Genomic DNA, 72,089 nt, shown 5'->3' on the forward strand with positions numbered 1-72,089 from the left:
TAGTGAGAAATAAAAGGTATTTGGTTGAAACTGAGGAGATTTTTTCACATTAGACACCACTGCCCTCTTCAGACAGGTAGACATTGATTCACACACTGTTTAGAAACTTTGTCTGATAATTTCCTAATAAAATATTGGCAAAGAAAATCTTTATTTGATGCAAAGGAACCTCTTTCTCATAACAGCAAGATGTGCTGTAATGTGACATTTTATTTAAATACCATTTATATATAGTTTGATGTAATGTAATTTGCTTACTTAGTACCTGTTTTTTATGCATGTACATTATGAGGACAACATACATTTCTTTACATACTTAACATTTTCTCTCAGTCATATGCAGATATGAGAAATATGCTCCTTTTACGAGGAAAGACTGCAACACAAAGAAAACACAGCACTGCAGGAGTAAGCAGTCACGGTTTTCAATAACTTCATACCTGATAAGGCTATAAAAGGATCATGTTTCTTAAAAGTAAAACTTTATTAAACTTTTACTGGCTTAAAAATGGCTTTAAAACAATATATGTGTATACACATTTATACTTTAATTTGTTTAAAAAATTCAACATATCTTTCATGATCTCACCTAACCAGTACACAATAACACAATTCACACTGAGAAAAATTTCTTAAGGTGAAAACACACATTTTGCAAACAAAATCTCCTGCTGAGATTTGAGAGATTCCAGGTACACCAGGATGAAAAGGGATCCAAATAGACGTCAGGATATTCAGTCAGGATTCAGTCAGGATATTAATGTCAGGATATTGATGTCAGGATACTCAGTTCAGTCCTTGTTTCTCTCCCATACATCATTTAAGAATCAAATCTTGATTTAAGATATGACCAGTCTTTCAACACAGGGCAGCATAAAAATAAACACTAGGTAAAAGCTTTAAAGTTCCCCACAGAAAGCACAAATTATTTTACTTCTCTGAGTTTCATTTTTTTTTTTTCTGTTAAATAGGAATAAGTTGCGTTCATTATCACCATTTCATCAATTGTTTTACTTCTCTTCAGTTTTAGAGATAGAGAAGCTTCAGTTATTATCTGGAAGCATGTCACAGTAAAAAGGGACTTGTACCTAAGTTTCTGATGACTCATCAGAGCAAAAATTAAATTGCACAGCAGCTCATCTTCGAGACCCAGCAGAATGCAAAATCCAACAAAACACTCCTCATGCAGATCTAATTCCCCAGTATCTCCCCATCCAGATAGATATCTTGCTCAGCACAGAAGCCAATATGTTCTAGCTATATCAGATTCTGTTTCAGAAGTGCAGGCATTATAGAAATAGTACACTTAAATGCACCATGATTTAGTAAGCACAATATTCATCCCTGTATGTTTTAATTTGCATATGGGAGAATGCAGAATTCAAGTCAACACATTACAGATCATTACATCAACTTATAACCTCTATCAGCAATTTTTTGGAGAGTTCTTGTGCCTGCCTACTGAAAAATGTAATTAGATATTCACTGGCCTTGGAAGCCTCCTCTGGTTTGCAGACAAAGCTCCAGGAACATTGGAACTGTCCAGCTGTTCTCATTCTAAAACAGATTTTTCTTAATTCAACTACTTATCTTTAAAAGGTGGCTGGGGTCTTGAAGAAATACAGTCATGTCTGGTGTAGTGCTAACTGTAAATGTAGCTGTTTACAAGCTCAGGTACCTCAGGAGCTCAGTGCTATGATAGCTCAGGCAAGTTCAGCCACATCAGCTCAGACCCAGCAGTACAATCACATAGTCCAGTCTTGTAGGATGCAGCTACCCTTACATAAAAACCTCAGGTAATGCCCAAAACAAGCTCCCCAGTTCTGATTTTCATCTTTTGTGCAGCACGGTATGAACACAGCAATTTGGCTTCCAAACCCAAACTGTGTATGCATGTGGCATCACACTCTCAAGCCAAAAAGTCACTCAGACATTAGTGGAAACAGTGCACAGATACATTGGCTAATTCCTGAATTGCAGATAAAGTTTTATTTGTAGGATCAAAAATGAACTGTAGTGTAGCTTACTGAGGCAGTCTGAGTGTGAATGCCAACGGAGGGAAGTGGTGGCCATTCCTTAACCTTTTCCACTTACAGTCAGATGTACTAAATTTCAGTTACAGTCTGGTGCAAACAATGAAAATTGAAGTAGATTGTGAATCCTTAACCCATTTAGTTCAGCTTGCCTCTGTTCTTTCAGTATGGCACCTGTTTGGCAGCTTTCTTTCATATGCTTACTTCATTAAAATGCACTACAGGCATATTTTTCCATCTGTCAGAAATATTAGGCAATAAGCAAGTAGTTAATTAATGTTAAGATAACCCCATGTGAGATAAATACTTTTTCTTTTGTTTTCGTCACAGCTGCATCTGTATTTAATACATTTCAAAATTGCATGGCTGTGTAGTATATCTATTTGCCTTTCTCCGTCTCTTCTTTCCAGTAACTTCTTCCACAGTTCTGACTCCTCACTGAATGCATTTTGCTGTCTTCTCTCACTCCCACCATTTCTTATAAGTGAAGAATGGGTAAGACAAGGAAAAAAGATTAATTAGGTTGCTATCTCAACAAAGGCAATATATCAACACAAGATGGCAAAAAAGAAAATGTTCATTCTTTAGTGGTTCATCTGACTATCCATTTGTGATTTCTATGACAGATGAAAGTAACAGATTTAGAAAATAAAGCACTTCTAACCTGTGAATCTGGAATTATTATTTTAAATTCTAAAAAGACAGGATTTACACTAGCGGGTCTCTCTACACCTCAAACTAAGCTTTCTGTCCATTTTGGATACATGTAGACTGTGAAATTTGCATGGGCTTTTGCACAATTGAATAGCTTTGTAAAAAGCAAAAAAATAAAATAAAAATTAAAATAAATAAAATAAAATAAAATAAAATAAAATAAAATAAAATAAAATAAAATAAAATAAAATAAAATAAAATAAAAAATCTACACTGAAAGTTCAAAAAACAATTGGAAACAACAGTATCCCTGCCTCTTTTGTCTTTGCTGTCCATCACACTATACCCATCAGTAAAAATGCTCAATAAATACACTTCCAGAAAAGCTTTCCAAATAACTTTACGACCCTGAAGCGATACAGAAGTCTGAAGCTTCAGAATTTGTATTTCATTAAGAAAGAACACAAGAAAAGCATTTTTTTGAATTATTTTGTCTCTACTAACATTTTAGAAACCAGCAATAAACTCAGCTGCTTAAAGCTGCACCGGGAGTTTGTAAGAGGGTAGAGTGAATTGTGTTATGAATCATCACATTCAACCTAGATCAATAAAGCCCGTCCAGTTTAAATTTCAAATAATAATTACCTGTAGTTCACTTTCCTCTTTTTCACTGAAGCCCAATGCATAGAAAATATTGACCATCATTAGCTGGCAATGCACAGGGCGAGATAAGACCATGCAAATGACTTACAAGGTCAGACCAATGGACGATGTGGCACCAATATCTTTTGTCTTCAGCAGCTGCAAAAGGAAATATAATTTAAGGAGCCAACACAAGCCTAGGTCACAATCTGCAGTCACTCCCCTCCTCCTTCATGAAAATCCGCAGCTGCTGTACTTCAGAAATTATTTCCCTTCATTCTTGAGGCTGCAAATTTAATTTTGCAGCAGAGTGGTACTGTAAGTTCTGAGACTAAGCAAGCATCCCACTCCAGTAACAGGAAGCCACAGCGTTATTGCTGTTGTGTCTAACTGCGCCCTGCATTTGCCTGTACTTCTTGGTCACTTCTTCAATATGAGTTGGCACAGCCAGTTTTCATCATTACCTTCTGCCTTTCCTATCCAGCTGCTGGGATTGCTCAATATCTACTGGGCAGATATCAGAGCTATCCTCCTCAACAGCACAGCAAGAGCTTGGTGAAGAGCAGGACGGAAAACACAAACAGCAAGTCCAGGGCTAGCAGGGAGCATACTTTTCTCCATGCCCTAAGGTACTTCAAAAGAATACTGTCACACAAGCTGCCCTGTGAGCCACAGGGCAGAATACACAGCTACCTTTCAGTGGATTTTTCTTCCTCTCCCTTGCTGTCATGAATTTGCCATGCCTGTCAGGTTGGAAAATCATGCCAGGGTATTCTTCACTTGTTCCTAAAGCCAATCTTGCCAAAATTAGTAGGAAAGGGAAGGTAAGGACCTGTTAAAAAATCTTCACAGAGCAAATTGCCTTTGTAATAGATATTTTGTCACTGCTAAATAAGATTACCAAACTTTTGTGTTTTTAACAATTCTATTTTAATTTCAGACCAGATATTCAAAGCTTTTAGATGCATGAAGGATTCACATGTGAGCCTAAGAGGATTATCAGATATATCTAAATGGGGTTTGAAATCGTAGGAGGAAAAAAAAATAAAAGAAAAAAAGAATTAGATGCTTTCTTGAAAGCCTATTCTCATCCTTCATCTCATAAATATTTTTGGCCCTGCCTTTATCATTTGGCATTACAGATTTTCATTATCATGTAAGGTCTCACTCACTCTATGATCGATAGCTTTATCTAGCAAGTTTCTTTCCATATTACAAATATACAAAAATATGTGACGTATTCTTGTGGGAAAGGAATTCGCAGGCAGCTTCGCGCTGTTTCACACATACCTGAATTAGAGATAATGAGGAAACAAGCGGTAGAAACAAAAACTTGAGCAAGGTTGAGATAAAGTAAATTGGCTACAGTGTTAAAGATGAGCTTTGGGCAGTGGCCAATTGCTGCCTGGCTCAAGGCGCGTCTGAGGGTCTCTAACCAATTGTATGACAGATTTGGGCACATGGACAGCGCGTGGGGCTACAGGAAAAGTATATATAGTAGTGTAAAATGGCAATAAAAGTCTCCTGTTCAAGAGCCATTAGGAGTCCGTGACTTGCATCCCTTCATATTCTCACACCAACTACCTACTTGTGACTGGGAATGCCAACAAATTCTTCACTGGCTGGAGATGAGGAAATAGATGCACAGAAACCCATTTTATGAAAAAGTACCATTTTATTCAGTCTTTGTACTTTGGCTTTTGTTTAGATTTGCCTTTCAAAATCAGTATCACACCAAAGACTCTGTAGTTACTAATTTTTTATTCTTTGAGACTGGAGTGTGCATACCAAGTCTCTCTGAAAATGCATTTACAAAAAGCCAGAAGGAGTATCAGAAATGTCACTTTTTTATGTGGTCAGTGGTTGACCAATGATACTGAATTTTGAAACCTCTACATAGTGAACTACAGGTAATATCACTGTACTCAGAGCAAGGCTTGATGTATTTAGGAGGTAAGAGGGAAGTACTTGGCAGAGGCTAGGGAGTGAGCTTTTTTAATTGACACGACAATCCTGCAATGTTTTTGCGGGATTTTGACCCTGTAAGCTTTCTAGAAACTGGACAGAAAGAAGCACAGGTAAAGCACAGCTCTTAAAAGAATACTGAAACTATCACATACCTAAAGAAAAACCTTTAACGTGAAATATCATTGGGATATTTCAACTAGAAAATCAGCCCATAGTGATCACTCACACTGAAGAGGTAGAATCATAGAATCATAGAATATCCCGAGTTGGAAGGGACCCATGAGGATCATCAAGTCCAACTCCTGGCACCGCACAGGTCTACCCCAAATTTTAGACCATGTGACTAAATGCACAGTCCAATTGCTTCTTAAATTCAGACAGGCTTGGTGCAGTGACTACTTCACTGGGGAGCCGGTGTGCGACCACCCTCTTCCTGATGTCCAGCCTAAACTTCCCCTGCCTCAGCGTAACACCGTTCCCACAGGTCCTATCATTGGTGATTACAAAGAATAGGTCAGCGCCTGCCTCTCCACTCCCGCTCACGAGGAAGTTGTAGACTGCGATGAGGTCTCCCCTCAGCCTCCTCTTCTCCAGGCTGAACAGGCCAAGTGACCTCAGCCGCTCCTCATATGTCTTCCCCTCTAGGCCCTTCACCATCTTCGTTGCCCTCCTCTGGACACTCGCCAACAGTTTTACATCTTTTTTGCACTGTGGTGCCCACAACTGCACACAGTACTCGAGGTGAGGCCGCACCAGCGCGGAGTAGAGCGGGACAATCACTTCCCTCGACCAACTAGCAATGCCATGATTGATGCACCCCAGGATACGGTTGGCCCTCCTGGCTGCCAGGGCACACTGCTGGCTCATATTCAACTTGCTGTCAACCACAACCCCCAGATCCCTCTCTGCAGGGCTGCTCTCCAGTGTCTCATCGCCCAGTCTGTACATATAGCCAGGGTTGCCCCGTCCCAGGTGCAGGACCTGGCACTTGCTTTTGTTAAACTTCATGTGGTTGGTGATCGCCCAACTCTCCAATCTGTCCAGATCTCTCTGCAAGGCCTTTCCACCCTCAGCCGAGTCTACAATTCCTCCAAGTTTGGTGTCATTAGCAAATTTGCTCAAAACACCTTCTAGTCCTACATCCAAATCGTTTATAAAAACATTGAAGAGGCCTGGCCCTAAAATGGAGCCTTGAGGGACCCCACTAGTGACCAACCGCCAGCCTGATGTAGCCCCATTTACCACAACCCTTTGAGCCCTGCCTGACAGCCAATTGCTCACCCATCGTATGATGTTTTTGTTTAGTTGTATGCTGGACATTTTGTCCAGTAGGATCCTATGGGAAACTGTGTCAAAAGCCCTGCTGAAGTCCAAAAAAATCACATCAGCTGGTTTCCCTTGATCGACTAGGTGGGTGATCTTATCATAAAAGGAAATCAAATTTGTTAGGCAGGACCTACCCCTCATGAATCCTTGTTGGCTGGGACCAGTGACTGCATTGACCCCTGGGTGTGCTTCAATAACTTCAAAGATCATCTTCTCCATAATTTTACCAGGCACTGATGTGAGACTGATAGGCCTGTAATTGCTAGGGTCTTCTTTCTTGCTCTTCTTGAAAATTCGCACAACATTTGCCAGCTTCCAGTCTACTGGGACCTCACCAGATTCCCAAGATCATTGAAAAATAATTGAGAGAGGTCCCGCGATGATGTCAGCCAGCTCTTTAAGCACCCTGTTGTTTTGTTTGTTTTGTTTTGTTTTGTTTTTAAACTGGTTATTTTCTAAAAATAATTGATACATTGCTTTAAAACAGAGTTCTTCTTTTTCACCTTGGCACCAGTGTGTCAGGGCTTTTGTTGCCATGCTCAAGAGATCCTAGGTGTTTTGTTAACTCTTCTTGACGCTAAGTTACAATGAGGCTCCAGCATAAAGCTTTCAGGCCCCAGCACATTCGTAGCAAAATTAGTCTGAGGGCAGAAGTCAGAGCAGGTGTGGCTTTTTATATTTTAGATAAGACAAAATAGGTGCCAGTGCGTTAAAGGAAGGCCAAGTTGGCACCTGGGAGGCAACCTGGGATTGCTTCCAAGAGCTGTTGTTTTAATGTACTGTCAGTACACATGGCATTGCACTCCATGTGATAAAAATTGGTCCTGAAGTATCTGAAACTGCCCTGTAAATAGAGGAACTATTCTTCAATAATTTAATGACAAAGCAACATTGAAGATATATAGCATCACATGAGAAACATCCTCTATGTATTCCAAACCTTAATTCAAGAGGTGAACTCTCTCTTAAATACAAACAAGATCTTTAAGGCCTGGAATAGCAAAATAAAAGCATGGATTAGGAACTGGACATATGGATCTGTCTGCTAATATTAAAAAAATTCCACGATGACCAGTTTCATTGTATGGAATGTAGACACAGTGGTTGCAGGTTTAAAATACAATGCAAAGTCCATTTTTCAAGGGACATTGTTAGGTAAAAGAATTAAAGTTGTCTAACGTTAGGAAATAAATTGGATGTATAATTTACATTACTAATGCAGTCTGTGCATTTTGCTTAGTTTGGACTGTGAAGCCATAATAGTCCATTTAACTGGACTAGCTAATGGCTCTCCATGTATTTTGTACAAAGACTTCAGAGAATTGTTTTAGAATAAAGATGAGAATACATTTGTTACTCAAGGTCTGAAAGAAATACAGCAGCTCTAAGGTACAAGGTCCGACTCAACTTAATAATGTTCCTTTAAATAAACCTAATCTCTACTTCCACCCTTCCCCATTGCACCTGCATGGTCTAGGAAGGCTTAAAAGGGATTTTTAAGCTCTGTGAACAAAGATATCCTGTGGCACAGTGAGGGGGAGAACATCAAAGACTACAGGCACAGGGTAGGACAGAAACCTCCGTAGTCAACATCTTCAAAGGCAGCTGTACCTGATACATACACGTTCATTCAATTATCTTTCTGCATTCAGCAGCAATATGTAAATATAGGCCAAATACTCTCAAAGTTGAACATAGCAATGACATCTTCCATTTTCCTCACCCAGGTCCTGCTGAGTGATATACGCTTGTTAAGTGAAACTCTCTGTGATGTGATAAAAGTCCCTTTGTATATAAAACCTTCTTGCTGCGTGAGTTTCTATAGAGAGCCCAGGGCTTCTCCAAAGTGGATTTTCTGTCCAGCTTTGAGGTGGAATTTGAAGTCCTTAGGTGCCTCAAAGATGAGTACAATATTAGAGCCTAGATTAAATTCCCCTAAATGTTCTCCTTTCCTCATGGGTATTCCCTCCTTGTTGTTGTTGGATACGAAGCTGAAGTCATTGTAGGAACCTTTTGAGTAACAGGGACTGTTGGTATGCAGGTCCTGGTCAAAGTAGATGAAGATAGAGCCCATGTTTGTTGCTCCTACAGCCATTAGAGAGAAAAAGCCACATTTCCGGTCACCTGCAAGGACAACCCGTTCATTGTGGCAGAACAGTTCCTTGATCCAGCGAGCAACTCCAGGATTCACAGACATCAGAGAGCCTGGAAAATAATGTCGGTGTGACACCCTCCAGTCAGTGGGTGCAAGTGGAAGCAGTGGTAGTCCCCTGGTCCAAGGTAGATTACACAATGATAGAGCTCATTCCCCTCCTTTGTGACTAGCTGTTGCTGAAAGGAGTTACCAGGTGAGGCCTCACTAAAATGCAAGTCCTCTGTGCTGATGCGAGGTCCCAAGAAAGATTCCAGTGAATAAGTAACCCCTTTTACTTGCTCCACTTCACAGTTCTTTATTTGTCCAAAAGTAAGGATCTTTCCGTCAGAGGGACTAATCACACTGTGCAAACAGCAGACTGGCCGTGCTTGTGGTTTCAGCATCCTGCGAAAGAATTCACTGAGGTTTCTGTAGTGATGCATATCTTCAACAGCTGCCTCCTTCATGTTTACTCTGAATGTCCGAATGTACAGGCAGTAAACAGGCTTCCGAAGCCATGTAGGCAGCTCCACCTGGTTCAGGTGACCCCATGCTTGTGAGAGCAGTCGAGTTGGTACCGATTTGTACAGAGCAAACTCCCACTCACTTGCAAGCTTCACAGGCAGCTCTATGCCCTTCTTCTCTAGCTGTTCCAACTTGTAACTCTCGTATTTTCTGTATCTTGCATATCCCCCACCTGTAGCCACCAAAACATGGAAGGGGCGCAGGTGGAAGGCTTGTCCTGCCGGAGCAGTATGAAACTTCTTCCTGTCACTGAAAAATGTCCTAGAAGGTGGCTGCTTCCACAGGACTCGAGTTCTAATGCACAAGTTCTCATGTATGAGGAAGTTACAGCTAGTCAGCAAACTGCTCTGCTGCAGCGCGGCCGCGCCACGCCAAGGCTGCCACCATCTTCTCGTGCCACTGCCGCGTCCTCTGTGTGTCCTTCTGGTGTCCTTCTCTTCACCTTCCTGACAGTCAGCATTAGAAGTAGTTTTTCAAGTACACACAGAATTGACAACCTTCTTTTCAGGAAACAAACAAACAACAACCACTACTACAACAACAGTAAAACACCATGCACACTTACCTCTGTGTCCTCAGAAACAGGAAATGTGAAATCACAGAAGGCTTAAAGAGAAGTTCAAGACTATATTCAGGAGGGAAATTATATGAAATGCAAAAACCTGTTAGTTACTGCATCAGGTACTTCTTCCTGGCACACACATAGAACAAGGACAGTACTTTGTGAATTGATCAGCTAGCCCAAGTTTGCCTGTAGCAAGAGAGAGAAAAAAAATAAGTTGGCAGCGTAAATTTGGATCCTCAGACATACAATGCAAGGGTTCATTCTCTCCTGCACTGAGCAAAAAGTCAATGGATACTGAAGTCTGGAAGGATGGGACTAGAAGAGATGCTAGTCTGGCACTCCTCCCAACACAATACAAAGGTAAATATGAATCACATTTTTGGCCTGTGTCAGTGCAAAACAACGGTGTTGGAGCTCAGTTCCATCTTGCTCCTGTCCTGGAACATCCCTGAGGCAGCAACGAGACATGTAATTCTGCTGTAAAATTACTGAGAGCTCCTACTTTACGTCTAGCTACCCTGCACCTCAGATGAAAGTCATCACCCATGCCGATCACTTAGTACAACTATGCAAGTCTGTTCACTGATCTATATTAGAAAACTCCTAGTGCGCAAAATGCTTATGCTAATTACAGAGTTATGGCACTGTATTGGAGGGACTAGTTACCTCCAGCTGGAAGGCAAAGATAAGCTGCTGCAGTTGGGCTGGACACAGCAACCCCTTCATCTGGCCAAGCTGCAGCCTGCGCAGATCTGTGTGTAGCCTGAAGCATCTCCCTCCCTGCCCTGCTCGTATGTATTTTATGAGATGGGTGGGAATGAACACCTCCCAGAAAAGGCTTTCACTACCTGATATAAAAAGCCACTGGTGATATCTACAGCCTAGCATATCTACTAGCAATCCTGAAGGTCATTCACCTCTTAATGAATTTAATGCTGCATAAAAACCTATTTGCAAGAAAGAAGCTGCCAGTGCTTCTCACAGAAATACTCATTTTCCAGGAGTTTTATGAATAAGGACTACAGGACACTCAAGGAATGCCAGATTTTTCACTTGTCTTAACGTGTATGTGTAGGTAGGCTTCTTCAGCCCCCTTCACCTTCAGGGTCTATCCTACATCTAGTCATATCAACGGATCTTTAAATTTGAAGATGCTACCACTGATGGGCAGGGATATTGCAATTACAACACAGACCAGAATCATGTTCTGTTTCAAAAGGAACACAGAAGAGGGACAATGAAAGGGACTGTGTTACTAACAGATTTTTCTAGTACAAGGATTAGGCAGCATGCAAATCAGTTAAAATAATATGAAATACAAGTTCTTGTTACTTTACACACAAATGTCTCGATCCTGGGAGGTTTGAGAGCCCATCTCTTACTTCAAAATATGGACATAAGCTGCTGCATTCTCCAAGTGGCTGCAAATAATTGTTCCTCTATAAGTAAGCCACCTCTACAAGACACAAGGAGCTGAATTGAAGCACGAGTAGTGTCCTTTTCCTGTGACTTCTGTACATCTGTCATCTCAGAAACCTGAGAGACCATGACTTAAAGCAGAAGGGATAGATAAGAAAGTGCGAAAAAGCAGGAACAGAGACTGCTGCTTTTAAAGGTACTCTACTGCCAAAATCAGTAGAATTACAAGGTCTATTTAACATTTCTGACATAGTCAGAAAGAACAACAAATTAATTAAGCCACCAGAAGCAGGCTGCATGCAGCTGGGTCACAGCCACCGGCTGGTTGTGCAGAAAGAATTATCTCCAAATTTGAGAGCATCTACATTAGACCTTGAATTAACACAAACAGCTTTTAAATAAGCTCTTTTAAATTCGTAAGTGAACACTTCCAACATTGACAAAAGCCCTACTTAGGCAGATGTAGGCTTTCACACCAGCTTAGGCAGAACGTGCCCTTGCTCTCTATCAAAAGTACAAACAGTTTGACTGTCTACCACCTTACAGTCATAACAACTACACACACACACAAGTATTAGGAAAGATGCATGTGCTGAAGTTGTTGTAGCTGAAGTTGTTGAAGTAGCTGAAGTTGTGCCTGCATCTGGTACAGACATACTGAAGATATTTTTAAACCATTTAAATTTGGTCCAGATGGCAGACAAGTGTTGACTGGAGGAGCTGCAGTTGGTCCAATTGTCCAAGTGTTAACAACTCAACACTTATCCAACTCAGCAAGCTGTGGTCAAGGACAAGAATAAGGTTTGTGTGCACACATTTATAAATGTGTATAAACATGTGGATATTTTTATACAAACGTCGCTTTACTAATCACTGACGCAAGGCAAAAACTGAATCCACTGTACATTAAAACAGCAATCAAAGTAGAGGTGTCCTATGCAGAGAGTTTCACAGAGCTGGTTTTCATTCAACTCACACATCAGCAGACTTTCATTTGGGCATAAAAGATCATTGCAGTGGTCTGCTGTTAACAGTCCATTACAAATCTTAAATTTATCAAGACAGCTATCAATACAACCTGTAGAGGCACATTCTTTTTGCATGAACACTGTTACAATTCTGTTCCTGTAATGTAATCTTTCAGATGCAAATCTGTTTTTCTAGTGGTACAAGGTCATTTTCTCTGAAAATGGATTGATTGTGCTATACACAGGGTTTTGGAATTAGAAACACTTCTCAGAATTATGGAGATAGTACTTCCTAATCATCTAGGTTTAGTTTCCTTACAGAAAAAGTAATTGGCAATTATTTCAAACTGGTAATTTGGTTCCATAGTGACTAATGATATATATATATTTATATATATATTTTAGATAGTTTAGCGTGTTGCAGCAGGTTTATTACACAGAAGAAACATGAGAAAAATTGCTCACTAAGAAATAAAATTCTATCAGATTTACATATGATCTACTTTAATCAGAAAAATACTTATCTGCTCAAGAAAGATAGGTGTTCCTTTTCTTAAAAATTGAATTAAACTCTCAGCTGTGTCTTATTTCCATATATATATACATATATATATATTGTTTTTACTAACAACTAACCCAAACTAACTCTTGTTCTATTCAAAACCACTTTTATGGTTGAAAACCATTTGCATTACAGGGACAAATATTAGCCTCTGGAAGCATGAACCTTTAAATATGAGGTATGTCTGCTGCTAATTGTATATTGAAATACCGAGATTTGTTGCCTAAACACAATAAATCATCATCATAATCATCTTTGGGAGCCTGGAAACATCACAAGGTAACAGACATACATCATATGGCAAATAGATAAAACTGGACTTTTACTTTCGCTCTACTGCAAAATTTTATATATTGTAGTTTTGAAACAATAAGACTAAAAACCAAGAATATGAAGGTATCTTAAAATCCAGGGTTGAACAATGCAATCCAGTGTAAATCTTTCACCACGTAGAAATACAAAAGCTAACACCAAACAAGAAGTCTTACTTGCACAAGTGCTACACCAGGCTATTACATGTGACTCAACCAAATCAGTAACTTCACACAGCTCTGTTCAATGCCATAGCAATTTGGTTGGGACTCAAGAACAGCTGAAAATGCTTCACTATAGAACTACAAACTGCTGGAAATTTGAAGATTTCAAGTAGCCAACTGTAATTTCCAGAAAGTTAGTTGAGTTTAAATTGTTTATATTTTCCTTTTATTTCCTTTTCTATCAAATAAATACTATGTGTTTCAAAAGCCTAGTGCTGAATGGTCAGTTCAATCACTTCTTTTGAGGGAATGCAGACAAATAAGAGGAGAGGTAAGGTCATAGTTGCAGTAGTAATCACAGTAAACTTAAAAGGATAAGAGCTTTCCATCCAGTCAGGAGGAACAGAGTCATTACGCCATGAATCATAGCATCACGGAAGACAGATGGAAGGGGTTTCAGAGCTCAGCTAGGGAAAATGATATGTAGTCTCATACAAAACGTATCTAACTTGTTCTTAAAAGCTTCCTACACTTGTCACAACTGGAAGCCTGCAACAAGATGACACCTTGGATTATCTCTTTTCAGAAATCTTGTTAATCCCCAAACAGTAAAAAAATATAGGATTATGAAAGAAAAGTTGCCGAAAAAGACTTCTGGGCAGGAATGTACTGCAACTGGAATAGCGTGCACAGTTCTGGGTTCCCTGGTACAAGAGAGACAAGAGGATGCTTGAAAGTGGCCAGCAAAGCACCATGAAGATGATGAAGAGACTGAAGCATCTCTCCAGTAAGGAGATGCTGAGAGAGCTGGGACTGCTCGGCCTGGAGAAGGGGAGGCTCAGGGGGATCTCATCGGCGTCCATAAATACCTGGAGGGAGGGTGCAAAGAGGACGGAGCCAGGCTCTTGCCAGTGGTGCCCAGTGGCAGGACAAGAAACAATGGGCACAAGCTAGAGCACAGGATGTTCTCTCTGGACACCAGGCAGCACTTCTGTGCTGTGCGGGTGGCTGAGCGCTGGCACAGGCTGCCCAGAGGCTGTGGGGTCTCCTCCTGGGGGATCTTCAAGAGCCTCCTGGACACAGGCCTGGGCACCCTGCTCTGGGTGGCCCTGCTGGAGCAGGGGTGGGACCAGATGGCCTCCAGAAGGCCCTGCCAGCCTCAACCATTCTGTGATTCTGTGAATGAAGTCAATATAATTTTAAGTTTCTTAGTTTTATTCCCCAGCTCTGATTTTTTCACCTTTTTTTCTTTTGAAGGTCTAAAGCTGGGATATCTAGGGACTATATTAGTCAAAATATGGCAACCGGTGCTGCAAAGAACTGAAAGGTTTTCCAATGATTTACATTTAATAATTAATTGGGTGTTTTAGGAATCCAAATCTATATAGTGAATGAAAAACTTAGTTCCTTGCTTAAACACTCCAAATCAAATGACCTCTTTCCACCAAATACATGTGGAGCTTGGAGAGTCTAAAAACATAAATCAGACAGATTTTGCACCACTGTTTGCACCACAATTAAAAAAGATGCCGTAACTGCAAACCAGAAATTAGTTATGTTCAGCTTCCTTCATCCACAGCTTCCCATGTTCATCATTAATAATGTGACAGCCCGGAGTAGAACCAATTCCCTCAGCCTGTCTTCACAGTAGAGGTGCTCCAGCCATCTGATCCTTGTGGACTCCTCTGAACCCACTCCAACAGGTCCCTGTCCTTCTTGTGCAGGGGGCCCCTCAGTTGAACAGGGCTCCAGGTGGGGTCTCACAAGAGAGGAGTAGAGGAGGAGAATTGCCTCCTTCATCCTGCTGGCCATGTTTCTTTTGAAGCCCAAGGTATGGTTGGCTTTCTGGACTGTAAGTGCACACTGCCGGCTTATGTCAAGTTTTTCACCCACTAGTAACCCCCAAGTCCTTCTCCGAAGTGATGCTTTTCATCCATTCATCACCCAATCTTTAATGATTTGGGGGGTTGCCTCAACAGAGATGCAGGAGCTTGCACTTGGTCTTGTCAAACTTCGTAAGGTTCACATGGGCCCACCTCTCAAGCCTGTCTAGGTCCCCCTGGATGGCATCCCTTCCCTCTAGAATATCAACAGCACCACCCATCATTAGTGTCATCAGCAAATTTGCTGAGGGTGCTCTCAATCCCACTGTCCATGCCACTAATTAACACATTAAAAAAGTCTGGTCCCATTACAGACCCCTGAGGTACACCACTCACCACTGGTCTCCACATGGACATTGAGCCATTGACTGCAACTCTTTGGATACAGTGATACTGCCTATTCCTTTTCCACCAAACAGTCCGTGCCTCTCCAGTTTAGAAACAAGGCTGTTTTGTGGGACTGTATCACAGGCTCTGCATATGTCAAGTTGGATGGCATTAGCTGTTCTTCCCTTGCCTACCAATGCTGTCACTCTGTTGTAGATCTTCAGGAGAAAGGAAGGAAAAACAAAACAAAAACCTACAGAGAAATGCATCTCCATAGTCTACTCATATGTAGGTGTTCTGTGCATATAGGTGAAGAAGGTGGAAACTAGACTATCACATTTAAGACAAGAATGAGTCATTACTGTTTCAGAGAGACACAGAACACATTTTTGAGAATAAACCAAAGAAGTGAGTGGAGAGAGGAAATCTCTCCGTGTGACTGCAATTGTCCTACTTGCAGTATTAGCCCTCTCAGAGAAATACTGCCATAGTAGTGACAAGTCTCTATGACTCAGTGCCTAACTTATGTTTATGCACTGGAAGTGTTCTCTGGAAAACAGCAAACACATTTAGGCTCCATAAAATACATATATATTCCTTCTTTCTTCTGGGGTGGAGTAGGGAGGATATAACACTTCACCAATTTCTGAATCCATTGCTTTTCCTCTTCCCTTTCCCCCAGTGTAGCTAACAAAATAATCATTTCTTGCAGTGTTCCTCTCAATAACTCTAAATAAAATCAAAGAGCCATCCTGCTCATATCATGAAACAAAACATAACTCAGTTGTTATTCACATAGCCAATCTTACCTAAGTAATACTGCTCAAACAAAAAACACTGGCCACACCACAGAAACATATTTCCAAGATACTGCCTAGTCTCACTATCATTTCTTCGGCCTTCTAAGCAAACAAGTATGCATCAAAAACAGATCTGTAAAAGGATTAGAAATTAAAGAGGTAAAAAATCCTACTGACTCAGTGGCTGATTGTCAGCCTACTGACTGTCAGTGGGAAAAGGATTTCACCTCAAAGAATTACTCTAAGTAATATGTGAAATTAATTTTTAAGGTTAGTTTACTATTCTTAATTTCTTTGACAACTAGCAACATGCCAATATCATCATACTATTCTTGCCCAGTGGAACTCACTGTTAGAAATAAATGCAAAATAATATACCAGTAGAAAATCTGCAGTTAAAACTGGATTTTCAAAGAAGTATATGTAGAACAAGGTTCTACACAGCTTGAGATATTTCTAGACCTCACGTTGCATAAATTTTAGACTTTAGTGGCCTTTGAAAGAAAAAGAAGTGGATCTGTGTCTGCATTAGGTCTACCATCAAAATGTATCTTTTGGGAAAAAAAAGGAAAAAAGAAGAAAAAAGAAGAAAAAAAGAAAAAAAAGAGAAAAGAAGAAAAAGAAAAAAAAAAGAAAAAAATCTATCCTGCAAACAGAAGTTTATTTAGGTGGGGCACATTTCTTTCAGGAGCTGGCAATCATCTCAGAAATTGAATGTTTGGGGTGAAATCCTGTCACCAAAGGCATACTTAACATCAATTCAAAAGGGTCCAGCACTTGTACTTTTTTCCCCATCTGTTTGTCAATGTGCACTTTCTGTTAAGAATACTTTTACGAGGCAGTAACTTGCAATCACTTTTTCATCTCTTAATCTGGAAAAATTCCCTTGGTCTCAGTAAATTTGTTGGGAGGTTCTGATTCCTTACCTAAGGAATCCCAAGAATCTTTCCTTACATATCTTGGATGACTTACCAACACAGAATCCCAAATACCTGTGAATATTTTGCAGACAGCTTGACAGGATTTCTTTCTGTAGTTCACAAAAGCTTTGACAAAGGTGTGGAGCAGACATCTTCCAAGAGGCTGGAACTCTCATTCAGACTCAAGAGCTTGCCGACTATACTAGAGTATACCATATCTCACCTCCAGCCCATGCATGCAGATTGTCTTCCTACAGAAAAGAAGGTATGGAGACAAGGAAGAAAGAGGAAAGATAAATACACAGAGGTACCCAGCGTGTTAACAGGACAGTTTGTGTCACACAGACTAGCTCCAAAAAACTAGTTTCTGTAGTTATCAGAAGTAATTTTCAGTGGGACTAGAATTGTGAACTTGGGGAGCTTCCTTTATTCCTGCTTGACACAGGTGGTATTTAGTCCCTTCTTTGTCCTGCACTATGTATAATGTGGATTTAATCATTAACCACAGCAAACACTGTCTATTTCTCCTTTGCAGCCATTTCTTGAGAAAATGGTGATGGCTATATTAAGAACTGCTGTAACAGAATTTAAAATACAGCATAAAGCCTGTGAACAAGAGTCTCAGCTAGCAGACTGCTCAACCGTCAATGTCTCAATCTATGGGATTTAGGACTCACACCAAAGCCACTGGAATCAAAATAGCAGTCACAGTGCTTTCCAGCGTGCAGACTGACAAGGATGTGGTGCAGTCTGTACTTTTCTAAATAAAATAGTGAAATCCCTAATGACAACATAGGTCTTGCATGACTTTAATCTGGTTTAAGCCCAAACATTTTAAGGTGATAACGAAAATATTGAGTCTTTTATACTTAACACCTGGTCCTGGTTTTGGCTGGGATGGAGTTAACTTTCCTCCTAATAGCTGGTATGGTGCTGTTTTGGACTTAGGGTGAGAATAATGGTGAAAACACACTGATGTTTTAGTTGTTGTAGAGCAGTGCTTACATTATGCGAAGAACATTTCAGCTTCTCACACAGACCTGCCAGAAAGGAGGCTGGGGCTGCACAGGGAGCTGGGAGGGGACAGAAGCAGGACAGCTGACCCCAAGCGGCCAAAGGGATGTCCCATAGCCTAAGGTGTCATGTGGAACTGCAAAACTGGGAGCGTTGTCTGGCGGCTTGCCACTCCTAGGGGAGAGGCTGTGCATCGGTCAGTGTGTGGTGAGCAATTGCATTGTGCATCACTTGCGTTGTTCATATATATATATTATTAATAATAATAATGTCTTTTCCATTATTTTTCTTTTCTAATAAACTGTCTTTATCTCAACCCATGAGTTTTCCTTTTTTTTTTTTTTTTTTTTTTTTTGTCCTAACTCTGTCCTCTATCCCACTGGTAAGCTGTGCGGTGCTTAGCTGCCTGCTGAGTTAAACCACAACAACCACAAATGAGAATGTCCAGAAAGACCAGTAACATACCCTCTTGACGAAACAAAGATCCAAAAGGATATGATGAAATATGTGTACAATGCCTAATTCCAGTTAATTCCAGTAACCTTTTTTCGCATCTTTAAAAACAGATATTTGTGTCATGGGGTAATTACACTTGTGTACAAATGGTTTTGATGTATTTTTTTTAGTTCAAAAACCACTACTTTTGTTATTTCCTTACTGTTATGCACCTTGCCTTCTTCAAGAAAAGCTTCCTCCTTTTTCATGCTGTGCCTGATCTCGCTTTCCATTCTTTCATTTATTTTTGAATTCATTCAAACTTCATGTCCACAAGCAAAAGACTAGTGTAATGCATGTTATTCAGTTTCAAGGCACTAAAGATAGTCTATAAAAATACTTAAATTCATGTTGCAAATATTTAAACCATAAATAACAAGTTTAAAAATGCGTAAAATGAAAATGGAGCATCACTTCAAGAAATTAGTAAAAAGGACCAATTACAGTTATAAAATTGCAAAACACAATTTATTTAGCACCAAATTAGCTGGAGATGTTATTTACAAATTGTTTAAATGTCCAATATCTTTCTTTGAGATCTGGCTTTGTTAAAGCTAAACTTACGTGAAAAAAGGTAAACTGAAGGGCAGCAATTATTTTATACTGGTATTCTCTGTCGTAGTTGTTAAGTGAATTTCCTCTAGCTAAGGAAAACACAATGGAAATATTAATTCAGTCATACATAATTGTTTTGAGAACTGTGAAAGCAAATGCAAAACAAACATTAAAAAATCAAGCTACAAAGAAGGATCTGGGCATTTAAGTATAGCTGTTCACAAAAACTTCTCTGGTACCCTTTACATTTACTTCATTCTGGTAAGAGTCTAACTTGTAGAACCAGTCACACCATGACAACAACACTTCTTTGCCTCTTCCTCTTTCTTTCCCATACAAAAGCTGAGATCATGGAGAAATTAAAAGAAGTTAAAACAGTTCTCTTCAATGTTTTCACAACTGAAATGGATGTAGGAATAAAAGATGTTTAAGTTTACAGATGACATTATATTGGGAACAATGGCTGACTCCATCAAAGGCTGGGAGGCCTTGCAGAGAGATCTTGACAAATTGAGCTGATCTTGAGATCTTCAGTTGGCCAATCCCCAGTAATACGAGGTTTAACAAGAGCAAGTGACAGATTCCGCAGCTGGCAACAGGCAACCATGGCAGTCCAGACAGTCTGGGGGACGGAAGGCTGGAGCACAGTCCCGCAGAAAGGGATCTGGGGGTTTTGGTCAATGGAAAGTTGAATGTGAATCAGCCGTGGGCCCTGGCAGGCAGGAGGGGCAACGGCATCGTGGGGTGCCTCCAGCACAGCATCGCTAGCCGGTCGCGGGCAGGGATTGCTGTGCTCTGCTCTGCGCTCTTTCAGCATCAGCTCGAGTCCTGTGTGCACTTTTGGGCACGGCACTATCAGAAGGCCATAAACCTCTTAGAGAGAGAGCATCCAAAGGAGGGCTTCAAAGTGGTGAAGGGTCTGGAGGGCAGGACAGATGAGGAGCGGCTGAGGTGCCTGCGTTTGTTCAGCCTGCAGGAGACTGAGGAGAGGCCTCGTGGCAGCCTGCAGCTTCCTCATGAGGGGAGCGGAGGGGCAGGCGCTGAGCTCTGCTCTCTGGGGACAGCGACAGGACCCGAGGGGACGGCATGGAGCTGGGACAGGGGAGGGTCTGGCTGGAGGTGAGGAAAAGATTCTTCAGCAAGAGTGTGGTTGGGCACTGGGACAGGCTGCCTAGGGATGTGGTCAGGACAGCAAGATTTCCCAAGTTCAACAAGCATTTGAACAATGCTCTCAGACACAGGGTCTGATTTTTGGGTGGTCCTGGAGCTGGACAACCCAGGAACTGGACTCGATGATCCCTGTGGGTCCCTTCCAACTCAATATACTCTATGCTTCTGTGATTTTTTTCAAAGAAGCTTTCACAGTTTTTTACCTAGTTGGGCAACATTCCTGACCATGAACATTATTTTTTTCTCCTGGAGAAGTCTATTTCTGTACATTCTTCCCTTAGTCATTCTGACCTTTCTCTTAGTCTGAAAGAAATTTGTAGGTGTTTTTAAACCTTGATTAATCTCAGAACAACTAACACTGAGAGCACCTGTTACTTCAAGGTCAAAAATATGATGAGCATAAATCTGTGATATTTTCACCTTAAATTAAACTGGAGAAGGACAAGAATACAAAGACTTAAGTGGGTGGGGATGAGGGACAACACAGTTTTGGTTTCTAAGCAACACATACATAATTTTATAGTAATGCTTTGGAATACTTTTACAATTAAATTTACATAATTTATGTACCCCAATATCATTTTTTTTTTCTACTGGGCAAAGTCTCACATTACTTCAAGCTGCCTTTAAAAGCACAATTTTATTTCCTCCTTCCTGGTTATTTTTCACAAAGTGACAAAATCTTAAAACACCCATTTACAGAAATACTGTTAATGACCGAACAATTTAGCAGATTTACTTCAAAACATCAAAAATAACTAAGTATTCAGGAAAGAAATTATTTGGATTATTCTGTACACTTCTCACATGAAGTAAATACATTTATCCTAAAATACAAAATTCAACTAAACTTAGTTCTAGTGCTGCCTTCTCCAGACATTGAGTGATTGCAGTAACTAATAACTGATGTCCACCTAGATGGCAAAATGCACCTTGTCCTGACTGAGGCATGCTGCCTTGTGTGTACAAAAGAGAGTAGCCGTACATATGCAGCTTCCCAGCACCTGAGAGTTTTGAGAGGGAATCACCTTCCACATCACGCAGACTTTCAGCTTAGTCTTTGTTATTTGGACAACCACACTAAAGACTGAGATTCATTTGTACTTACAGACAGGACGAATACAAAGTCAAATACTGATCCTGATTGCCTACTGCCTGAGCCAAATGCCATGACAGCAAGCATCTGTCAGAGGGGTGTTACACAAGTTACACTTGTTTACACAAGTTTATATCAGAATGAGAAGAAAAAGAACAGTACAATAAAATTGTACAAAAGCCTCTTCAGAACCAGAGTGTGGCACATGCTGCACAAATTTCTGGATTCCTTGTGATTATGTTAGACTGTGATCACAAGTCAATATTCAAAGCAGTGTAAATGCCAGATTAGTGGGTAATATTGGTGGTAGGGGAACAGCTGGACTAAGTGATACTGGAGGTCTTTTCTAACCTTAATGATTCTACAGTTCTATGATTCTTTGCAAACAGAGCAGCTGAAGTATATAAATGGAAATAATCTCCAGGCTTCTATTTTTTCTTAGAACAAGTAACCCCAATATTCAAGTGAAATTGAAGCAGCATCCTATCTCAACCATGTTCCTATCAATTGCATTTCAGCAGACATGTACTAGTCAATACTGAAGAGCAGCTCAAGTTCAGTATCTTTATTTGACTCTAAAGAGAATTTTTACACATTTATCAGTATCTTTCTTTTAAAAATATATTACATGTAACAAAAAATATTGAGTTTACTTTCTATCATGTTTTGGAGTTGTTGCTTTACAGCACAGAGAATACTTCTTGAATACTTAGAGAAAAAAAATGACTGAAGCCTACAAATTAGTGTATTCTTTCCATGGCTCCAGTCAGAGGATGAGAGAAACGTTTATAACTTCTATGCTTACACTTGCATTATTCCAGCTACATATTGTATGTTTTGTCATGTATGCCTGGTTGGCTTAATCCACATTTTTGTCTTTTACTTGTTTCCTTCCTTGGAATGAGGGTGAGTTAGTTTACAAGTTTTTATACTTTTAACTCTGTACCTGAGGTAAAAATGATGAAATGACATTTCGATTTTAGATGAGGGAGGCAGAAGGGAGGAAATTACATGATGTGCTGCTGGTATTCCTTTTTTTTTCTTTTTCTTTTCCTTTTCCTTTTTTTTTTTCCTCTCAACTACCGTGTTTCAGCAAAGACTAAAGGTTTTAAGCATTAGAGAATTTAACTTCACACATCACTTAATTTAATTGTAAACTGCCAGCTTAAAAACCTGTGTCAAGAAAGTTATTTCCTCACTGACGTTTAATCAGTTAAATTTATATATGCCTTTATGTACATGCACATAATTTTGAGAGAAAAAGAATTTATTCTAGTACTGAATATTTATCAGTGACTCCACAGAAAATTACAAAATACAGGCTTATACTACTTTTCTTCCAGATGATCAAAAAGAAAGAAAGAAATGGAAAAAAAAAAAAAAAAAAGTATCCTTATGAATTTAAGTGTTAAGAGTGGTCAGTATTGGATCCCCAAATGAGATAAAAATCAAAGTAATATTTACAAAGTACTGTATGTTGTGTATATACAGATAGACAGACGCACATGAAAAATTAATAAGAGAATACACACCACTGGGACAGAAGGACACAAATTCTTTCCTTTAAACTCTCAAAGGGAACTTCTCCTGTCAGTGATTAATAAGTTCTATTCCACTCATCAGTAATTTTGTCAGTCATTTCTCTACAAACAAGTTTTTTACCTCTGAACAGTAATACTGTGAACTCTCATTTTCTCTCTGCCTCCCCTTTAAAAAATCCCTTAAGAAAAATATCCCTCTATAATTGTTACTTTCTGAAATGGCTACAGATGAGATGTCCTAATGAACACAGGGAAATAACCTTAAAAAGGGAATCTCATTTGTGATTTTATTTTATTTTTTTCACAAAGCTCCAGTTATTTAAAAGACTAATCTTTCTGTTTTACCATACATAAACTTGTAAGACAGGTTCCACAGTTCATTGTTTATTTGGATGTATTCTTCTTCATGTGCAGAGCAACCCCCTAATACCCTCAGAAATAAAAGAATGAAAGTTTCTAGGTTCTTTCAAACTGATCTGTATTCTGAAATAAAGAGAAAGAAACAATACACAATAATTTATTTTTATGAATGTCAGGAATGACAGTGAACCTTAATTTTGTATCCAACTCAAATTATATCTGAGCCAAATATTTCATTTTAGAGTCCTGTTAAATCTTTTCAAAGGCTTTGTTTTATGTGTTCATGAAATAACTCACTATTTTTTAGCTTTCAGGAATGGTAATTGTGGTAAATCTTGTAAATTAGCATAAGTAGTAACAGCAAGACACTCTGTTAAAATTCATCTACATTGTTGTTGGAATATTTATTAGGTAGTAAAATATTTAAAGGAAACCTACAACTACTACAATTCAAATTACATTTTGCCTAAGAAAGACTTTTTTTATAGCACTTAGTATTATTGTTTTGTCACTGTATAAAAAAGCATCTAATCCAACTCCTAATCTTCAACAGAAAAATTTCTTTTCATTAGATGGCTGAATGAAATCACTGTATTAACTGGATATTCCCTGTTGCGTTTTATCAGTTTGCACAAGAAAATTGCACTGCTTATTGTAGTAATTGACATTTTCAACACTTGCACGTACAATAGAAATGTTAGTACCACTTATAAGCCAGTTAGTTTTTGATAGATTAGTGACCTTCAGAGGTCCTTCAGTATGCTGTATGCCTTCAGCTAGCTACTGCAGTAGCAGCTGCAGACATAACCTCCCCCATTTTCTCATTATGATCCCATACCCTCTTGTGCCCCCTCATGTCAGCATCTCCAAACTTGTTCCAGTTCAACTGAGTTAGCAGACACCTATTATTTAAATTTTGAACATTCACCTCGCTCACTCCCCTTCCCCCTCTTTTGCCTCCCTTAAAACACATTTGTATTCTCTGCTCTAGCGCATGTTTGCAGGACTAAAGGGTTTCTGTCTGTACCGCAGCATCAGCTCTGGCTCAGCACGATGTCAATGCATTCGCTTCTCAGGCTCAGTTTGTATTTAGAATATGTAAACCTGAGCTGCTTTGAACATTAGACATCCCATCAACCTTAGTATCTGTTATAAGCTCCTCACTAAGCAATTCAGCATAATGGCATTCCGACAGGCGATTATCTTGCAGGTTTCTCTGTAGAACAGACCATATACCAGTTCATTCATATTTTAAAAGACATTACTATATAAAGATCAACCTCATATGCTGTATTTTTCCTTCTCCATAAGAAAGCGAACTAGAGAAAAGAGCTGCACATATGGACTTGACCTCTTCTGTTTGCTTTACAGGTAAATATATAGCCAATGACAGAGATGAAAATAACAGAATTTGGTGTGTTGCAAACATAATCAGTAACATAATCTATTAAACTGTAGCTCTTAACATGATTGTTTGTGGGGCTGCTTTAGGAGCAAAAGCCACAGAAAACAGTGAAGACTAAAGATAATCCAAGTGACAACCATTCATTATTAGTATGGGTAGAGTTTCAAATTCAGCTCCCCAGAGACAGATGAAATGAAATTCTGAACGTCTCTTCAGTGCTAAGAAGGTAAGATGCAAGCACTTTGTAGATGGAAAACAATCACCATGCTGTGGATGTTATGTTGCAGGTATTCCCTCCCTTTTGCCCCCTCCACCCACCTCCGCCCCCCCCCCCCCCCCCAAAAAAAGTGGTGTGTTTTGTTTTGTTTTTATTATTATTATTATTATTTTGTTTGTTTGTTTTTAAGAGACACCATATGCTCTGTATTTGTTTCTGAGTAGCCTAACTTCAAGTCAAATATCAGCACAAAAAATGGAAATATTGGAAGGGTCTGATTTTTTTTTTTCTTTTTCCAAATTTCTCTTCTATCTATCTATCTATCTATCTATCTATCTATCTATCTATCTATCTATCTATCTATCTATATATCTATACAGGAACTTTCAAATAAACTTTAACTGGTTCTCTCATTTATCATCATTTATATCTACCTATGGTGAATGCAGGTCATGCAGGTCTTGTATCCGCTTTCCTTGGATAAAACCATCAGAATAAGACACAAGGCAGCAGACAGGATTTTCATCCTACAAGCTCTAGAAAACCTATTGAGTTTGCTATCAGGTATGCTATGAATTCTCACAGATCAATATTTTACACTATTAGATTAGTCTATATTTTCATCTTTCCTCAAACAATTCTTTTATTGAATTGAGGCCCAGAGTGACTTTTTTCTAACATTTAATTTACATCTTTGCTAGATATTATCTTTCTTCCACTTTTATCTAATATCTACAGAAACAGGAGGATAATGCACTGTCTTACTTTCAGAGGTTTATAACTGGGTGGGTGAGGGTTTCTGTAAGGAATAATGCTTCAGGTGGAAGTCTTTTTCTTTCTCTTCTGCTTGACATCACTGGTTGACTTGGCTGTAAGAAGGCTCTGCCTTCTTAAGCAAGGCAGAGGCTTACTTTTTCACAGGCTTTAAAATAAGTTGTTTTGAATTAAAATGAGCCTAAACCCAAGTAAACAAGTTCCTGTCACATAACGTTCATTTTCAGTTTCTTCTCTAAAACAAAAACAGAGGGCACAAAGTCCAAACAAAGCATTTAAATTCTTCACCTCATGAACTGTCAGAAACAAAGTACTCTCTGTTCACTCCAGCAGACTCTGAAGTCAAAGGCATCAGAAACTTGTTCCACAAGGTTAAGAAGGGAGCTACAAGATCTTTAAGGTCCCTTCCAAACCAAGTCGTTCTATGATTCTATGCAGTGTTTTTTTTTCATCTAGAGAACTTTCTGATAATTCTAAGTCCTGATAATTCTGAATCCTCCATCTCAAAACAGGGGTAGTTAAAGATTTGAAAACGTCCACTATTTTATAATCCTTTGATTTTAGCTTCTCATTTAGAGATATTCTGGTAAAAAGTATCTCAGACTGATACACAATTTTCATTTCAAACAATTGGGAAAAACAAAACAAAACAAAACAAAACTTTACAGCTTAATAGTATTACTGAGATATTTCAAGGATTTCAAACATTTTCCCAGGAAATTTCTCTAGCTCCAGCTTCAACAAAAGAATACTCTTTATGAAGAGTATTCTTCATGAAGAGTATGCATTCCACCTGAAAATGGTTGCTTTTCTGATTATGATATTTATAGCCATATCAAATTATACTGTATATATGCAGACATATGCACACACTAGCATACTTAATTATCATTACCTCACATGTTAATTTAAGCTGTTCTTTCTGTCTGTTCATACTGCCTGAGCTGTGTGTTGGATTTATTCACAACATTCCCACTTTTCTAACCATTCCATACAACTGTGAGTAAACACCTTACCAGCACAAATCTGAGGCTGAAGACAACCAAGGTAGGTTCAAAGCTAGTATCAGGAAAAAGAATTAATTTTGCTACAGGGTAAAACAAAGAATATACGCTCTAGCGAGGACACAAATCTGTGACCTATACAACAACCAAGGCTTTGAAGCAATCTCACAGCAAGAACAAACTCAAACTTCAGCCTGTGGTTACAGCCAAGTGGTACACCAAGCACTGACCACCAACCGGCAAAGTTTCCTCACATACTAAAAGTTATGAAAGTACAAGTTTACATGTTACTCCTCATTTGGTCAGCCTTACTCCAGCATTAATCTCTAAATAAAGGGTGGTCAGTTCCAGGGCTGTAACTGAATCTCTGATAGAGTCTCAGAGATTGTCACCTAGCTAGCAATGGAAGTACGGTCTTGGACTGACAAACAAGCCAAATTTCAAAACAATCTGGGTCAATCAGTGCAAATTTGTACTTTTGGAATTTTGAGGACTTGGAATATTTTGAAGTTTTAGATTAGTTCTGTAAACTCTAGCTCTAGATGGGCTCTGTACATAATTGCAGAAAGACTCCCAATGCTCATCACATTTTACAGAAATGAAGTTCTGAGACAAGATAACAAAACCAAAATATTCTGTTAATAAAAAATATATATTTATTTGTTATATCTGCTACTCCTTCCTCCTCGTGATTTTCCTTCACTGCACTGTGGGCTCCTCTCCACGGGCTGCAGCTCCGGCCCGGGGCCTGCTCCTGCGGGGGCTCTCCATGGGCCGCAGCCTCCTCCAGGCCACATCCACCTGCTCCACCGGGGGCTCCTCCACGGGCTGCAGCGTGGAGATCTGCTCCGTGTGGGACCCGTGGGCTGCAGGGGGACAGCCTGCTCCACCAGGGGCCTCTCCACGGGCCGCAGGGGAACTGCTGCTGCGTGCCTGGAGCACCTCCTGCCCTCCTGCTGCACTCATCTCGAGGGCTGCAGGGCTGCTTCTCACTTCTCACTCTCCCAGCTGCTGTTCCGCAGCAGTGTTTTTTTCTGTTGTTGTTGTTGTTTTCTGTTTGTTTGTTTTTCCCCTTTCTTAAATCTGCTCTCACAGAGGCACAAAAAACATCACTTATTGGCCCATCTCTCACCAGCGGCAGGCCCTTATCTGACATGGGGCAGCTTCTGGATTCTTCTTGCAGAAGTCACCCCTGTGGCCCTCTGCTACCAGAACCTTGCCATATAAACCCACTACAACATGTTACCTCATTTTGCATATCACAATATTAATAACCTTACTCTTACACAGCAGAACTGATAGTAACTACAAGTCTCATGTTGATCATCACCACAAATAGCTTTTCTTATGAAGTACATGCACTTTTGAAGATCATCATGGGAGGGTACGGACACTGTACTGGCATTCCCTAAAAATAAGGGCATAGCTTTGATTTCAGAGTACCATTATCATTCAGAAGTGTTTTAACATAGCCCTTCTGCCATACCAAATAACATATACAGGTTCTCTGTGCATTTACATGCAAACAAAAGATTAACTTCTTCTGCTCCTCTGGAATGACATCCATTGACTAGAAACAAGAATAGTTCATTATCTTTGGACATACTGTCATTTAAGTCTCCTCAGTTAAATTAAAGAGGTTATAAAATGTCCGTAGTCAAACAGAAATCTAGCCAAAACCAATAACATATTGTTTGGAAAAAAAAAAACCATCATGTCATTTTTTTAGTTAGTTACTTAAAATTTGCCCTGAAAAAGAATCATTAGAATGAACTGCTGAGGGCAGTCTGGAGTCAGGGAAAATATTAATACATGGAAAGAACGGCACAGAAAAGCACTATACATCAGCAGAACACTCTCCGCACCTGTGTTTTCTGAAGCAGTCTCATGGCCAAGTCCTACTCAGGACCTGAATTACTGCTCCACTCAGTCTGAAACTTGACAAGACTACCCCCAAATATCATACAGCATCAGGCACAAGATGAAGAAATAAAATAAGCTCATTCTTTATGTGCATCAAAGAGCATAAATCCATAAAGTCAGCAGCTGCTGCTGACCCTTTCAAATCTAAATCACAGATTAAGGAGGAATTCAGATCCAGACTTTGTTTAATGAGGTCATCTTTTTTTGCTTACCATAAATTCAAGCATAAACTGAAAGCTGATCTGTACTTGTGCCTTACATATGGAATGAAGATGCCTCAAAATGAAAGAGGCCTCGAGGCGACAGGACACCTGAGCAAGTGACCTGAAATTTCCTTTGAAGTAAAGAGCTGGGTAACCTTCATAGGTGATCAGCTGAGAAATTGTGAGAAATATCCCAATAATTTTCTAAGACAGGCTCTCCTGTGAAGCTAATTTGTTTGCAGTTGCAACGGTGGGTGTCCTGCAAGCAGGAGCATGCAATGGAAGTGTAGCATAGCCCTATATCCCCTACTACCCAACTCTTGATTCCTCTCGTCTTCTTACTGGCTGAGTACTACAGCTTCACAACCTACCTGACACTTGTTACTGTGCCCTGTATGTACAGTTTTATTTGACCAGCCTTTGTTTTCCCTATTTCTTGGAACTGGAGGGGCCCATGATTTTGTAGCTTCTTGTTCTTGCTGATTCCACACCTCTTTGTCTTGTTTTTCTTAGCCATCCTCCTTATTTTGTGACAGTGGGACCTTCCCCTGTCCCCTTATCTGCTTACCGTACCCCCCACTGTTACAACTGCTCAATCACTTTTGAATATACAAGGTTAGTGGAATTTTTCCACTGCAAAAACACAACTTTAATTCTTACACTATGATCCAAGGCTTAGTTCTGAGAGAACAGCTGTATAATCACAGCTCAAACTTCTGATAAATTTGCTCAGTTGTCAGAAAAAAAGCTATGAAAAAGCCCATAAACTACAGGCATGAAAGATGAGAAAGGTAGAATTAGATAACGGCAAAATAGTTATGAAAAGAACAGTTAGCAGGTCAAGATTTCAAGAAGAGAAAAAAAATAGCACAAAAAGGTTCTTAGAAACATAATAAGTGGATTCATAAGAGCAGGCACAGAATGCTAACAGAAGAAAATAAGACAAATAGAGCAAGTGGTTATTTCATTCTTGCTTTACTCTTGGAAACCTAGGGAAGGAGAAAAAGTGCATATTCAGTGACTTTTTAAATAGGAATCAAAATTAAAATTCCTTTCCAGTTCAAAAGTTATTGTTCTGATAATTGTTTGGGATAAAAGCATCTATATAGCTCCAAATTGTGGATGGCTATGGATTTTTAAATTTATTTCATATCAGTACATATCTATAACTAGATGAGAAAGAGAAAACTTTAAGTAGAATATATGTGCATATCTATAAGCTTACCATATGATAAAACTATTTTTTTCATGTAATGGGAATATAAAAATATAAACAACCAGAGGCAGTTGGTATCTAACTGTAAAATATGTTTTTTATATTCACAGTGTAAAAGTGAATTGCTGGATGAATCTTTCAACAGTGTCAAAGAAATTAAAAACTACAAACTAACATAAATAAATTTTATCATAATCTCATGTAGCACCAACCAAGGTTTGCCTCCATACAACACCCAGACATTGTCTTACTAATGAAATGTTTAACCAAAAGAGCAAGAGAGGTGAAAAAATATTTATACTCTCAACGAATATATTTTTCTTAGTGGGAGGCGAAAGAATAAACACCACACAAAGCACAATAAATAAAACCTGAAAGCGTTCATTATATTGTCACTTCCCATTCCAAGCGTTTTAACAGATAAAATATTTGTGTGCACTTTGGAGATTAATTGACAGATGTATTGCTATTTTACTTTTATCAAGACACCAGTTCAGATACACTCATAAACATGGGTTCACCTATAAGGCCATTCTCAGTTTGAAAAGCACTTCAGCAAATACTTGAATACCACACATTCGTACAGCAAAAAGCCTTCCTGAATCCAGGCTTGAATAGTAACACAAAACTCAATCTGAAGCTGTTGATCCCATGGATATTCAATAACCACTCCACTAACTATATAATTTATGTCCTTAGTCTCTTTCTCATCTATTTTTTCCCAAACAGACTTCCATGATGTATTTACCTGCAGCCACAGTCCTCTGCTTCACTACTCCTACTTCCCTGAAACCACTGTCCACATATCATAGAATCATAGAAACATTAGCTGTCGTAACTAGCCTGGAGGAGAAGAGGCGAGTGAAGGAGAAGGGGGGAGTGAACAAGGGGGAAAGACCATCTCTGCCTGTCCCCTTCACAGATTGGCTCCCTGAAGAAAAAGGGTCCTCAAAATATCCTCTCCTGAGGTAGCCTATGCCAAGGATACATGGACCATCCGGGCCAGTCCCAATAGGGTGCTTTTGCCACTCATTCCCAGTTAGGCTCAGGCTGGTATAGGCCTCAGGAATTTCCTGATGCCCTTATGATATTTTTCTCTTCATCTTCCTGTTCCTCTGATGGCCCAGCCACTTTGGAGTAGCCTATCTCGTCTTCTTCTCCCTCCCCACACCGAGTAGGAGTTCCTCTGCTTTCTAAACGACCTGACTTTCTCATCCCTTTTTAAAAAGCGGCGTGATGTTTCCCTTTCTCCACTCACCAGGGACATCGCCCGACTGCCAGGACTTTTCAACTACGATGGAGAGAGGCTTGGCCACTACATCAGCCAGTTCCCTCCGCACCCTGGGATTCGTGTCATCAGGTCCCACAGACCTGTACCTGTTGTTTAGATTCATCAGGTGGTGTCGAACCTGCTCTTCGCTTACAGTGGGTGGGACTTTGCTCCCCCAGCCTCCATCTACGGGTTCAGGGAAATGAAAGACTTGGGAAGCCCGCCTACCAGTGCAGACGGAGGCAAAGAAGTTGTTGAGTACCTGAGCCGTCTCCATGTCTGTCTTCACCAAGTACTCAGCTATAGAAACTCACTCCTAGGATAAGAAATTAGCCACCTCTAATTGCTTACACACTCTTATTTTCACCCCTCAGTCTATTTTCACAAATGTTAGAGGTGCATGGTGGCCCTCGGGGACTCCTGCTGTCACCCCAGTGTAGCAGCCCGAAGGAAGCTGGGTCCTCTCTTGTGCTCTTCCTCGAGGCTCTGTACAGAAGGGATGCCACCTCTGGCACAAGGGCTGGGGGATGGGAAAGAAGCACTCACACAACCCCTGAGAGTCGGCAACAGAGTGGTTTATTGCCAGGACGTCTTGCAGGTAAGCCTGCGGCACGTCCATGGTGTTTGGGGGCTCCAAGCTAATGCTTGGGATGGAGCCTGCGCGATGACGAGTAAGGGGCTGGCCGGACACTCCTGCGACGCTCTTTGTGCGCTTGGAGAGCAGAGAGCAAAGACATGCCACGGGAGTCCCAGGTCTGTTCTGGACGAGGTGGATCCACTTCCATCCAAACATCCTTTGGAGGAACAGGAAGACGAAGAGGAAGATATCATAAGGGCATCAAGAACTATCCGAGGCCTCTACCAGCCTAAGCCTAACTGGGAATGGTTAAGTAGTTGGTTAACAAAGTTAACCACCTACTTAGGAATACCATCCAGATACCATCCAGAGATCTGTTCTGAGGCAGAAGAGTTACGAGTGGCAGGCAGTGTGGGAGGATATGGGCAGGCATCTAGAGCAGTGGACACCTCCAGCGCTTTGGAAGCTTACCTCTGAACAGGTGCAAAATCTTAACAAAATGGCAGAATGAAAGGCTTGAAAAAGGTGTGTCATCACCCTGGCAATTCCAGAGAGACACAAATCACTGCAACGTGCTGGGGCTTGGCCCAATGCAATTGCTCACCACTCGCTGACCGATGCCCAGCCTGTCCCCGAGCAGCCGGTACCCCTGCCGTCCCCCAGCCAGCCACCCCACAGTACTTGTCCAGCATGACCCCAGATGGTATGGAATACCCCTTTGGCCAGTTGGGTCAGCTGTCCTGCTTCTGTCCCCTCCCAGCTCCTGCTGCACTCTGTCTGGCAGGACAGAGCGAGAAGCTGAAAAGTCCTTGATTCACTGTAAGCACTGCTCTGCAACCCAACCAGTCAAACAGCACTGTGTTATCAACATTATTCTCATCCTAAATCCAAAGCACAGCACCCTACCAGATACTAGGAGGAAAATTAGCTCTATCCTAGCCAAAACCAGGACACACCACAGCACACGGTACGGAATATCCCTCTGGCCAGTTGGGGTCACCTGTCCTGCTTCTGTCCCCTCCCAGGTCCTCCTGCACGCCCAGCCTCCTCGCTGGCAGGGCAGTGTGAGAAGCTGAAAAGTCCTTGACTCAGTGTAAGCACTGCTCTGCAACAATTCAAACAGCAGTGTGTTATCAACATTCATAGAATCATAGAAACACAAGGTTGGAAAGGACCTACAAGATCATCTAGTCCAACCGTCCTCCTATCACCAATACTACCCACTAAGCTACTACATCATATCTCATAGCGCCTTGTCCAGGCTTTTCTTGAACACCGCAAGGGATGGTGACTCCACCATCTCCCTGGGCAGGCCGTTCCAGTGCCTGACCACTCTTTGCGAGAAAAAGTTTTTCCTGATATCTAATCTTAACCTCCCCAGTCACAACTTGTGGCCATTTCCTCAAGTCCTATCATTAGTTATTTGAGAGAAGACGAGACCCCCTCCTCATCACAAGCTCCCTTCAGGAAGTTGTAGAGTGCAATGAGGTCTCCCCTGAGCCTCCTCTTCTCCAGACTAAACACCCCCAGCGCCCTCAGCCACTCCTCACAAGACCTGCATTCCAGACACCTCACCAGTTTTGTTGCCCTTCTCTGGACACGCTCGAGCACCTCGATGTCCTTCGTGTAGTGAAGGGCCCAAAACTGAACACAGCACTCGAGGTGTGGCCTCACCAGAGCCGAGTACAGGGCGACGACCACCTCCCTGGTCCTGCTGGCCACACTATTTCTTCTACAAGCCAGAATGCTGTTGGCCTTCTTGGCCACCTGGGCACACTGCCGGCTCATGTTCAGATGAGCATCAGTCAACACCCCCAGATCGTTTTCCTCTGCACAGCTTTCCAGCCACTCTGCCCCAAGCCTGTAGCGCTGCATGGGGTTGTTGTGGCCAAAGTGCAGGACCCAGCACTTAGCCATGTTGAACCTCATCCCATTGGCCTCTGCCACTGACCCATTCTCTCCAGGTCCCTCTGCAGGGCCTTCCTACCCTCTGGCAGATCGACACTTCCCCCCAGCTTGGTGTCATCTGCAAACTTACAGAGGGTGCACTCAATTCCCTTATCCAAATCATCAATAAAATATTAAAGTGGATGGATCCCAACACTGACCCCTGGGGAACACCACTGGTGACTGGTCACCAGCTGGATTTAATTCCATTCACCACCACTCTCTGGGCCCAGCCGTCCAGCCAGCATCAAGTACTCCAGAGCTAGAGTTGAATACTGTAGTTTAAGGCACTGCTCTGAACTTTTTTGGTTTTGAGTTCTTCTCTTACAGGGCCTGCGCTCTGCACAAAACCTTCTTAAGTCTTATTACTAAACAGGAGACTTTACTTCCTACATTTCATATTTTGTTTGGTGTTTATAGTCTATCCGCACAAGTAAACAGACCTTTTTACATTCAAACTGGCATACAGCATTTACCAATCACACTGATTTTTTGAAGGGAATGGTTTTAAGGAAGGGACAGTGATTTAGTGTTCTTTGCTTATTTAAAGAGAAAATAATCTTAGTTATGCTGTAGATATGTATGTATATACACATAAATATATCTGTACAAGCACATGTAAAGAAGCATATTTACTGGAAAATAAACTAGCAAATGGCTCCTCTTTGGCGTGTAAAAAAGAGTGATATAGACTGAGACACCTTCACAAACAGAAGAAGGTCTCATCATCCACAAAAGGACAATATGGAGCTATCCTGCAGACTGATACAGAATATAAACGTCTGCTACAGCAGAATTGCCAAGTCTTTCCTTTCAACAACACTCAGACTGTAAGCACAGTTCCATTAATGGGAAGCTAGAAACCCAATGAAAGACTCCCCGCTGGAATACAGCTGGGATAATGTCAAGCCTTGGCCTTGTTTCTTCATATGAGTATGTTGAGATGGGTCTTACAACAGCCAGAAGGTTACGTGTTCACTGATACTGGACAACTGCTTATGGACATCGAAAACACCAAAAGATGAAATGGGCCCAAGTGACTAGGACTTGAAACAGACTTTGGATTTGGGAAAAAGATAAAACACAGAATATATTTTAATTCTGGTCATGTGACTGGCAGAAATAGTTTTTGGTATACATCCTCAGTCTCAAGAGACAAAAAGTTCCTTCATCTCACACTTCAGACATAACTTAACAGGAAGTGCTTCTGGTAGCAAGGGTCTCCAGGCCCTGCTCCCCATTCTGAGGCAACCAGTTTAGCCAGAATTAACTACGTTTAAGTGCTGCCGGAATAGTATGAATCAGGTGAGTATAACAGACTAACAATCTGCTTGGGTTTGTGTAGTTTTAAATAAGAATAAAACTTTATTCATCTTATATTCTGATCAAGACAGGGCATAAATAACCTTTGATTCAATCTGACTGTCTATAGATAAGGAAAATGAGATTTTTCTGCTTCAGATTTCCTCGATTTCAAGTCCGGTTATTTTTGCAGACAAGAACTACTTGCTCAACAGTAATATGACATTCTTGAGCTGGATTAAATACACTGTATTCTTGCAAAGTTAGCCATTTTTACACTTGAGTAGTCAAAGCAAAAACTGCAAGTATCATACAACTCCAGTCAGGAGTCAAGTTTCCAGCTGTGAAATGAAATTCCGTGAAGCAATTGAGTATGTGCAGTAGAAAAATAATAATAATAATAATAATAATGCTATCCCCATGTCTAGCCTGTAATAATTCCCTTATATAAAATGTATTGAATTGTCATTCACAAAATGAATTGTTTCAAAGGAGAGAGCTGGACCCTAGCAACAAGCTGCTGAAACTATCAAATTCTTCAGAGAAGCTTTGCACAGATTTCTTCAAAACACAGAGTAAGATGAAGATGACACATGAAAAAAAAAAAAAAACAAAAAAAAAAAGAAAAAAAGTACCTTTCAAGCAACAGAAATTTTTCACGGTGCTTGATAAATAAATACACCGAACATTTGATAATTTAGAGCCATATAGGATGAAAAATGTCAGTAAATTCACTGAAAATCAATTCCAGGGTGTATTTCTTCAGAAATTTAAGAGGATTTTTTTTTTTTTAATTTTGTGAGTAAATATTGGGTTGATTAAAAAAAAAAAAAAGTCAATGTTTAAGTAAAGCTCTGAATAGAGATTTTGGAGTTTCAGGTTCTACACAGACTTCATGCAAGGTACTGGATGCATCCTCAGGGCCTAATACTCAAACATTAGTATCTCCATACTGTCATGAATGCTCAGTTGTCAATCTCCACTTGCATCCAAACTCACCTTCGTCTGCGTGCTGGTTCACAAGCTTGACTGGGAGAACCAACTGGCTTCCAGACTGTGAAAAGAAAGGGGGAGAAAGACTGTATGGCTAGAGCCGTAACACCACTCCTTCTCACAGTCAGGCCACATCAAAGGAAACCAACACACATGTTCTAGCCTCATTTCTCTTCCTGCTGGGCTTGCAGTCTGTCTCATTATCAAGCTGTCCTGTCTCTCCCAGATTTAGCGTTCTATTATTAAACCCATACCCTGAGGAGTACAAAAAGTCTTTTCACTTCTAGAGAGCATTTCTAGGCATTCTGTCAGACGATTGATCAGTGTCAAATGAGCGTACAGAGAGTTTAGTTTAAGCATTCTTAAATAAGAAAGGCAAATCTGCATTTTCATGACACCAGGTGCCTGTTTCAGGACCCAAGGTAGTGCCATCCTTAATAGGGATCTGCATTAAATTTAAGCAGAGAGACTGCCACGGTCTTTTAGCAATACACAACTTCCTTACACAGCAAATAGTTCAAGCAGAAGGGTCTGAGCTCTTAGGCTTTCTGAAGATCAATCCCTTTGGACTCCTGCAGCGTTAGGTAAAAGATGTACTGACATCCAGACATGGACAAACCAGGTTCTAGCACAGACTGGTGTCCAAGAGCCTATTCGTCAGAAGCCTTAAAGAATGACCCTCCTGATCGCTTAGCCTTCTACAACAGACCAACAACAGAACAGTTTCCACAACAAAGTTTGTGCAAAGCTGCAAACACAGCTCAAGAGCCAAGTAACTGATTTTTTTTTTCCTAATGGGAACGTTAAGCACATCATTTGCCACAGCCTGTGGCAGCAATCTGTTCCTGTGACGTATTCAGGTGACTTCCTGGAAGGTAAACTGGATTTTGTTTCTGTGTGAACTCTACTCTGGAATGCACTGTGCATGTTTTTTCTCCCCCACAAAAATAAGGAGATATCTTTCTAGTAGAAGGCAATGTTTACTTTGTTCACACTAAGGTACAAAGGAACAACTGTATCCTATGTTGAGTTTATATGGCAAGTTTTCAGGAATGGAGGGCTGCAGCATTGTGAGAGTTCAGAGCCCAATTCCAGCTGACTCCAGCAGGGTTCTTGGGCTGTGTTTGCAGCAATGCACAGCCTTTGTTGTGGAAATCCAGGAAACTAGGGTTAGGCGATAGCTGAAAACATTTTGAAGATACGTTTGTACTAAATAAATTATCCTGTTAGTGCTTGTAGTGATGCAAAGCATCTTCTTTATCACTCCATTTTAACTTCATATTTAATCACAGAATGGTTTGGTCTGGAAGGGACCTTAAAGCCCACCCAGAGCCACCCCCTGCCATGGGCCGGGACACTTCCCACCAACCCAGGCTGCCCCCAGCCCCATCCAGCCTGGCCTTGAGCGCTGCCAGGGATGGGGCAGCCACAGCTTCTCTGGGCAAATCACTACTGCCTGATTTTTTTTACCTTTTTTTTTTTTTTTACCTGATTTTTAATGAATCATTACTGCCTGAATTACACAGAAAATTCACAAATAAGTCCAAAATTCAACTCACTATCTCTTCAACATGCCTGACTGCTGACTGAATACAGCCAGTTCGTAAACAAATATAAAAAAAAAATAAAAAAAAATCTGTGTTTTGGCAGACAATAGCTCTTTGTTGATCTCATAAGCAAAGGTGTAAAGTGACCTAGTGATGTTGACACACAGCATAAAGTAGAGACCATCGGTCTATTTTGCATTCAACATTTTGAACAGTTGATATTTCAAGATAATGATTATGTATAGATGATACATTCAATTTAGCCAACATATTACAAAAACATTCTTAAAAAACAAAGTTTAGAGCAGAGATCAAAAGCAGACAGGTCAGTGGAGAGAGCGAATTGCTCTCCAGTAAATAAAATATCTTGACTGAACTGAGATGTTAGTAACTGAATCAAAGTAAGATAAGAAATACACATAGTTTAAGGTGCCATATTTACAGGAGGGAGAAATACTGCTTCTGGAAAACAAAAAGGAGACTCCTGGGACTTCATATTAAATGGTGCAGTATAACTGTAAATGCTGCTTCTCTTTTCTTTAATATATATATTAGTATATATATATACATTGCAGATACACACACACACACGTATATATAGGTTTATAGCTATATATGTAACAATAAGATCACTGTGAAGCAATAGAGCCACGTTAGCCTTGTCCTCTAAAGAACCCTCAGTACAGAGGTTAACAATAAGCAAACCACCCAATCGGTATCATCACTACCACAGAATCAATGAGTATTTCAACACATTGTCAGAGGAGCTCCACTTGCCCCAAGGAAAAGCAGAGCAGCTCACTATTTCTCCTTACAGCTGTCAGTAGATGGACAAACCATCTTCCTCAAAAAAAACGCTGCAGATCAAGAGAATGTATTTTAGAAGTAGGCTTTGATGGAAGATCCAGCTCTGAGCCCTGAGAACTAAGATATTAAATTCTTTTTAAATCCTCAGCAATGTCAAAACTGAAATCACATAATTTCACCTCCTGTCAACACTGACATGTCTGCTTAGGGTATCTCAAAAATACTTTTTAGAAACACCAGCTACTACTCTTTTATCAATGTAATTCTGAAGTAATTCCATTGGCAGCATCCTTGTAAAACACACAGTTAAAAGCTGTTGTGTATGGACTGTCACAAGAGAATTTATAGTCTGACAACACAGAAACAAGAAAAATGAGAGTAATACTTGCTTAACCGATGAACAATCTACTGCTATTAAGGAGAGAAATTTAATAATACAGAGAGCTATTGCTTATGACTAACTACAAGTTTCTGAACACATCAAACCAGAAAGTGCATGCTGAATGTATTTAAAACAACAGTAACTAGAGATGTAACTGCATTGGTCTAATAAATTGCAGGCAGATTCAGTTTGGCATTTTTTTTCATAAAGAATATAAAAATCTTCCTTTTTCCACCTTCATTTCCATTTATTTTAACTGTAACTTTTTGTTGGTTTCATTTCTTTTTTGTTTTGTTTTGTTTGAAACCAGGTGTTTGTGGTTTTGTTGTTGTTGTTTTGTTTTCTTTGAAACTGAGTGTTCTCACAGAAATACTAACCAGCTAATCAGTTTAAATATCATGGGACAATGAGCCTGCAATCAGCTCAGGTTTTCATAAGTCCCACTCAAATTAATTGCAGCTCTCTTTTCCCTTATTCCCCAAAACATTATGCAATAACACAATAACATTGGTCTAAATTCAGAGGTGAACAGAAGTTTAAGCAAATGGCACTTCAGCTGCCACATCATTCCCTAGATATCCCACTTGCAGGTTACGTCTATGCTGCAGTCCCTGTACAATAACCACTTGCTTTCATGCCTCCTCTGCACTCTGTTATCTGATCTTTGCGTAACACTGCCAGAGCTCTACTGCCTGCCAGGCTGGTCACAGCAGAAGCACTATTTCAGACACCATCGTGAAGACACTGGTCAGTGGGACTCCTGCCTCGTGGCACAAGTTTAGTCTCCCAGGCACTCGTCTTCCTTGAGTCATTGGCACCCGCACGGTACATGACCGCTCAGCTCCCCCTACAAACACAAGCAAAACAGATTAAGTGTGTGTCCTCTGTAGCAGGCAAGCTTACAGGCAGCCCCCTCAGCCTCCTGTCTAACAGCTTCCAGCTCTGACCATCTGCCTCCTCTACCCTTAAGCAGTCCTGACACATTCTTGGTGCAAGGATGTGCTGTCATCAGCTGGAGCACGCATAACATCTAAAGGACTTGATCGCTTCTCAGCAGGCCGTGCTCCTTCCACAAGGCTTACATCATCCTCACACTGTATGGGTCTTCATAATGAGGGAAGATGCTACATCCCTGTCAACCTCAACCATGAGCCTCTGCATTTCTTCACACTGTTTTAAATCCAGTTAGTTTCACTTCAGGTGAACAAACATACCCTTTTATTGCCAGAACCACTTTTCACCAGGTACACATAAAAAACTTTGGCAGGTGATTATTCACATCCCATACTGTGGAGTAAGCTCAGCAGCCATCAAGATTTTATTCTGAGTAACAGTCAGAATGCCACACACATATTTTCAAAGCTTTTAACAGTTTAGCTTCTTTTTTTTTTTCATTTCTTATTAGACTACTTAAAATAGACAAAAATAAATAAATGAAGAGCAAAGGACAAACAGTCCACGCTAATGATAATCATACTTCCACCAACACAAATTCTCACTGCAAACTACTCCACACATTTTAACTATTACTTTTGCAGTCTCTTTAGCCTGGGCAAACTTCATTCCCCTTGTTACGCTCAACCTAATGTTCAAGGGCAGCCTAATTTGCCCAATTAAATCCAGAGGTAATCACATAGAACACAGAGCTACCATGATTTTAAAAAAAAAAAAAAAAAAAAAAAGGAAGGAAGGAAGGAAGGAAAAAAACAACCATTAATCACAGTTTTCAAATGTTTCTCAATCTTTCTTTCCCATACATTGTAATTTCTTTTTCATGGTGATTACAGGAACTTTGTAGTATCCTTTGTCAAATATATTTGAAAGTGACCAGAGGGTTCAGATTTTATCCAAGGAGGCATATAAATATTCACACATAGCATAATAACATTAGCTTCACTTAGGCTGTAAACATGACAAAAAAAATACATAACATGAAAAACTCAGGAAGCTAGGTAAAATTTTGAAGGTTATCCTTAAGCCCAGCTCCCTCTTCGTACCATACTTCACCATCGAGTACTAAAGTGTTACTTTTAAGCTAAGATCTCCAAATGTCTGGAGTTTAAGATATATTCCCTTATGATCTTTTACTCAGATTTATCAGTACTTACTTTAGGCATAGTAAATAAATAGGTATCACTAATCTGCTTTAAAGTGTGGTGGAAGTTTTTTTTGTTGTTGTTTTTTTAATTAAAGTACATATACTGGAACAAGCTGTAATCTGCACATAAGTGTCTAAACATGCGAGTGAAACTGACAGTTGACATAATTCAGTATGCTTGACAGGAATGCCTGTATTGATGTAAAGCACCTCTTCCTACCAATAGCATTTGTATTCACGGTATGTATGTGATACCACTTTACCACGTATAAAGTAGGTCAGGTTTGGTACACTAACAAGCCCTTTTCAATTCACTGTACATCAACCTCTTGATTTGGAATTTTGAGTATAATTTGGTCTCTTAACTATGCACAGGAAAAAAAATAAAAATAATAATTAAAAAAAAAAAACATCTTCCTAGGTAGGTCAAGACCTGCTTCAAAACTCAACAGCATTTATGCATTACACCAGGCTTTTCAGTTAACCCAGAACCCCAGACTATCACAGACTTTAGCCTACCATAATATATACTGCCTTGACACAATACTGGAAGAAACAGTAAGACAACTTCTAATCCCTCTGACAGGGAAAAAAAAAAAAAAAAAAGAGAGAACAAAAAAAAAAATTATCCATAAATCCTTTGTTAAATTCTATACACAAAAAAAAGAGAGAGAGAGAGAGAGTACAAATGAGGCAGAAAAATTAAGGGCATTTGGGGTTATTATTAGCTACGTAAATTGAGCATTGCACCTGCAAATATATTTAGGATAAACATGATGATTGCAGGGCTCACAGATTTTCCAATAGCCAGAAAAAGTTTTAGCAACCAAGCCAAGACTGTTACAATGAGATAGTTCAAAATGCAAGCAATTACAATGGTTCTCACTGTAATTATAAACCATTTCTGTCTTGGTGTCTCTGACAACAAAAAGGGAGCTTTACATACATCATTTTACAGGAAGACCTCAAAACTGGATGAATACTGTAAAGGAGCTCTGACTTACCCTTTACATGACAGATTCTTGCAAAGCCTCTAAAATAGATTCCATATAACAAACATTCCAATACCTATTTTATGTGAACTTCTGTGAGATACAATTAAAGGGCTGTAAGAGGCTGTCAATTTAAGGGGTGAAAGGGCTTTGAGGTTAATGAAAAAGTCTGTTAGGGTAAAACATTATTGTCAGACGCTCATTTTTGCCTGTGAACCATGTTTTTGCATATACAAATGAGACTTCACATCCATAAGGAATCATTTATATGAAGAAGCAATTTTTGAAAAATCCCCCATTGTGTTAAAATAATTTATCTAGGTACATTGAAATAATGTCACTAAGCACTACCAGCTAGATCTACGTTCAACCTGCTTTCATAAGCAACATTTAATCCATAAATGTATGCCCAACTTCTTACAATACCTGTATTCTTCAGAAAGATTTGATGCTACAGTCTTTACAAGTGACTTGTCTGCCTAATATTCAGGAATGCCACAAAGAAGTTCCTATGACTTTCATAGTTGTGATTTAAGAATATGAATTACACTGGTACTATGTTACTTCTAATTGCAATCCTAACAGTAAACAAACTGGTACAAATAGTAAACAAACTAGAGCAAACAGACCAAATTTGAACACACAGACCCTCTTTCAGGTTTCAAACAGAGAAACCATAGCATTTCAATTCAGGTTGAAAATAGAAAATCTAACTGCTTATTTCTGTTTAATGTTCTTTAACGTTTATGTCTGATACAATAATTGTAAAATGTCATTAATGTTAATTACACAATTCTAAACAAATCTTGAGCTGTATATGTGGAGCAGCAATTGATAAAAACAAAACAAAAAGGCAGATGGCTCACACAGAAGTGTGAGGTAGACTTTTGCATGTAAAGATATTCCAGTACAAAAAGATATCCCAATGATTTTATCCTCTTGATTGTAACATGTCAGGATAAATTGAAACCTGCATATAGAATCACAACATACTGTAACATCTATCAGAGTAGTATCTTAGCTTGAATATCATCAAGGATGATCCTGGGAAATAAAATTTATAATTGCACTGAACATTAAGAATCTGCAACTCAGTAGATAATTAATTTGTGCATGTAATAATATTCTCATGTCTTAATCCCAAATAATCTCTCAATTCTCCTTAGGTGACTATATGTATTCATTACTGAAAGTACAGTTGTACAAACTTTTTGCCTAAATAAAGTGATGCAGCTACCAAGAAAAGCACAAATTCTATCCCCTCCCATTTCCAGCTTTAAATTGCTACAACTATTCTACACCTTTCTGTGGACCAGCATAAGATTTTGTACAGCTACATAGTGAACTGGATCTGTGAAATGGTCCACTCCAAAAAAAAAAAAAAAAAGACCTGGCAAAACAACCATCTTCCTTTGAACTAGGACTTACGTAAGTTATTTTCAGCCTGTATATATCTTCAGAAGTTACTGCATCAGTTTCAGACCTGACAAAAGGCTTGCACATCTGAAAGCTTAGCAGTTTTTAACAGCTATAACCAAAATAAAATATTAAAAGATCTCACCCCTTGCAGTGACATTCTGTCACAAGCATCCTTATACTAACAATGTCTACAACTGTATTGTAACTGTTTCCACAGGACAACTCCTCTTACTAGTTGATTTTACTTTCCAGTGACTTACAGGGGATCTTTGGGAGCAAAGAAAGTAACTTCTTAAAGCAAGAATTATATTAAACTATCAGTCTTTCTTTTCATTTCCAGTTTTTCAGCCTTTCATTGTGTTAAATACAGATGCTTCACAAGCTATCACTTCTTTTTTCAGTTGATGATCCCCATATCATTTTAATACTATTCTTTCTTAATGTTCTTAATATATTTTTAAATTTCAGAATATTCACTTTGCTAAAAAATAGACCTGTCATATATAAGGTAAGCTAAATTACTGTTATGAAAGAAACTCTTCTACAGTTGTGAAATTAGAGTGAGACACTGGTAAATTATCCTATTTCCATCACGGATATTTCTGTTAGCCTACACCTTTGCTACGAATATGTAACTAATATCAATTATATACCACCTCTTATAGCTTACTTTCAACCTTTCCCTTTCATTATTTGAAATTTAATAATTGCTTGAGCTTATGGTTAATAAGTCAGTTACAGGTGATTCATCCTGACCTTACAACCAGAGGGAGGGGACTTCTAATTTTAACTGTTAAACAAAATAGTTTATCTTGCCAACAAATATGTGGGATAATTTCTAAAGAAAACCCACATTTTCCTATATGTCTTACATAATAGTTGTTTTGTGTCCTAAGGCCACTGTCCATGATACTACTAAAAATGTTGGGAATATATGCTACTAAAATATTTTCATGAAATGCACACAGCCGAACTTAACCACATACAATTTCAGTATTGAAAAATACCCATTTACTTCACTCATAAAACAGGACCGAAAGATCAATATGACCTGTATCTTGGTACCATTTTATCTGTGACTGGCACAAGGAGCTTAGAAACAGATGGCCCTGCTAAGATGTCCCTAAGCTTTCTATGCTTCTTTCATCAAGATCACAAAAGTTAGACATCCAAAATTATCTACTTTAGTTACCTGTTCTTCTTCCTCACTAGTATTTTTCCTTATAGTTCAAGAAAAGCTTTTTTTTTTTTTGTAGTGAAAAGTGAGAACCAGTGAGAAGCAGTACCTGAATTTATAAGAAAGTCATATTCACAAGCAGAAAAACATAATATATAATTGAAGATAAAAAAGATAACCTGAGAAATCTAAACTAATAATTTATTTTTTTAAAGAAAAAAGAATTGTACATATAAAAAGCTGGATATAAATTAAAAGGCTAGATTCAAATATCTGTAAGTTTAAATGCCAGAACGTTCCATTGTAATAATCTGTTCTGGCCCTCTACATAGCACAGGCCAGAGAATTTTACCCAGTAAGTCCATTTGCAAACCCCACAACTGGTCTGTGTGTTAGACAGTATTTTTACAAGGGCACCCATTGGAAAAATTACTATCTCCTACAACAATCCATTCTGACACCTGATTACCCTTTATAGTATATAGATCACTCACCTATATGTAGTTTATATATCACTCACAAATATGTGGTATATATATCCCTCACTATAGTATATACATCACATTTATAATAATTTATACATCACATTTCTAATAATTTGAAAGGTAGTATCTTTCCTTTCTTTGCCAAAAAGGCAAATGAGTCTATTTCTCTAAACTCTACCTGCATGATTTTCTCAAACCCTGGACTGGATGGCATTACTGTAGCCTGTTAATAGGCTGAGGTACTTCATTTCCTAGTTCATATTTTGAAGGCAAACAGATGTAAGTCATCATATGAATTTCTTCACCAGTAGTGAAAGAGCTACACCTGAAAATTCATCTCTGTTTACATCTACATAGAAAAGATCTGCAAACCATCAGCTATAGGAGTAAACTACTATTTCTAATAAAAGCCTGTAACCGTATCACTGTAGGAGTCATCCAGAAGATTTCTGGATTATCTGGAAGTCAGGAAACCAAATCTACTGCTTTTGTCCCTTCTAACATTAATCTGTGTGGATATATGCAACATAACCCTAAAAGAAAATGATGACACCTCAACCTATCACAGACTTCTCAGAATTAAGTCGATCAGCAAAACACTGTAGTATCAGGATTCAATATGCATAGGAGGGAGGGTGACTAAACTCTGACAGTGATGGAGTAATATTTTCTACTACAGGCTGCTTAGCATGTTTCTTCCTAACTAATGGCCTTTATGAGTAAAACAAAATCTGTATGTATGAAAGGTCAAAGTCCAGTAACAGCAATATAGTATCGTGTCACCACTCTTCCCACCAGGATGGCCACACCAGCTGCAGTATGCCAAATAGTAAAAATAATAATAACAATAGCATTAGAACAAGAACTGCAATCGAACTCAGTGAATGAAATACCCTTGAGCAAAAACTACACAGTCATGTTAAACAGAGAATAAATTTTAAACCATGTCAATGATTGCTTTGTGCATTTGCTGCCTTGGAGAACAAACTAAAATAAGGAACTGTTTACCTGGTCCTAAGCAATAGGAAGGATCTTGGTCTGGTTGAAAAATTTCACCAGTGAGGTGCCACTGAGCAACACTGATCTACACCTATACTCAGCATCTTTTCAGCAGCAACAAACAACATAGAAGCCACTACAGGAAGAGAGAAAAAAAAAAAAAAAAGGTAAAAGGGGAAAAAATCCAGGAATTATATCCTTGTAGGTGTCATGGTGACCACAGAAGGTAAGCAGACTACCATGTAAGAAGCACAGCACCATCGCAGTATTAATTTCAATTAGGAATGGCTTGAGAATGGGTAGAAAGGGGCCTGGCTGGGCTAATCAGCAAGGGAAGCTAGCAGAAACAGGAAAGCATTTTTGAAAAATGAAGAAAAAGAATTGTAAACTCTGACATATAAAATTAAAAACAGAACAACAGAGAGGAAAACAGCTGAAACACAACTAGCTAAACCACAACTACATCTACCAACTGGAAAATGGTGTGTTAGAGTTCTGTATTGCCTATTAATGGTCACGGAATAAAGAAGCACTCACAAAAGACAAGTCCACTAAAAATAAGCTTAACTGTATCCTTTGTACTATTACTCACTGCAGAAAAGAAAAAAATGTTTAGGTTGTATGTTGTGGTTTGATCTGGCAGGCAGCTAAGCACCACCCAGCCATTCGCATCCCCCCCACCCTCACTGTGAAGTGGGGGAGAAAAGCTGAAACACAGGGTAAAAACTTATGTGTTGAGATAAAGACAATTTAATAGGACAGAAAATGAAGGGTAAATAATAGTAATGATCAAATAATAAACAAAGCAAGTGATGCACAATGCAATTGCTCAGCACACGCTGATCGATGCCCAGCCATATCCTGAGCAGAAAGTGCACACGTGCGTGCGCGCACACACGCAGATTTATTGCTGAGCATGACACCTTATGGTATGGGGCATCCTTTTGGCCAGTTTGGGTCTCCTGTCCTGGTTGGGTGCCCCCCAGCTCCTGGAGTACCCACAACCTCCTTGCTGGTGGGGCAGTGTGAGAAGCTGGAAGTCCTTGGCTCTGTGTAAGCACTGCTCTGCAACAACTAAAATATCAGTGTGTTATCAACATTGTTCTCATCCTAAATCCCAAACACAGCACCATACCAGCTACTAGGAGGAAAATTAACTCTATCCCAGTTGAAATCTGGACACTTTACAGTCTGCTTTTGTGAAAGACGCAGCACAGCATCTGCATGAAAAGCCTATGGTAGATCTGTGGGCAAAATAAGCACTAACAGATAACCAAGACCAAATTACATGCTCACACAACCCCTAAGAGAAATTATGAAAACCAGCTGAATGACTAATGATTACGTTAAGCTCCCCATTAAAAAGTTCCTTGAGTGGCAACTACAATACACATTTATTCCAAAAGTTTCCAAGAAGAACTACATGATTGTGAGGCCGTAAGCTGTACAGTACATTTTAGTAGATACATAACAATTCTAGAGCAAGCAGGTGTCTGAATAAATAAGATCATGGCCACAGTAGGAGGAGGTGACTAGTGATATCACTTCCATAATGAGAAGCCCTGCATTACTGATCTCTTGAAGCTCTATGACAACACCAATAAGCATATAGATGAGGATGACTGGGCTCAAAATTCCAATTTCCAAATGGATTTCCACAGAGTCCCTATACAGTCAACAGAACAACAAAGCAAAAAATTTCTGGTTAAAAAAAAAAAAGTTGGTGATAATTCCTATTTTTGCAAAACACTCAATTATAACTACACAGCTAAATTATATTACAGATAATTCAAGAGCTACATTCCAAAAAAGTCACAGACACATCCTGACACACTTTAAGTATTCAAAAAACTTTTTATGCTGCTTTTCTGTGTCTTCTGCTTGAATAGATTTTGCCTCTCAGTACAACCTGTAATAACAGCTCCTTATTGTTCCTTAATTACCCTATTTTCCAAAACAGATTTTCTAAATAGAAACTAACATAACTACGTCTCACTGCTCAAATTTGCAGTTCAGTTAACCCGCCTATACAAACGTGTCATGTTAACAAGCAAAAAAAAAATCCTGGTTTTAGGATTTTTCCTTAGATACTATGTAATTATGTAGAAAAACTTTTGGAAAAAAAAAAAAAAAAAAAGGTTGCGTCCCTGCAACAAGTAAAGAAATTGGAGCATCAAACTGTACTGGGGGGAGAGAGCAGGAGAGAAGGAAAAAAAAAAAAAAAAAAAAAGCATGCCTTTGGAACAACACACACAAGAAAAGACGGATACAATCGTTTTAGAAATTATTTTGCAGGGTTTGTTATTCCTTTTCCAAACATGAATGGTGTTGATTTTCTCTTGTATTGTCCAACTTTAAGTGTAACCTTCAAAGAATATGCCTGAATATATTCTTGAAAGTTGGCAATACAAAAAATACTTGTTATTATTTACCTCGCCTACATTCCCTTGCCTTTTATCGTTTCCAAACCCATGGCCACCGGTTAAACCGATGCCCAGCGACCTGTGAAAGTGGCCCTGCAGAGACCAAGCACGGATTTTGAGGCGTCTCTGCCGTTTCTACCGCTCTACAAGCGACTGAAAGGACTCGGGATCTACTTTAAAATCTGGCCCCCGACTACTTGCAGGATTATCCTGAGGTAACACTGAGGTTCTATGGGTCTGTCACGCCTACTCCTGTGAGCGGAGTGGCGTACCGTGGTGCCCGTCCCTCACAGCCCGCCTCCATTTCCCGCCCCTCACCTGGGGCCGCCACCACTCCCCTTCCCGCACGGGGCGCGGCACAGCAGCCACAAAATGGCGGCCGGCCTCCATCACCGGCGAACCGCCCGGTGACCCCTCGCGACCAATCACACACCGTCGTTCTGACCACGTGATCACCGCCAGGACTACAACTCCCATCGCGCCTAGCGCTGCTCCTGTTTCCTGCCCCTCCTCCCTGCAGCGCCGCCATTTCCCAGAGGGCGCCGGGCCGCGCTGCGGGAAGGTCGAGCAGGGGAGAGGCGGTTAGCGCTCTGTGTCGCTATCATGCTGGCTGCCGGCGTCCGCAGGTTCGCCACCTCCGCCCTCCGCAGGAGCCACTACGAGGACGGGCCCGGGAAGGTACTGTGAGGGAAATGGAGGAGGCCCCGGCCCGCTGCGGCGCGGCACGAAGGTCGTGGGGCAGGCCTCGGCCCGTGGATGGGGATGGGGGTGCTCGGCTGAGGGAGGGTTGTGAGGGTTGTGGCTGGAGGCAAGCCTGGGACTGACCCCGAGAGCCGAAGGGGGGCCTGCGCTGCCTTGGGCTTGCTCAAGGTGAGCTCGTCCCTCAGTCATCTCCGGGAAGGTGTTGGCATTTAATCGGGTTTTAAGGTTCCGGGGAGCTGGATGCCCTTGTGAGGAGCAGAATGAGTGCTCTGCTGCCACTTCTGCAGCTGGTAACCAACGGGATTTAGAGTCTGGAGATAGTGCTGTTATGGCCGCAGCAAGCAAGGTGATGCAGATGACTTTGGTGTCCTTCCCTGCAGCCTTCTGGTTCTGTGGTACAGATGATGAGCTTTTGCAGTATGAGGAGAAACAGTGATACTGTAAACGCTTTCTGATGTACCTTTGTGCTTAGTGTGCTTTTAAAATCTACATCTAAAGCTTAATTTCATATACTTTACATGATGAAAACGTTCTTTGTAATAAAAATAATTAAGCAATGGAAAGAATTGCCTGGAGGCTGTGGGGTCTGTGTCCTCAGGGGCATCAAGACATTTACAGTTGACTGGACAAGCCCTTGACCAAACTGGTTTCTTTATTCCTTAATGTGAATTGGTGATGGGAGGGGTATTGGACAAAATGACTTCCAGAGGTCACTTCCAAACTATTGCAAGGACAGGGTCAGTTGGCCTGAAAGGAAGGGAAAATGTTCTGAGAATGAATATTTGCAGTCAGTTGTAACCTACCTGTTAGCACTCTGGGCCTCTCACTGCTGTCAAGCAAACGAGGAAGTAATTAAAATGTACTATATTGATTGCAGAACTAAAATTCATTTTTTCTTTTCTAGAACCTTCCATTCTCTGTGGACAACAAATGGCGATTACTTGCAGTAATGTGTGCATTCTTTGGAAGTGGGTTTGCTGCCCCTTTCTTTATAGTCAGACACCAGCTTCTTAAGAAATGAAGGGGACAGACTGTAATCGCACTAACTGGGTAACTGATTTTGTTATTCTAGCAGAGTGATCAAAACTGAGCTTGAGAGAACCTAAACTTCATTTACAAGCTTTGTAACTTTTAATACCTGCCAGACCAGTTGCTTACAGTTTGTGGCTTGGAGTTCCCTCTAAACTTAAATGATGAGCAGGCTTAAGTTTGCTCTGCTGGGCTGCGGAACTCATTGATTTGTGAACTTTGCCTGCCCCAAAGCCACACCTCTGAGTGCAGCTTCTTGATAGTCTTAAACTGGTTTAACTGGCAGTGGAGTGGTACTAAATTGGATAATAACTATAAAAGAAATACTTTTGAGAAAACAAACCTATACCTCATAAAATGTGTATGGATATCTGGCATATGTGATGTAAACAAAACAGTATGAGAATCTGTGATACTGTAAACGCTTTCTGATATGCCAGTTAAAACTCAAAACAAAATCTCTTTAGTTCCAGTTCGACAATGTCAAAACAACCACAACACCAACATAAAACATTCCTATTTATTTGTAAACTGCACTTAACATAAGATCATTAACAGCAGATGCTGTTAACTGATGCTGATGATATTTTTGAAGACAAAACAAGCCTCAGCCATTGTTCCAGCCTCTGGAAGTATGCTACTTTCATTCGGAAGTCCACTTCTGTTTATCTTAAACTGATTCCACTTTGGAAATACCTGATGTTGTTAATTCTCTAATCTGAGAAACAGTATTTTTGAAGAGCAGGGATGACTATGTTAGTTTTTGGAAGGAAATACAGTGATTGCTGGAATGTCAGAATTGGCACAAATTGTAAAGTCACCTGTATAATGCTTTTGCCAACCTGATGGTTTTGTCTCTTTAAAATTAAAGAGGGGACCTGTGCAGTATTAAAGTATTTAGGAGTGTACATGTTCATATACGTAAAGGCCTTTACTGCAGAAACTCGTGGTGGATAAATTAAAGCATGTTAAAATTAAAATATATCATCAAGGTTAAATTATTCCTATAGCTTGTTCTAGATGCAGAGGTTTAAGAGTCCTTAAACTTGTTAATTCTTCTACGTTTTCTTGCAGAGTCGAAGTCTTCTATACGGCAACTTTAAATGGAAAAAAGGATATCTGCAATTGTGTACCATGCTGGAGGTGTCTAAATAAATGTCAAATCTGAAGGTCCCGGGCTGTGTATTTTGTGAAATTCTTGCAGTGCTTTTTACAACTGGTTTACACTGTGAAGCCTTTCAAATTGCAGTCTATTGACATTAAGTTAAACTCTAGTATTCTAGGGACATGGAAACATCCAGTCTCAAAATTGAAGTGGGCTTAAAGTAGCTGGCTGAATGTTTAAGTAGTTTTACTAAGCTATGTGGTCTTCTCTGATAGTCTTTGGACTAATCGGAGAATAACTGTTTGGGATAGATTATAGCCTATATACCTGACAATATGGGTATACTGTCACCATAATCCATGCTGCATGTGTTTTCAGTATTTTGGGCTGATTAGTTGAGAACATTTTATTTGACTTTGTTTTTACAAAGTCATTCTGAAGAGCTTGTGTTTACTGTAGCTCCTTCCTGTGCTGCATTACTGTTGCTGTGTGCCCTTCAGATCTCATTAGCCTTCACACTAAGATGATGCAGTAGCCTTGAAAACAAGTACGGCAACAGTAACTACAACATTGAATCTTTGCTACCAACATTTTCTAGTCAATATCTTACCAAGACTTTGATATTACTTCAAATTAGTAGCTGTTCGGAAAGAATTGATAGCTTTACAGTTGAAGCTGTAGTTTCTACATGCAAAGTCATGCCTAACATTGGGCCTGTGTAGTGGAGATCAATCAAAATATTGAAGAATGCTGTCAGGATACCTCTTCCAAGTGGAGTATATGTTTAAATTAAGAGTCCCGTTGACAGCATGGGTAGAAAGTTGTTTTAATCTCCACTTTCCTTATGACTACCTCATTGGCTAAATAGTATCCGAAAAGCACTAATGTAACCCAGTAATTGTTACTGTGACCATAATCATTGAATATCCCAAGTTGGAAGAGACCCATAAGGATCATCGAGTCCAACTCCTGATAATATTAATTATTTATAATAATGTTAAGTGGTAACTATTCTGAGTTGCTTTCATTAAGTGATGCTTTCTGGTTTACTTTTTCCCCTGAAACAAGTCCCATCTGTTCCAGTAGTGTATTCAATAGAGCTTGCAACATGTCAGCCATTCGACTGGATGATTGCTTTTTAATAGTTCAGGTTCTGATGATACAGTTCAAATCTGTACTAATAATAGTGTGTTATCAGATACTACCAGTAGAAGTGTATATAACAGCAATTAAACACCACCTAATACTTGAAGTGTTTGAGCTGGGAACAAAAGAAAATGATACTATCTGTTGCCAAATTTATCAGTATACCTAAAAGGAAGCTTTATGAAGCATGGTGATTTTGATTGGAAAAAAATAGCAAAGGCTGCAAAGAAGGGACTGAAGAAAAGTCTCAGAGGAAAGATCCCAAGCAGCTATATAGGATTCGGTAAGAATGCTGTATGGCCACAGCTGAGGTATAGTGAGGTGTAATGGTATATGGTATAGCTTATTTCTTGCTGAGTATGCCCCTGCATCTCAAAAGAGCAACCAGTGTGTTTATTTGCATTGGTAACAGAATGATGTGACACCAGGAATCTTGAAAAGTTGACCATGTGTTGGTCGAATGTCAGGACTTCTTACAAGAACTTAGGTGCTACAAAAATAGCCTTTTTATGCAAAAATCAAAAGGGAGCTCCTAAATGACAAAGTAACTTGCTTCCTATTGCAGATGAGGAAGTTGAATGTACTTGTAGCTGGGTGATTTCCATGATGAACCTGTTTTTGTCTGTGCAAGGCAAGTTAATAATAGAAGCCTGCTGCAGAATCACACGCTTTGTATCTGCAAGAGAAATCTATTTACACCTATCATTGAATCTATTCTTAAGTTAAATAGCTTTTTGTCTTAATTTTCCCCTCAACTCCCAAGTCCTTGATGCATTTGAAGAGATCCAGCGTCTTCTGGGAAAGCTTGTTTTGTGGGCTGGGCAAACCAGTGCCTTTAATCTGCTTAAAACAAGGTCTCCCTTCTTCACCTCCTCAACCAAAGAATCATAGAATGGCTGAGGCTGGAAGGCACCTCTGGAGATGATCTGGTCTAACCCTTTCTTGTAATCTTGTACTGGGGAGCCCAGACCTGGACACAACACTCCAGGTGAGGCCTCACCAGGGCTGAGTAGAGGGGAAGGATCACCTCCCTTGACCTGCTGGCAACACTCTTCCTCACGCACCCCAGAATACCAATGGCCTGCTTGGCCATGAGGGCTCATGGTCAGCCTGCTGTCCTCCCGGACTCCCAGGTCCCTCTCTGCAGAGCTGCGCTCCAGCAGGTCAGCCCCCAGCCTGTACTGGTCCTTGGGGTTATTCCTTCCTAGGTGCTGGAACCTGAACTTGCCCTTGTTGAAATTCATGAGGTTCCTCTGCCCAACTCCCCAGCCTGTCCAGGTACCTCTGAATGGCAGCATAGCCCTCTGGGTTATCAGCCACTCCTCACAGCTTTGTGTCATCTGCAAACTTGCTGAGGGTGCACTCGATTCCATCGTCCAGGTTGTTGATGAATGAGTTGAACAGGACTGGACCTGATGCTGACCTGTGGGGGACACTGCTAGCTACAGGCTTCCATCTAGACCCTGCACCACTGACCACAACCCTCTGAGCTCTGCCATCCAGACAGTTCTCAATCCACCGTCCACTCACCTAGGTCGCGCTTCCTGAGCTTGCCTATGAGGATGTTATGAGAGACAGTGTCACTGCAGCCTTGCTGCAGTCAAGGTAGACCACATCCACCACTCTCCGCTCATCTACCCAACCAGTCATCCCATCACAGAAGGCTATCAGATTGATTAAGCATGATTTCCCCTTGGTGAATCCATGCTGACTACTACTGATCACCTTTTTATCCTCCACATGCTTGAAGATGACCTTCAGGATGAGCTGTTCCATCACCTTTCCAGGGATAGAGGTGAGGCTGACTAGCCTGTAGTTTCCTGGGTCCTTCTTCTTGCCCTTTTTGAAGGCTGGGGCAACAGTGGCTTTCTTCCGGTCCTCAGGCACCTCTCCTGTTCTCCGTGACCTTTCAGAGATGATGGAGAGTGGCCTAGCAATAACATTGGCCAGCTCCCTCAGCATGCATGGTTGCATCCTGGTGGGGCCCATGGATTTGTGGGTGTCAGGATTGCCTAAATGATATCTAGCCTGGTCCTCCTCAGCCAAGGGAAAGTCCCCCCTTCTCCAGACTTCCTCTCTTGTCTGGAGGGTCTGAGACTCTGGAGGGCTGGTCTTAGCAGTGAAGACTGAAGCAAAGAAGGGACTCAGCAACTCTGCCTTCTCTATATCTTTCATCACCAGGGCACCTGAACGAATTTAGCAGTGGGCCCTTGTCTTCCGTTTTCTGCTAATGCATTTGAAGAAGTTCTTCTTGTTGTCCTTGCAATCACTCTCCCTTGCAATGGGCCTTGGCCTTCCTGGTCACATCCCTGCATACTCTGACAGTGTCCTGATATTCCTCCCAAGTGGCCTGTCCTTTTTTCCACATGCTGTATAATTCCTTCTTCTGTTTTAGTTTTGCCAGGAGCACCTTGCTCATCCATGCAGGTCTCCTGCCACCCTTCCTTGCCTTCTTTCTTACAGGAGTATACTGATCTGAGCTGGGAGGAAGTGAAACTTGAATACTGACCAGCTGTCTTGGACCCCCCTTCCTTCTAGGGCCCCAATCCATGGGATTCTTCCAAGTAGGTCCCTGAAGAGGCCACAGTTTGCTCTCCTGAAGTCCAGTGTTATGATCCTACTTTTTGTCCTGCTTCCTCCTCGTGAGATCCTGAACTCCAACATCTCATGGTCACTGCAGCCAAGGCTGCCCCCAGCCTTCACATCTCCAACCAGCCCTTCATTGTAAGTGTAAGGTACAGCAGCACACCTCTCCTTGTTGGCTCCTCCACCACCTGTGTCAAGAAGTTATCATCAGTGTTCTGCAGGAACCTCGTGGAGTCTTTGTGCCTAGCTTTGTGGGCTTCCCTGCAGACATGAGGGTGGTTTAAATCCCCCATGAGAACCAGGGCCTGTGACTGAGAAGCTACTTCCAGCTGTCTGTAGAAGGCTCCATCTATCTCCTCCTCCGGATCAGGTGGCCTGTAGCAAACTCCCATAACAGTGTCAGCCATGGTAGCCTGCCCTTTAATCCTTACCCATAAGCTCTCAAGTCACCCTTCATCCACCCCTATGCAGAGCTTGATGCACTCCAGTTGCCTTCTCACATAAAGTGCAACTCCACCACCTCGCCTTCCTGGCCAGTCTTTCCTAAAAAGCATGTAGCCCTCCATGACAGCATTCCAGTCATGTGAGCTATCCCACCATGTTTCCGTAATTGAGATGAGATCGTAGCCTTGTGACCTGACACAGGTCTCCAGTTCATCCTGTTTATTCCCCATGCTACGAGCATTGCTATACAAGCATTTCAGGGAGGTGATCAACCCTACAGGTTTCCTGGGAGGGGTGGAAGAGGATCCTTTGTATTCATGTCCTGCACTCACTTCCCTGGCTGTATGCACCCACTGGAGGCATCCTGACTTGAGGCGTTTTTTACTATCTACCCCATCCATGTAACTTTCCCCTTCCTTCATCTTTCCCAGTCTAAAGCCCTCCTTACCAGGTTGGCCATCCTGTTAGCAAAGACATGCATGCCCCTCCTAGTGAGGTGGACCCCATCTCTATTCATCAGTTCTTGATCTTCAGACAGGGTTCTCTGGTCATAGAAACCAAAACTGTTGACACCAACAGCAGTACATCCAGTCATTAGCTTGGAATATCCAGCTCCTCTTCCTCCCATCCTTCCCCCTCACTGGAAATATTGAGGAAAAAATGACCTGAGCTCCCAGACCCTTGATCACTATGCCCAGAGCTCTGAAGTCCTGATTGATGTTTTTTAATTTACCCTATACTTTTTCTCTTTAAATATTTATTTGATCTGGGTGGATTATTTTTATTATAATTTTAGATAATATTTTTAATCTTCTTCTGTAATGTATTCTAAAGCTGTAATCTTTTTTTTTTTTTCATAGTAGTGTTACATTGATGGATCATAGTCATTTATGAACAAAAAGGTCTAAGAGGTGCTAGTTAATGAATTTTCAAACTAGGACCCTTTTTCCAACCCTGTTACCAACTTGCAAAAATTACCAATATGAAGCACAGTAGCCATAACCTTACATATCCTGCCATTTTTATATATAATTTGTGTAAGGCATTCCCTGGGGGAATGATATGAGCTTCCACTGTGTTGATGGTGGTTGTCCACTTTCGCATACGTTTACTACTCATGGTGTGCTGGTAAGAATGATACAAAAACTAAGCCACATCATTCCTGCTTTGAATAAGCTGACTAAATCACTTGATAAACTATTGCTTGATAAACCCATGTTCATGTTGTCCCGTTATTAACTGATCTTTCATTTAAGCAGAAAGTTTAGTAAAACTGTAGTCTTTTTAATCTGCTCAGTTAATTTTCTCAAGCTTTCTTGAATGTTAAGTATACTTGCTGATTTTGATCCGTGCAGTTCTCCAGTTTTTAATTTGTATTTTTAATAGAAATCTGCTCGTTGTAAGTTTCAATATGAGCCGCCATATTCTCCATTCATTGTAAACTCCATTTATTTTTACATGCCTTCAAAGCCATAATTAGTCCCCCTAGATTTGATCTATTTCTCTATATGACTTGCTCGGGCATTTTGCAGTAATTTCCAAGTCCCATCAATTATCAAGTCTGTAAGTTCTCTCTCTGACTTGGCAACTGGTTCCCTTAGGTTTTCAGACCTTTTGCTTCTGTAATAGAAACATTAACAGATCTGTTTTGACCCAAATATTTATACAAACTGAAGCATTCTGCCTTTTACCACAACACATTTTTTACTACCAGATTATGTACAGTCTCGTCACTGTTCAGTAAAGCAAAGTATAAAACACTTCATTTGGTTGCTTGGCTGGAAAATACTGGTTGTCATACAGACGTACAAGGCTCCTATGGTTCCTATCCTTAATATTAGACACCTGACTCTAATTTCACAGAGACAAAATTCCAGATTGTATTTGGTTTTGGTTTGTTGGTTTTCATTTGATTCTTTATTTTCTGCTGTCATATGAATATCTTTGTTTATATTCTAGCTTGATTTTAGGAGCATATTCAGTCCGTAGAACACGTTCCTCCTTGAACCTTCTTTTTTTTTTTTTTAACTGCTACTCCTAAAGTGATTCTGGCCTAAATCTTATCCACCCATTCTATGAAAATCAGGTAGGTCTTTGAAATATTTGTACTACTAACCACTCCGTTGCATCTTTCCACTATGTCCTTTCATTCCTAGCTTCACGGGGTAGAAAGCCCCTCCATCACAGCAAAATGCTAGGGCAGACCAAGTGATAACCAATGGAAAAGCTCTCTGTGCTGGGATCAGGAAGCAATGCTGTTAATAACAATAATAATAATAATAATAACCCAAAAATAGTGTTCCATCATGCTCAGTTATACAATAGCTTGAGTATACACATAATGAAATACTTATTTTTAAAAACTTGACTTGTTAGAATATAAAACAAATGAAAGAAATGAGGTGGGAAAATAAAACAGGCTTGATGTTGCAGGCAAAAAGTAGTATGTAAATAGTGCTTTTCTGTCATTAAAATTGTACAGAGGAAACTAGACTGTGGTTAAAGGACATCTGTGTGAATGGTAACATTTTTGGCTTGCTAGATGTGAAAAAAAAATCCTTTGCATTCTCTGATTATTTTTTTTTCAATTTTCTTGTCATAATTTTCCATTTCACAAAGTCTATTTTGGCTCAAACTCAGGAATTTCACTTTTGTTTCCAGAGATGTTCACACTTCGGCATTTTAATGATGTTAGTTACCAGTAGTCTTAAAAACTGCTTGAACTTAAATGCAAGAAGATACAATTTAGATGTCTTCATATTTTAATACTTGGAGTCTTTCCAGCTTGAAGGTCTTTCTGGCGTACTCTGGAACATTACTTTTTCTCATTCCCATAAACATAGCTGAATTTTCATAAAGTCTTTATAACAAGTGCTCTGCAGCTGCCAAATCAAGCATTTAGATGGGGAGAGGAAGTGTTTCAGAGGTTAGAAATGTTTAGAGGTAGAAAATAGTGAAAACAGCTATAGGATAGTGAAGCAATCTCCCAAATATATTTGCCTGATGAGTTTATATTATCTATCTCAGAGGTGTATAGAGGTAGCCGATTCTTAATATGATAGCAGATGAAATTCAGTTTTGACAACTGGACAGTGATAATGAAGTAATTTAAAGTTCTTGTGGTGGTGATGTATTGTGAAAGAGTCATGATTACTCAAGCATGAAAACATCTGTTGTGTACAGTGGTAATCAAAAAGGCAAGGACGGTGTAAAGCTCTTACAAAGAAAGGGATGATAAACATAATTGCAGGTATCCCAGTGATATTGTATGCGTAAGCGGCGTGCCATTTCAAACACCATGTGGAATGTTCTTATTCTACCCAGATATTGTTTGACGGGGAAAAAAAAAATCTAATAGTTTCAGACATGGAAAGGTTCCAAGCTGAAGGAGGATAAAACTATTAGAGCTCTTTAGTTTAGCAAAAGATGTTAGGAAAATGATATCTTCTCTAACTCATCCACATCTTAAAAATATTACTATTTCCAATAAGGAGAATTCACAGCTCACAGCTCCAAGGCGTGATTTCCATGGAGGGTAAGGGACAAAAAGATTTTGTTTGTTTATTTGGAGGGCAGAGCAGATAGAGCATCAACTTACTGCTACATCAGTAAGCAATACACTTACGTACGGTAAGGAAATTTAGTATTGAATGGGAGGGAGGAATGAAGGACTTGTGTTCAGTTATATAAAACGGGGTAAATATTTTTATATGGTGAAAAAAAATATATATATATATATATATTGGTTTTCCAGTTCAAATCTTCCTGGATTTCCTATTCAGCAATTAACCTCACAACATATCTTTTTCAGATCCAATTTTCAGAGAAGAATGGGCATTAGATAAAGAACAGATTAGATTAGATAAAGAACAGTAATTCCAAGTTGTGTTCATCTATGCCTGAAAGAACCTGGTATTAGCTTACGTTGGAGATAGGATACTGGATTTGATGACCTACACTCTTGAACCATTGTGCACAACCCTTACATAGTAGATCTGCATATAAGTACAAGAGAAATCTAGGCTAAGGCTACTTTTTCTTGCTCTAAAATTTACAATTTGAACTTTTAAGATACTGACAGCCATTTGAAGTGATACATTACCCTATATAATAATTGGAGCATGAATTACAAAGCAGTGATCTTTTAACTACCAATTAGATAGTTAAGTAAAAAATCAAAATCTTTTCTAATTTAAGTTGCTGTTCCTTTCCTTTCCTTTCTTTTTTTTTTTTCCTTTTTTTTTCTTCCTTTTTTTTTTTTTTCCTTTTTTTTTTCCACTCCTCTGGTCACAAAAAGTTTACTTAGGTTACTGAGGTTAACGTAGGAAACTGAAACAATTTTGAGGTACATAAAGAGATTGCGCTTGAGGAAGAAAATATGGAAGTAGAGATGTGGTTGTCATGACAACCAAATTAGCAGCCGTTCTTGTTGAACATAAGCAGTGGATGAGCGCTCGGACAGTATTGTACTGGCCAACACATGAAAATTATTTTTGTTCTTCAAAGATAAAGGTCATGTATACAATGTATTTCATTGTCTTGGCTGGCTTCCAGAGTCTCAATGTAGTGATATCATTGGATATTATTTAAAAAAATAACTACAACTAAGAAGAAAAGAGAGAGAAAGAGAGAAAGAAAGAGAGAGAGAGAGAGAGAAAGAGAGGAAGGGAAGGGAAGGGAAGGGAAGGGAAGGGAAGGGAAGGGAAGGGAAGGGAAGGGAAGGGAAGGGAAGGGAAGGGAAGGGAAGGGAAGGGAAGGGAAGGGAAGGGAAGGGAAGGGAAGGGAAGGGAAGGGAAGGGAAGGGAAGGGAAGGGAAGGGAAGGGAAGGGAAGGGAAGGGAAGGGAAGGGAAGGGAAGGGAAGGGAAGGGAAGGGAAGGGAAGGGAAGGGAAGGGGAAAGAGCAAGAGAGCAAGAGAGAGAGAGAGAGAGAGAGAAAGAGCAAGACAGCAAGAGAGAGAGAGAGAGAGAGAGAGAAAGAAAGAGAAAATTAATTTTGTTGCTACCATCTAAAGGCAATGATTTTTTTTTCAATTTCATGAAAAAAAAATACAGTTATAGAAGGGTCAAATAATTCACTGAGTCATAAAAGAGCTGGGATATAATGCAGCCTGTCCAGTGCTATAGAGACATTCCTGCCTGTTCCCACCTCATCGGGACATGTTAAATAGCCATAAGTACTACATGTGATCATGATTTTCATGTGTCAAAATATTTAGAGTGGGGCAAAACAGCTTAATTCTCTACATTGAAATTGCAGTGGATATCAAAGGAACATGATAACACAATTTATTTTTATAGACATTGTAATTATGCCTCCAATTACCACTAAAAGACATAGGTAGAAAAATGTGAAGACTGCAGGTTTAGTGGGCATATGGTTTTGGAAACACAGACTTCAGGGTAGCATTTACTAGTTTACAGCAGATCTGGAATGTATTTCTGAAGTGACAGTGAGCGTAGGATTCTCTCTGCAGATGGGAATGCATGCAATTAATCATTGTTCCAATTAAATAAAACATAAAGGTAGAATTGCCCCTCCTCTGTGGTATCCGTAGGTTTTATCAGAGCCAGCTGTGCTAATGGCCTGTTCCTGCAAACTGCGAATGTCAGCCTATGACCAATTTCCTAACCCAAGACTGTTTGCTCTGATTATAGCAAGAAGATAAATGTTAGTCGCTGTCTAGGATGATATGTTCAGTAAGTTTGACTTGCATTTAAATGAGTTTAAAATAATAGTATTTGCTGGAATTAATGTGATCCACTGCTCCATTTTCTCTTGCAACATCCCATGAATAATATTAATTTTTTTTCTGTGGTTGTACCACCTTTTTCATTAGCTATGTAGAGCATGCAGCTCTTTGAAAAATGTCGGTGTATAAATAGCGTTGCTGAGAACCTAATTAAACCTCTAAGAGCCAGCAACAAAATGTGGAAATGTACCTTGCATGTACATTGCCGATGAAAAAAAAAAGAAAAACTTGTAAAAATTGTGATCGGTGGTGGAAGCGGAGGAGAGGGGGGGAAGAGTGTGATTTGAGGTTTTGTTTCTTTTTTCCACAATTTTGACTGCAATCAGAATTGCTCAAGGGTTCTTTAGACTAAGCTTAGCTGAAAAAGTGCTCCATAATTCTGGACTAAATATACTTTTGTAACTACAAAAGGAAAGATTTCATCCTTTGGGAAGGAAAAGCCAGTAGCCGCTAGCCTGCTGCATAATTCAGCACTGATATTTGCCTAAATTGGGCTTTGCAGCTAACCAAAACTATTATATCTTGCCTGAAGCAGCGGCAGGATAGGAGAAGAAAATAAGCAAACATATATATGCAGTTCATTAATATGAATGAGCAATTCTTTTTGCATGTGTTCACGAGCCATCCAGATAATTGAAAGTGAAAGCTAAAGATCTGTCTCGCTAAAGAAGATCCATCTCTTTAAGTCGTTGACTGTCGGAGCTATTTTCTGACAGCCTCAAACACTGCTGCTTCAGATTTAGGGACAGCTAATTGGAAACTTTTCCCGGAGACATGCTCGTCCCCACGCTCCAGCACTGTGCAGGCAGTGCACCTGCTCCCTCACACCACGGCCATCCCTTTTTTTTTTTTTCCTGTTTGTTTTTCCAGACGCGGTGCTGTCCTCTGAATCCAATACTGCAGAAAACTGTTTCCAGCCAGCCAGCAGCAGTTATGCTATTAACTCACTATTATCTCAGCCTGCCGTCAGGAGCTCTAAATGCCTCTCCAGAGCCCGGCTGGCAGTATTTCAGTGCGAGCTTTCCAAAGCGGGGGGGTGCCAGGGTTTTTTTTTGGCGAGGATGGGGTAAAAAGGCTGGTGACCCCTATGTAATCTCTTCCTTTTCTCCCTCTGAAGTGGCAGGACAAAGGGAGAGGTGTTTTGTAAAAGCATTTAGATACAACATCATTTAGCTTGTCATCACTGTCACTCCCACTCTAAGCACCTCTGCCCAGCATGTAATGCAAAAGGGCCCTTTGAAGATTATCTGTAGGGTAATTAACAAACTGAAGGTGCAACTTCAGAATTACTTCAACTTTATTTAATTCCTGCTTTGACATTGCTTTCACCTTAGAGCAGCCCTACACCAGTTTAATTTAAATTTACCTATAAAATGAACTTACATAAACCAATGTAAATTCTAGTTACTCTTAGTTCTAAGTATGTCAGAGAAAAAAAAAAAAGTAACTAGTAAAACTTTAACTAGTTCATTTTTTTGAGAATTTCATTCAAGTTAATTTTCCAGATATTGCAGTGGAGGCAACTGTAAGAATGGGATGTGCAAAACCCAGAAGTCCGAGCAAAGCAGCAGTACGCTATCAAGCACAAGGATGGGGCTCAGATCTCCCATTTGTCTGAGTTGATCTGGGTGCCTCCCTTGTAGTAGCAAGGTGGGAGCCATGCCTAAGGTAGTGGACATGTCCAACAGCTTTTAGTGGTTCAGTTTCCATTTAATTATAAAAAGCCCCTAACTTGATGATCAACCTAATATTATCTGCAAGAGGACTTGAGGGGGGTGGTTGCCCCCCTCAAAGTTTAAGTACAGTTGTATACAATTTGTGTTTTATATTTATTACAACACAAACTCAGGTCTCTTCTCTCCTAGTAAAATGCCCAAACCATCCTTCCGGTGCAGCAGATGCTAAACAATCCTTGAAAAGTCATGTTGCTCCAGCAGGTGGTATTGAGAGAACAATCTCATCAGTAAACTTGAGCAAAGCATGCTCTCAATAAGCTACAGGAGATCACTAAAAACTAAACTTGGGTCTCCACATTCGATATAAAAGCTCCCTCGGATGGGTGGAGACCCCGTACTGGTGCTTTCTCCAACTAAGTGTGGATCCCCCTCGAGCAGCCATATGAACACCCTCTAAATCAGGACATGCAGGAGAGAAAACAACCAGAGATTCTGCTTTTGAAAATGGCATTACTGTCAGATACAAATTCTTGAAGGTTTCATGAAATTATAGGAGAAGAAAAATACAATATGTCAGCAACTGAAAACATTCCTTTCACAAACCTGCCCAGCAATTTTCAGTTAAGATTACTAAATAAAACCTTTGGTCTCCCTTAGATATCAGTGACCTTTGAAAAGTTACTGACAAAACGGAAATACAAGACAACTCAAGGTAAGTTTACAGAGGGAAAGAAAAACAGTTGAAACTATCTCCGTGAGGATGAGAAAGTGGAAGGCACTGCCGGATGAGAGATGCTAAGTTAAGGCTAGAAAGGCCCACATTGGCAACAGAAATAAAACTGCCAGAAGGGTCTTTGTCCACCCACCAGATGGAAATAAAAAGGGAAAGGAGAGGGAAGAAAAGGGAAGGAGAGGAAAGGAGAGAAAAGGAGAGGAAAAGGAGAGGAAAGGAGAGGAAGGGGAAGGCAAGGAAAGGCAAGGAAAGGCAAGGGAAAGCATGAAAGGAAAGGAAAGGGAAATTTGGACCTAATTTTCTCCCAGGTAATTCTCCTCACTCTCCCATTCACCTTCACAAGGAGGTGAATCTCCACTGTGCTTTCTCTACAGTTTAGATGTTATGACATTAACTGTTACTGAATTAGGCTCTCTACAGTCACCGGAGGAATGCAAAAATAAAGCAGCAGAGTGGATCTCCTTATTCTGGCTTGTATTTTCTAAATTGTTGGTGATCCAAGGTATTCAGTTGTGAATCTTCAATCTGAAGTGGTTCAGATGGGTCCTTTTTTTTTTTTTTTTTTCTCAGAAAAAGCCTGCCAATCCACTTTGGGAACACCAAATCTATGTGCAGGGCATGCAAAGATATATTCCCAAAAATTAGAAGTTATGAAACTGACAATCACTTAGGAAAAAAAATGTCCTATTTAAAATGTCCTGTATTTAAAAAAAAATATTTTGTTGCTTACCTTAACCCCAAACTTTTTCTTTCACTCAAATTTGTGTCATCTCACTAGTTGTTTTGATGAAACTGAAAAACTGAAACTTGAAAGCTGAAGTTTCTCCATGGCTAGCAATACATAGGAAACACCGATGCTCTTCCCATTTGGCGCTAGTGATTGGCTCCAATTCAACAGCTGACACTTAAATTTTTTCCAGTCTTCTAGTAGAACTCAAAAGTCAAAAGCATTTTCGAAGGCAGTATGCCATCTGGTCTTGTAACGTGTCTGCTACTCAGTCAGGATATCAAAATTCACTGCTCCCTCCCCATCCATCATAATCCTCTGCAGGTTCTTTTTGTCACGTTGTGCTTCATTTTGTCTTAGAAAGATAATAAATTCAGAAAGCAAGGAAGCAAAGTCTGGCATCACAGGGGGAGTACAGAGCTGCAGCTCACATCTGCAGGGAGAAAATGAGAAAAACAAAACTCAGCTTGAGCTGACACCGGCCACCATGGTGCCAGATGGCCAGAAAAGGCTTTTTCAAGTGTATCAACAGCAAGAGGCCAAAGAAAAACATTGGACTGATACTTTTAGTTGATGGTCAGGTAACAAGCAAGAATAAGGAAAAGGCAGAGGAAAAGGAGGACCATGTCTGAGAGAGCAGTGACTTTCCACCTGCGGTCACTGAAATTGTGAGAGAATGGCAGTACCAGCTCAGTGTTCCTAAGTCCGTGGGGCCTGACAGGATTCACCCCCGAGTGGTGAAGGAATCAGTGAATGGTATTGCTGGATCCCTCTCAACCAGTTACCAGAAGCCATGGGAGACACGGGAGATCCCTGCCTATTGGAAGCTAGCCAACATTATACCCATGCACACGAAGGGCACAAGAGAAGACCCAGGAATCTACAGTCCCTGAGGAAGTTACAAAGATTGTCCTGGGGGATCGTGGAACGCATTTAAAGAACAAGGCTATTATCAGGCCTAGTCAGCATGGGTTCATGAAGGGAAAGGCCTGCCCTGGTAATTTGATCTCCTTCTATGATAAGGTTACCTGCTTGGTAGATGAAGGGAAGGTGGCAGACATAATCTTTCTTATTTTAGTAAGATATTTAGATATTGTCCGTCACCACATCCTGGTCAAAGAACTGACTGGATCGTAGAGCCCGAAGGGTTGCAGTGAACAGGGCTACGTCGGGCTGGCCGCCGGTCACTAGCAGTGCTCCCCAGGGCTCAGTTCTGTTCAATATTTTTATCAACGATCTGGATGCAGCTGTGCAGACCATCCTCAGCGAGTGTGCTGACGATACCCAGTGGGGAGATGCTGTTGACTCTCTAGAGGGCTGAGAGGCCTCGCAGAGGGATCTGGATACGCTGCAGCATGGGCTGTTGGGCAACAGCATGAAGTTCAACAAAAGAAAATGCCAGGTACAGGCACAGACTGGAGGATGAGTGGCTGCAGAGCAGCCCTGCAGAAAGGGGCCTGGGGGTGCTGGTTTTTACCAGTTGTTTTCAGACCTTGGAGAAGATAAGTGCATTTCTTGAGATACGTGCTGTACTGTGTCTGGCTGGGATAGAGTTAACTTCACAGGAAGTGTCTGAATATCCCCTGCTGATGTGAAGTAGAGAATACATTTTATTTATTTATTTATTTTTTGCTTCCGTGGATGACCTTTGCTTTTTGTCATTAAAAAGCCTTTATCTTGACCCATGAGGAATTTTTGTTGTATTTACTCCCTCCGTCTTGCTGAGGAGGGGGAGTGAGGGAGTGTCTGGGTGAGCACATGGTGATCAACCAAGATCAACCCACCACGTATGTATATTTTTTTAAAAAATGCAGAATTCCTATAAAAAGTGCAGTTGGTTTTGGTTTGCCAGTGGAGCTATAAAATAGAAGTTAGATATATTCTAAGGCTAGCTAATTAAGAAATTATTTTGAATTTCTGATGGACTGAAAAGCATTTGTACAAGAAGAAAGAAAAGCAAAATTATGTCAATGTGTTATGCCACAATTTTATTTAACACTATTTGATGCATCTTTCTGTAGTAATTGATTTTCTTCCTATTTTTGTATGTGTATCTTGTTGTAAGGATAGTAATTTACAGCACTGTCTGAAGTGCTCAGAGTTGCTCTCTGTTACAGACAAACAGTATTTGTTACGTAGGAATAAATATGCTCAGATTGAAGAAATTAAAATTATTTGTAAAACTTTCCAATTAACATTTTCATCTATCCTGTACTGGTTACCCATAAAACATAACTTTCCTATAACTTCATTCGCTGCACTGAATTATTACTTAAATAGCACTGCAACATCCGAATAAAGTTGTCTAATTCTTACTTCATTTATTTGTTCAGTTAAAGTGGTCTTGTATAAAAGTCCAAAGGACTGCAATCATCTTCATGCCTCAGTTTATCAGCAGGCAGTGTTTTTACACTGTTGTGTTGCTATAATAAAAATTATATGGTTTTGACAAAAAAAATAGATTTTCTTGACAGTTACCAAAGAAAAGGGAAAGATTTCCAAGGGAACAGTTCAGCAGATATTACACACCCATTCAAAGAGAAGTCAAAAGACCAGAGTACTCCTTCATTTAGTGAGGCTCAGAATTAGAGGCCTTTTCATGTAGGTTTGCACAATTGCTTGATTTCTCTGCAACGCCTAGAAAATAATTTGTTAAATGTCCGAGTTTTCCCTAATATACCGCTTGTGTCTAAAACATCACTTGTCATAAAGAAATGACCTTTCCATGAAGAACACAATTGCTGCTTACGTCTTTTTAAACGCTGATAAATTACATCAGACCAAAAGAATATCACAGTTTATTGTACAAAATAAAAAAGTATATATGCAACATCAGGTAACTTCACAACCTCCGATGAATAAACAATTGAAGTCATAATCGTTTCTGCATTCCTGAAAATGTCAACCAAATCAAACATCTGTCATGCCAGATAAGGAAAGGTGACTTACTTAATATACTTAGCACTCTGCTCAGCCTTGAAAAGGTCACTCGGATTTTAACAAGCAGTGCTTACTTTACTGGCTTCTAGCAAATGACCACGTAGTGACAATAAAGCGATGACCACATTTGGTTCCCCTTCAAATGACATATTTGATTAAGATAACACATATTAGCACAATCTGTTTCATGTTTTTTTTGGATGTGCTCTAACCTTTTCAATTACAATGGACTTTATAAAATAAAAACATTTTTACCAAAGCAATGTTCATAACCCCCAGTCCCATCCCACCAAAATGTGCATAGCAATCTAGAACAGTTGACTTGAAAGCTGCCAATTTACACAACAGACAACATACAAAGGGAGCATTTATTTTTCTGCTATCTTCCATGGCAATAAACAAAACCTGTACACAGCTCAATTGTGGCTTCAAGCCACCACCTACAAGCAGGTATTGCTCATTTGCCAAGAGCACAAACACTAACCATCCTTTTGATCATATTTTGGCTTCCTGCACCAGGCTCCTTGATCCAGTCCTGAATCCTGTCAGAAATGACTCATGGCAAGTGTTGCTTGTCATCCTCACTGACCTACACCAAAAGGCTGTTAGGACAGCCCAGGAATGTCTCCCTTTGCACAGAGCTATTTAGCTGAAAAAACATCTTTTGAAACCATTCTCAATAACCTTCATTATTCTCCTGTTGGCCTGTACCCAAAATAATTGCTGATTTCAGTGAGACAGAGACATTTAGGCGTAAACACAGACACAGTATGGAAGAGAGGATCATGCCTGCTTCACCAGATGGTGCTAAGGCATGGGCTACAGCCCCTGGATCATGCAGTCAATTTTTTGTTTGATGGCTATTGCAACCTAATGCAAGAATGTAGTGCATTGGGTCTATTTGACCACTAAAAAAATAAAAATAAAATAAAATAAAATAAAATAAAATAAAATAAAATAAAATAAAATAAAATAAAATAAAATAAAATAAAATAAAATAAAATAAAATAAAATAAAATAATAAAAGTATTAATACTCCTGATACTGATTAGTTGGTTTTCTTCCTCCTTAAAACATAGAAACTCATCCTGAAAGATACTATACTACAATAGTATAGGAGATCCAAATAATCAATGTATTTCACAGACTGGTTGGCAGGTTAGAGTTAGCACAGATGCACAAATTAGTTGATCATGTCTCTGGACAGCTGGTGGGAGCTCGCCCAGCTCTCTTTTCTCTCTTCTCCTCCCAAGTATCTGACTCCTGAGCCAATTCTGGGAGCTGGCTCCAGAAATTCATTTATAATCTATAGGGGTAATTTGGGAGGATAAAACAATATTCTGAGAAGGTCTGTGCTTTGTGTAAAGGTGAATTTGAGTGCTTCAGATGTCTAAATTACCAAAGCACTTTTGCAAATCTCATGAGCTGTTCTTCCTTTCCACTCATTTCTGGCAGACGAGAGTCATTCCCCCACTGAGCCTGATACTACTTATAGAATGATTTTACATCCCAAAAGGATTACAAAACACTTCATTAACTCTTGGTTTATTTCACACCTGCCAGTAATGGAAATGTAGATTACAACCCATTGTGCCAAGGTTGATCACTGCTCCCCTGAGGTAGGACAAGCAGGTCTGTGTATTCAGTCCATTCCTGAAGGACTACCTTGGAGAAACAAGGCTGAATTTTCTCTGGTACTCAGCTAATTGAATAGCCAGGGTTTGTACAGGATTGTTTACAGTTTCTCTCATTGCCTACTCCTCCTGTTTTAGAGTTTGACCTGTCCTGACCCTTTCTGCTCCTAGTGCATGATAGATACTGACATGCAAGGAGAAGTCAGGCTTGAGGTGGAATATGGCATCACTGTGAGGTGCTGGCCTACCTTATCTAGAACAGCTCGTTCGCATGATTTGCTCATGTATGCATATTTGCATGCAAAGCCATCCTACAGTATTTTGCACAACACAGTTCCAGAGATAAATGGCAGCAGAATTGATCAAGAATTACACATCAGGAAGAAATGATGCATATTCTTTCTTGATATCCGAATAATTGACCAAATGGAATCTAAAATAATTTCAATACGAAGAGTAAAGATAAGTATCTTCAGAATAGATCAAATTACATCTACAGTCTTTCTTCAAAATCCATATAATTGTAATTACATGTGCAGAACAGCACCACCCATGGAGCTTGGATGGTGGTCCCTGGGCATGGGGGTAAATGTAGCTCATGGGGAAGGGTGCGGGTGACTGAGGCAGATCTGACGACTCAAATTAAGACAAGCAGTTAAATGGATAAGCGGATAAGAAGTAGGAAAAAAATGCAAAACTCAGGGCATGTGAGATTTCAGTTAGCAACAAGACAAAAATTTTATGCCAGAAAACTATAGAATTGGAAGTTCTACAAATGAGAGAGGTGACACAAGTATGGTGTAGCCAGCAACTTATGTCTCATGACATAGTCACTCAGAAACATTCCATTTCAGTACTGCCAGGCAACTTCTGCTGAATAGAAAGTAAATAGTCAGTATTTCTCAATTCCATAATGATTAGGACCCCAAACAAACAGAAGGATTTTTTTTTTTCTTTTGGCAGAGTGTGTAACTCCATCGCAGAAGACATTGCTCCAAGGGAATAGAAAGTGCGGAAGAGATAGCAAAATGTTTAGACAAACAGGGCAGGCCCATCAATACAAAATAAACAACATGGCCCAAATTCAGTGTGAACTGTTGACCATAAACCAGAAAGGCATGGTATCCCAGAAAGAACCTCTGTATCATTCTGTAATTAGGACTTCTACATAATTCTGTAATTGCCATATTTCTTATGTTCTTGCATGTCTGCTGCTGGCTGACCTCAGAGAGAGGACACTGAATTAAGATGACCCTGGGTCTGAGACAGTAGAGACATTCTTATGCAAAAAGGTTTGAATATTAAATCTTAAACATCCAGTTCTTTTAGGTGCACCTTTAAAAATCTAATTGTGTTTCAGACCTGGCAAGTGCATGATTAATCTTGATCAGGAAGATATATTTCTCTTTGTTTTATATTTTTAATCATAATTAAGGCCATTTTTCTACTCTGGGCCATATTGCTATTTCATTTACTTAAACTGTAATGATTAAATCTAATTTGCTACTCTGTGAAATCTTAATCCTACTGAAGACTAATGGGTATAATACACAGTTCAGTTAAGAAACAGATTCACCACGTAACCTCCATTAAGTAATTCCATTTATTTCAATGAAACTAGTTGGCACATGAAAGAAAGAATCTCTGGTGGTCTTTAGTCTCCAGAAAGTCATAAAAATTTTAATACAAGCACTGAAGACATGTTTTGACCTCTTCCTGAACATATGATTTCTCACAGTCAGAAGTCATGAGAAAAATTTTAGAACAAATCCAACTCATAAAATCTGTATTCCAGATTTAAAAAGGAAAAGAAGAAGCAGCCACCTACATAATGTGCTTGATTTTATTTTACAAGTACAGTATTATCCCTTTCAAATATATGAAATGTCAGCTTGAAAATACAGGGAAAAGTGTTTCTCTATCCACAGTGAGCACTATTTCTTGGAGAAAAAAGAAAGGAAAAAAAAAAAGCCTATTACTAATAAAGCATTCTCACTTTAATCACATTTCCTTCATTACCTCCATATTTTAGGTGATATAAAAGGAGGAACAATTATTGCCTTGTTCACTTTGATTTATTTGGCTCAGTGCCTCCTTACCTAGGTAATGTAAAATAAACTGTGCTACATGGGTCATTTATGATGTGATTTAATAAGATGCTTTATTTCTAGCCCTCGGGGAAACATATTAGTTTGCAAGCACCTGGAAAAAAAAAAAAAAAAAACTTTTGTTGATTTTCTGTTTTCTTTCAGTAGACATCAGCCTACAAAGTAATTTAAAGCTACAATACACAGGTTGTCATAATGGCAATCTACTAAAACAAGACTTCAAAACCCACTGAGAGAAATGGTGACTGGATGTCAAAATAAAGAAGGTCATCACTACAAGCTTGACCAGTTCCTAAATTCCTTTGAGTACTTCTGTGTAAATTAAGACTTGTTCTTTTTCATTGCCTGAAATTGTTAATGTTTTTCCTTGATAGTATATGCTATTTACAAACAAAATTATATATGTGCAACAGGCACATGAGACAGATCTGGAGGCAAAATACAGAGCTAGGAAATTGCTTTTCTACAGACAGTCTGAAAAATATGGGCAAGTTTACTGGGCTCAAACTCATAAAGTCTTTTACTGGGACGTGGGTCCTGATTCTACAGCTTTTAGTTTTTTTAATGGTTCGTTTTTATCCATACTGTGGAAATAACATTTAGCTAAACCTTCTTGATGGAAAAAGATTAAATTAACTGGTATTTCAATATGCTACACAGGGTTATTCCACATATCGTCAGTGGAGGAAAGTGCCATAGCTAACATCTCACAACTGTTTACAGTATGAGCCTGGTTTTGGTCACTCCAAGTTGTCAGCCCTTCTCATTTGAAACAACATTGTCCACATTTACATTCAGCTGCAAAGAGATTCTTCAGTGAGAAGAGCAAAACAAACCAATAGCACATCCAACACAGTTTTTCTGTTTCCAAAAACAAGTAGCACCTTACCGGCACAGTGTTGTCTTTATGTCAGCA

The 72,089-nt window shown here is 39.9% G+C and overlaps 2 protein-coding genes and 1 long non-coding RNA gene across 4 annotated transcripts in view; 1 reads left to right on the plus strand and 2 right to left on the minus strand.

Annotated features, from left to right (window-relative positions):
* LOC308185176 (phosphatidylserine decarboxylase proenzyme, mitochondrial-like) overlaps window positions 1-9,755 on the minus strand; it is a gene marked incomplete at its 5' end in the record, with an annotated part of 10,091 nt that extends 336 nt beyond the window's left edge. The window contains 4 exon segments of the mRNA XM_080572967.1: window positions 1-2,510; window positions 3,333-3,488; window positions 6,758-8,871; window positions 8,874-9,755. The exon segment at window positions 1-2,510 is cut by the window's left edge and continues 336 nt beyond it. Of these exon segments, the coding sequence (XP_080429093.1) occupies window positions 8,443-8,871; window positions 8,874-9,755 (1,311 nt within the window).
* Window positions 9,756-28,558: 18,803 nt separating this feature from the next.
* On the minus strand, window positions 28,559-49,258 carry LOC308185607 (uncharacterized protein). 2 transcript variants are annotated; one of them, XR_013943504.1, is made up of 3 exons: window positions 48,603-49,258; window positions 36,271-36,325; window positions 28,559-32,239 (listed from the first exon to the last, which is right to left on the minus strand). XR_013943504.1 is itself a non-coding variant. In XM_080573953.1 (3 exons), the coding sequence occupies exons 1-3, from the start codon at window positions 49,068-49,070 to the stop codon at window positions 32,022-32,024; spliced, it is 432 nt and encodes a 143-aa protein (XP_080430079.1). In that variant the 5' UTR covers window positions 49,071-49,258; the 3' UTR covers window positions 28,559-32,021. The 2 variants fall into 2 exon arrangements, 1 of the variants encoding a protein (XP_080430079.1); XM_080573953.1 differs by having other exon boundaries at window positions 48,912-49,258.
* A 1,047-nt stretch (window positions 49,259-50,305) lies between these two features.
* Window positions 50,306-51,498, plus strand: LOC308185611. Its single transcript, XR_013943509.1, has 2 exons — window positions 50,306-50,345; window positions 51,399-51,498. It is a non-coding gene; the product is annotated as an uncharacterized lncRNA (long non-coding RNA).
* Window positions 51,499-72,089: the final 20,591 nt, after the last annotated feature.

This window comes from Anser brachyrhynchus (assembly GCF_964034855.1).
Source record: "Anser brachyrhynchus genome assembly, chromosome: Z".
NCBI classification, from domain to species: Eukaryota; Metazoa; Chordata; class Aves; order Anseriformes; family Anatidae; genus Anser; species Anser brachyrhynchus.

Bases quoted from the DNA above. Each gene is read 5' to 3' on its own strand.
- LOC308185607 (XM_080573953.1), bottom strand. From the start codon at position 49,070: ATGGGAGTTGTAGTCCTGGCGGTGATCACGTGGTCAGAACGACGGTGT. The intron at 36,326-48,911 runs GTGAGGGGCGGG...TTCTTTTCACAG, and splicing joins GGGAGTGGTGGCGGCCCCAG to TCTGGAAGCCAGTTGGTTCT. The intron at 32,240-36,270 runs GTGAGTTTGGAT...GTTCCTCCAAAG, and splicing joins GAACCAGCACGCAGACGAAG to GATGTTTGGATGGAAGTGGA.